This window comes from Puccinia triticina, chromosome 5A (genome assembly GCF_026914185.1).
Source record: "Puccinia triticina chromosome 5A, complete sequence".
In the NCBI taxonomy this organism is placed as follows: domain Eukaryota; kingdom Fungi; phylum Basidiomycota; class Pucciniomycetes; order Pucciniales; family Pucciniaceae; genus Puccinia; species Puccinia triticina.
The window spans coordinates 3,044,626-3,114,837 of record NC_070562.1 but is presented as its reverse complement, the minus strand read 5'-3'; the positions used below and the strand labels follow the sequence as shown (position 1 = coordinate 3,114,837).

The window sequence follows — 70,212 nt, the reverse complement described above, 5'->3', positions numbered from 1 at the left end:
TTCAGCCTGCTGTAATACCAATTATAATGGCACATTATCAATCCTTCAGTACAGATGGACTGAACATCCCGTTGCTTCAACCGTATTACCTCACCAGGCATTTCACCAACTTCATCAGGAAGGACTATAAAATTGTTTTGCAAGCCGCACCGTTTGTCTTATTTGAATACATGGACGAGTCCAATTGCATGATATGGACCTCGCTCTGTCAGCTGGTGCCTTTAGTATTTCAGACACACATAGAAGACATGGACACGTACCAACATATCCTGAAGTTGCACATTGGAGAATTTCTATACCATCTGATGATGTTGACAGCGCAATGGATGAATAAGCCAAAGTTCCATATGTTACTACACCTTCCTGACGCTATCCTTTGCTTTGGACCGCCCCCTCTTTATGCGACTGAAAAGTTTGAGAGCTATAACGGCATATTTAGGAATGCATCTATCCATTCCAACCAAAACAGTCCGGGCAAGGACATTGGTCATGCTTTTGGGGATTTCCAAAACCTACGACATCTATACTTCGGCGGGTATTTTTTAGATCCCAAAAAAGAAAAATATGTCACGGCCGGCTCGGCGGTCATTAAGATGTTTTCAGATAACTCTTCCGTCCAAAAATGAATGGGATACAATGCGCTCCTGATGGACAGAGTGGCTGGAGAGCAGCATAAAGTAAGGATACAATCAATCCCCGCGGCTGGACCCCGGGAACTGTATCAGCAACTACCCGACTTCCATCTTGTACAACTGGCTGGATACAGTCTGAATCCAAAGGATGTTATACGGGATGGCTCCTTTGTCCTGGTCAGCGCGCATGTTTGATTGATTTTTGTATTTCTTCATGGAGCAATTAGACTGATTAGCTTTATTCTTCATCTCTAGTATAAATCAAACAATGATTCAGATGAAACCGAGTTGGGCCGCGTTGAACACGTGTGGGAGGCACGAAAGCCAGGCAGGGTTTTACACTACATATGCCTCACCCGGTTCAAGCTATCCGGTGTTGATTCCTTCTACAACATGCGAGAGGTATGCAACTCTGGCCAGGGGAAATTTATCAACGCTAGAGTGAGTGATTGGGTACATAGTACATTCACTTTTAGAGGCTTGGGCATTGATTTTTTGTGTTTTAGAATCTCCGTGCACTTGTGAATGTGCAACACAATTGCCACAAGGCAAACTATGTAATCACTTTCACAAAGGCAAAGCGTGTCGAGCGACAAGAAACAAGCAAGCGAACTGGTGAGGTCATACATGCTGATAAAACAAACTATGTTATAAATCTGGCTTCGTTATTGTCACCCCTGGTGCACCGGAAGCTCTCAAGTGTAGATTTGCAACCAGTTTCAAACAAAACTTGTCTTGAGGGGCTGCACCAGGGCCTTGCCGAGTGGCAGGGGTACTTGGGCGCACCGCCGGGGGAGCCGGGCTGCCGGTTGAATGCGACTCACACCAGGGCACCATCGCGGGGGGAATGGGAATGGGTGAGGGGTCTGGCTCAGATTGATTGCCGTGTTTTTCATTTCCATCTTCGGATGAAAGTGTACATTTTTGTGCTTTTTTTGGTTATGTGTAGATTAGAGGAACTTAGTGAAGAGGCACCGGGTTTCTGGGGCAGTTGCTGAGGCTGTGGGCTTGGGGGCTGGCCCTCGGATGCATGTTGGCCATCTGAGTACCAGGTGGACGGCAGCGGAGTGTACCTAAGAGGTTACAATGCCGGGGGGGTGTCCCGGTGAGGGAGGGGCGTTGTGGGGCTATCGGAAGTGCTGCTTTGGGGTTTAGGGCAGCAGCCCGGTGCTCGTCCGGTGGCAGCTGTGGGACGTGGTGCCGAGGTGACGTCGGAGGCTTCTCCAGGACGGCGGAGGGGCGGTGGCATCCAAACGACGTTCGGTTTGTTGCCAAGTGCCCCGCCTGTGTAGTACATCACGAAACGGAGCAAGAGATGATCTGTACTTCGCAGTGTATCAATTCTCGGGGAGGGAAGATTGCAGCTGGGCCAGGAAGAGTTGGACGGAGATAATCAAAGCGATGAGTTCATCATTACGGACATGAGGGTCGACAATCGAGCTGATATCCTGAGAAGATTGGTCGAGCTAGCCAGACCACAAGAAATAATGGGATGGTCAGCTTGGAATGCAGGAGAAAGATAAGGATGGTGCGCGGTCAATCACATAGGCAGATGAGATGGTCAGGGTCCCAAGCGCAGGAGACCCAGCGAATTCAATCACAAGCGTCCCGGTTAGCGGATGGCGAAGACCAAACTTGATGTGTAACTTGCTGGGAAATAGTGGATTTGGGCCTGAAATGTCAATCGATAGTATCCCTATCGCGGCCCTGTAAGTCTGAGTGGTACTGGTTAACCTGGGAGTTTAAGCCACACAATCATACAGTGAGCGAGGTTTTTTTACAAAAAAAAAAAACAGATAAAAACATAAAAGATAGTAACAACAGGGATTGAAACAAACCATGTTCGAGCGGATTCCAGTTTAGCAATCGAACTTCTCTTGGTCTTTCCACCCAGAGTTCTTCTACGGTCACCTTCCGCCTTATCAAGCGCGTTCCGTTCGACTCTGAGCTGGTCGACGAGCTTAAATTCTTTAGGATACTGGGCCTTCAACTTGGGGATCTGCTGGTGATTTTCCGAGAGCTTGGAGGCCAATTCCATCAGCTGACGTTCCAAATCTCCGGCGGCCTCAGTCGCCTCACTGATCGTCATCAGCTCCATGTCGTCCTCCTTCTGGTTCATCTTGAGCTCGTTCAGCTCGAGCTCCAAGTCCGCTATATCGTTCGTCAATGCCCGGTTCAGCTTGTACGTCGCCTGTGCATCCGTGTATCGGTCTTGGAGCTCCTGCGCCATCTCTAAGATCTTGCTTTCATCCTCATCAATTGCCGCTTGTAAAGCCTTGAGCATGGTCTCATACTCCGAGTTGGTCTCATCTACAAAAGATCAAAGTTCAATTGGCTTTTTGCTAAGGGGCACGACTTCAGTTTTAAATTGATGATGCTGGAAGCTCAACTCACTCAGCCGTTGGATCTCGTCGTATGAACAATTTAATCCCTTTTCCTCAAATATCGTGCTCGCGATAAACTTTTCTTTTGCAGCGGCCTCAACCCAGTTGAATTTGACTGCCGAGAGGTAAGACTAGGTAAAAGTGTTTGGGAATGAGAACGACATGTTAACACGTCACAGAACGCGGTTGAGAGAGGTAGTTATAACGGTACCTCGTAACTAATCAGATCATAATCCAAAGTAGTGAGCAGTTTCTCGTCGACTTCCATCTGTTTCACGTTTTCAGGAAGGTCCTCATTGGTGTCGATTTCTTGCGAGTTATCGAACGACGCTTCTTGGCCAATTAAGTCGCGCCTTACATCAAGCGAAAATAGTTTCGTCGATTGGTATTCGTCCAGCGCGTTCGTAATCGCTTCGAGCTCATTCATTCTGTCGATCTCGGCCATCAAATCTTGTTTCCGACAGCCCTCGGCAGGGGCGGAGGCTCGCTTCGCAAGTTCAGCCTACCCCCCGGGGGCCCGAAGTCTCGAGGGACTTGCTTAAGTTCGGGGACTTGCGTGCTACCGATTGCCCCTTTTTGGCATGCCAAGAATCTGAGTTTGGCTGGGAGGAATATTCAAACCTCTGTAATTCTTTGCCACAACAACATTTTTTGGAATAAAATTGCTGAGGTCAAAGGCTAGCATATGCCTGTCCAAACTACATAATTTGAGTCATTTCACAAAACTCCTTCCACTCCAGAAAAAATCCTTAATCACACTGAAACATTAAATTTTGCACTGAATGGGTCTGTGCTCACCAAGTCTGTTTTCATAGTTCTTTCTATACTTAGGCCCTGTTTGGACACTCCAATTTGGGACAAGGCCCCCCCTCCCCTCCATTCAAGAGGCTTGGTTGGGCTAGGATTTGAACAAAAGCGCGGCATCTGTAGTAAAGAGGCGGCTTTGCTTGCCGCTCTTGTCTCAGTCTCTCACTGCAGAGTCAGATGTTTGGCACAATCCTATTACAAGTTGTGCTTTGGCACACTCTGTAATAGGGTGAGGTGAGTCCTTACTTTGCTTCTGTTGAAACCAAAAAGTGATGTCTCAATGTATCCACATTCCTCCAGACATTGTTTAATCACTAGAAACGGGCATTTTCTTTAAGCTATGCAGTATAATTTGTTGAGGCTTCCCTGGTAGTGCAGTTTTTGTGTTTCTGACAGTTATTATAAACTTCTATTTGATTGCTGTCTTTATTACAGGCTGATATTCCTGGGGCTCTCAGGCCTTTTGCAGGTAAGCCTCTCTGTGAGACAGATATCCTGCAGGGTTGCCCCTTTGCGGCTCTCACAGGGAAGCTTTGTTAAGCTTTTGGTTAAGTGTTTCTTGTCACCTGCCCTTGCCATTGACATCAGGCTTCAGCCAGGTAATTGAGATTTCACAAGATTCAAGAATTTTCCTTGATCTACCGGATACATACACATTTATGTAGTAAAAGGGGCATGTAAACCTTGAAAATTTGGGGTCACCAAAGTTTGGACAAAACCCAATAGGGCATGCACAAAAATCATCCAAGATTTTTATGGATGGGATTTAAAAATGGAAGAATTTTGTCAAAATTCTGACAGTGTTACAAAGCCGGAGTTTGCCTCTATCTACAACAGTTGTGCTTTTCAGACCTTTTTTTTTCTTGCAAAAAGTTTTTTTGCCCCCAATCACAATCTCAATAACCCCCCTGCGCACAAACACATTCATCTTTGGCCCTGACACATCACATCTTCATCTGTGCCCATCACTACAAACATTAGGGGGATTCAAATTTGGCCAGGTGCAACTTGCATTCACTTTTGCAAGTTGGTGTTCAAGTTCATTCTTGAACACTGAGTTGCAAAAATGCATGTCAGCCACACATTAATTCACCCCCCAAGCTTGCTTGAATGCTTTTTTTTGGATGTTGGTGTCCAAGAAAAGCCTTGAACACCAACCTGAGTACATTCAAGCTGTGAAGTTGTGCATTTCCAAGTCTGAATCCCCCTATTATTTACTTTGCATAAATGTGCAGCAGCTCAACAACATGGTATAGTGGTTCCTCATATAGCTGTTGCTGTCTGTTTCAAATTTTATCCAGATGAAATTATTGTAATTAAGAAGCATTTTGTACAGTTGGAAAGTCAAGCAACTTCCATCAGTTGACATGCAAGAACTCTGAGGCAGCTAATGGTCTTACTTTGAACTTTTTCTAAGGTTACCTCAAGCAAGCTTCAATGCTCAGTCACTGTGCCAATAAAAACTGTCATGTAATTGGCTGGAGCTATAATGGTGTGAAACTACTGAACAAACAGACAAGAGCTTGGAGGGGAAATGGTAGAGAATAATGGTTTGGACCCGTTACTAAGTCCCCGGCACCTACCGCGCACCTGCCGGGCGGTGCCGGGTGCCTGTTTTTCCATGAAAAGTGGGGGGGGGGGTACCCGGGGACCGCTTGAGGTACCTGCTCAAGTGCCTCCCAATGCAGCAGGGGCTGGAGCCCGTGCCTAATACATTGCACCCGGCGAGCCGGACTTTGTCCATCTTGCCTAGAGAAATCCACACCTCTCGGCGAGATGGATTTGTACCAGCTCGCCAAGAGGAATGCATCCCTCCCGGCAAGCTGGACTTTGACCAGCTCGCCAAGAGGAATACACACCTCCTGGCGAGATGAATTTTTACACCAGCTCACCAAGGGTTTCTTCCCGGTGAGCTGGTCAAAGCCCATTACGCCGATCTAGGAGAGCTGGACTTTGACCAGCTGGCCAAGAGACATACCTCTTGGCAAGCTGGACTTTGGGGGATTGGTGTCCCCAGTCCCGTACGCCAAGTACGTGAGAAAAAGGCACAAATTACCGCCGGTACCCCCCCCCCCCCCAAGTACCGCTGGTACCTGCCAGGCGGTGCCGGGTGCGGTACTTGGTCCCTGGTTTGGGAAAAAAACGTACCCGGTACCCGGGTCCAAATTGTTATTCTCTAGGAAATGGTAACTACACTAGTAATAATGTATGTTGAGGCTAAGGGTGCTGCTGAGGCTTCCCTCCTGGCTAATGCTGGAGTTGGAAAAGAGTTAAATTAAGAAAAAATAAGAAAAAGGGGTGTGGCTTGGGTTCTATTGATCCTTAGTGATTTCTAGAACAGGGGGTTTATCAAATTTCTAGCTGGAATACCACAAGATGGGGGAATGAGGTGTGGCAGGAGGTTGATGAGCAGAATATGCAAATGGTGATATGTTGAGTGCCAAATATTCAAGGTTTTTGATCTATATGAGAAAATTATGTAAGCATGAGTTTAAGATAGCATGTGTAACAACTCTTGAGTCAAGGTGGGCCAAGCAAGAGAGGGGGGATAGATGCTTAAGCTGAGTAAATGAGCTGTGCTTTTTGAGAGTTATAAGAGCAAAATATGCAAAGGTTTAATAGAATAGAGGAGGGTAGTGGCCAAATAGGCTGATGATGAGGGGAGATAAGGCAAAAGATGCAAGTTATGAGAGCTGTAACCTGGAAGTTCATAAGGGGAAATACAAATGGGAGAAACAGAGGGCATTATATATCATGATGAGCACAATCAAAGATTATTCTGGCCATGGGAAGATGAAAGTACCAAATTGGGAGGTGTGAACACAGTGAAAGGTTATAAAGACAAAAACTACCAAAAAGGGGGGATGTAATAATCCAAAAGAGTATGTATGATGAATGTATGATGTAACTACTGAAAGAAGAAATTTTATTTATTATGTGCTATTTACACCAGGAAAAAAAAGTAGTCACTTGATGGCAAGTGAAATGACACAGCTTTGTTTTCAGTTCCAACACTGCTCCAATGCTGCTCCTCTCCACCAGCACATCTAGGGCTCACATTACAGGTGTCAGGATCAAAGCACTCCATGTGACAAAACCAGATGATGCTCGGCTTTGTCCCTGGCCCAGCTGATGTTCAGCTTTTACCCTGGCTCAGCTGATGCTCAGTTTTTTACCTGGCCCAGCTGATGCTCAGCTTTAGCACCTGCCACCTGATGATCTTCTTTGGCCCTGGCACAGCTGATGCTCAGCCTTGGCCGTGGCTCAGCTGATGCTCAGCTTTGGCCCTAGCCTATCTGATTTTCAGCTCTGGTCCTGTCCAAGCTGATTCTCATCTTTTTATCTGGCCTGGCTCAGCTGATACTCAGCAAGCTGAGCATCAGCTGGCCAGCTGGCCCAGTACCGGGTCAAAGCTGAGCATCAGCTGGGACAGGACTAGGAAAAGGCTAAGCAAGGACTGCTACAAAGCTGAGCATCAGCTGTTCCAGGACTGTTACAAAGCTGAGCATCAACTGGGCAAGGACTAGTCAAAAGGCTTTATTCCAATTCTGAGAATGAGCTGCGTGAAAAAAGCTGAGTATGAGCTGGGCAAAAAAGCTGAGCATGAGCTGGGTACCAAAGGACAGAACTGAGGATCAGTTGGGCTCATCAAAAACTGAACAGGACCTCCTTGGTAAATTTTTGAAGTTGAGAAGATGGTTGGGAGATTGGGGTAGATAGTGGATAGACATTGGATAGATGGTGGGTAGCTGGCTGGAGCTGGTGTGATGTCACTTGTCATCAACTGACTATTTTATTTTCCCGGTGTTATTATGTAGTATGTGTAGGGATTTTACTATGTTTAATTGTTAAGCCTATCTGAACTATGAAACCATTGAGAATTTGAGGGTAGTGTATGAGGGTGAATGTAGGTAAAATGAGGTAAGGCTGGCACCCAAAAAGTAACACCCAGATGTGGGTGGTTGGGATGAGACCAACACCCTGCCCAAACCCCCGGGTGGTTTGGCAGTACATTATGGGCAGGCTTTCAAGGTCATTTGAACAGGCTTGAGCCTTGGGAAGGTCCAATGAACGGGCCTTGAAGGCAAATTGGATGGGCTTGGGAGGCTGCTTGACGGGCTTGGGAGGTTAATTAAGTTTTTTTTGACCTCATTCCACTGATGGGGCAAGCACATTCCAGCTATGGGTCATTTCACTGCCAGCATAATTGGCTGGGTTGAAGCTATCCCGGTTTAACTGGGATGCACCCAACCAATATAAAATGGGTTGATCTCAACCAATGAAATATATATTAACCCAAGGGGGGTACCTTGGATTTATATTTCATCAGTTGAGATCAACCAAGTTTAAATTGGTTGGATGCATCCAAGTTTAACTGGGATAAACTCCAGCCTACCCAATTATTCTGGCAGTGTTTGGATGGTGTCAGGGACAGATAAATTGAATATTTCAGCCCAGTGCCACAGTAAAATAAATAATTGTGACCACCTGGGTGGACCCTGTTCCACCCAGGTGGTTTTGGATCTGGGGGTTGGGCCAAGGCTGACCCCCGCCCAAACAAACAGGTACTAGAATTAAAATGTGGTTTAACAATTGGATTATGAAATGACAATGTGAGATTTGTAAAGGGTTGATAGAATCTGTAGATATCTATTATCAGCCCCTCCAAAGGTCTGAACCACAGCTTTCTGGAACTTTATCATCTTTTCTACTCAGAATTTATCCATCACCATCCATTTAAGCGTTTTTGGTAGTTTTTCCAAAAAAAAAATGAAGAATGTTGAAGTGCAACAAATGCGATGCACCAGTTGGTGGCTCCAGGAATCACTTTTCAGGCTACCAGACGGATAAGTGACTCATATACTCCACAGGGACAGAAAATTATGTTGAGTCAGTTTTTGTAAATGATCTTTGCCTTGTTGTGTAGCAGATCGAGGCGGGACTGTGAACGCTACGTAGACGTCCCTGGTCGGTCTTCAAGTCGGCGTGGCGGGTGGCGGCCGTTCTGCTGGTTGATTATGTAAGTATACATAGACCGGTTGACGTGGAGCCCGGCCCGGTGAGGCTGAACTGAAGCGGGGCTCTTCAGGCGACAGAGGCTCAGCGGGAGGGGCGCGCGCACAGACGAGGAAAACTAGCTAAGTCTAGGATTCCGACTAAAAAAAGGAACTGGGGGAAAAACCCCTACAACTGAAGAAAGGCCACTTTATATAGTGGCCTCGAGAATGAAACAACAACACGTGACTACCCTGAGTACAGGGGTACAAACAAGAGTCTACAGCCGTACAGGACAAACCCCTGCGGCTGTAGCAAGAAGAAAGAAAGGAGGCGCTTTAGCCTAACTCCGGCACTAGTCCGAACTAGGCGAGGGAGGCGAGTGCCTCCTGTATCTCGCCTCCAGAACGGGGGATACCCGTCTGGTATCTGTAGCCCGGCTACATGATGACATAATCACAAGGGAAACTGTTGCTGTGTAATTTCTCCACATTCCTTTCTCCTCCTGTTGACCATCAGGAGCCAGCACTGGCTTTTATTCAGACAGAAAAACATCAAGCTCAGTATCTCGAACATGCAGGATATCGCCAAGCAGAGTACCAACAACAGCCCTACAAGCTCAACTAACGATCCACCAAAAACTGACTCGCCAGTCATTGAAATCAACCATGGCGAACAACTTTCACCATCCAACTCGCTCCAAGTATTCCTCATCAAACCCTCGACGATGGAATCGAGCGTCGGACCATCCGATTCTCAACAGTCCGATCAACTCATTCGGGTCCACTCCAGCAAGACTAAAGTTCAAGATATCAAGACTCATATCTCTTCAACTTGGAGAGGCAAACCAAAGACCGATGGGATCAGACTGATTGCTCGTGGCAGGATCTTGAACGACACAGAATCGGTCGGTGGGGCACTGGTCAAACCGGTACGATTCCAAGACTTTTCTTCTACGCATCCATATCAAACCATCATCAAATATTTAGCTGACAGCTCTCTTCGCTTTTCTCCAGCCTGAGGATCCATTGGTCACTCATCCAGTCCATGTCGTCATACGCCCCAATGCCTGGACCGAGAAGCTAGCCCCCATCTTACCCGTTTCGGCCCCTCCGGCTGCTACTACCCATCTCCCAGTCCCAACGACTCCACTAGCATCCAACCTCAGATCCGCCTCCCCGTCCTTTGCCAATCTTTCGACCCTCGCCAACGCTCAGAAAGAGAATGAGCCTCCCAATTTCATATCCTCTCGCTCAAGCTTGTCATCAGTCCCCAACGGATTCGGACCGGCCCTCAACTCACCCGGGGTGTTATTCAACACTTACTTCTCCGGTCTGACTGCCTACGGTCGATATAACTTTATCCAGAACATCCTGCAGGCCCAATTCAAGATTATCGAACGCCTGGAATTTCTTCGTCGTCAACTGCATAGTCAACATCTTCAACTACTTGGAATTAATCATCCATTCGAAAATTCAAATGTTATCTTCGATCCCAATCATTCGAATGGAAATGAAAACGAGTGGAAAACGATCGAAGGGAAACTGATCAACCTCTTGAGCGAATTAAAGTTCCCTCCCCCTTATTCAGCCTATGCTGATTCGGCCAATTCTGAACAAATGCCGGCAGAATTCGATGCAGTAGTACCCGATGAGTGTAGCGAGTTCAAGCAAGTTGAGATAGCGTGAGCTCCACTTTCTCTGATCAATCACATTGCGTATTCACCAAACTGATGAGCTATCTGACGGTATTCACCTGTGCAACAGGGGCCTACCTTATCTACTCTACATCCCAGAAGGTTTGGGCCAGCAATCCACACAGGAGGGACCACCCGAGACAAACTCGCCTCTGAAGGAGTACAAATTGCTCCAGAGAGACCTTAACCGCACCTTGCGTCTAGATGCCCAGGTCCAGTTCTTGATCTTACAAGCCCAGAAGACTGAAGCCACCTTGAACCAAATGGACGACATCATCACTGCCGGTTTTCGACCTCACGACACTCTAGGTAATGACCGTGAAGCCCAGCAAGCGCAACGGATCTTCGACGGCCTCTTCCCGCCCTATCCATTCCCCCGTCCTCCGCTCGCCAATGGTGGCGGGCCTGCACTGGGTCTCGGCCTCGGATTGGGGCCTGCTGCTGACGGACTACATCCGCCAAACAACTTTATGCACCCCAATGGGCCCTTGTGGCCACACCCGATGGCCCGAGTCCGCCGATACGAATTTACGATCAACCTAGATAGTATTCGACGCTACATGGCACCGCTCCTCTGGCTCTCCTTGAAACTCTCCGTGCTTCTCTACATCTTTGGACGTCATGCTAGTTACGGCAAGCTTGTCAGTCTGATTATGATGTCACTAGGCTGGGTCATCTGGGAAGCCTACACTATCCACCAGAGGCACGACGCACAAGCCAGACGACAAAACCGCTTACAAAGAGGTCAGCAGGCCCCTGGCGGACTGGCGGGTGCAGCTGCCCCAGCCGCCGACCCAGTTCAAGCGGTCTTGGACCGAGGCAGACGCCGTGCGCAACGTGACCGACTCCAGCAGCGCCTAAGAGAACAACGTCAACGAGTCGACGGTATTCTGGGCATCGAAAACCAAGAGGAAGCAGCCGTGGCGCCGAACAACCCCCAGCCTGCCCCTGTAGCTGTGCCCGCCCAACCAGCCCAACCCGCTGGCCCTCCTGCAGCGGCGCAAGCCCCTGTCGCCAACCCTCCACCTGTTCCTACTCCTGCCCCTCGTAGAAATGCCGGACGTGGCGGATTACGAGCTGCGGCTGCTGATATCCGGGCCCGAGGGGGTGCGTTCCCTCCTGGCACAGAAGTTCGACCGTTCCGAAGCACGTCTGCATTCTCGCCGAAGTATTGGTTGAACTCAATTGCAGTCGTTGGGTTAGCTTCAGAATACCGGGAATTGGGCCTTCATTCGATCGGTGAGCGAGCGATGGGTGCTTCGAATCTGGAGTACCCTCGATGGTACCGATACCTGCGTAACTTGAAGACCGGTCTGGTCCTCTTCGTTGGCACCCTCTCGCCGGAGATTGAGAAGAAGAGACGGAAGGCGCTCGAGAAGCGGGCTAGGATATTGAATTTGGTCATCGCTGATGCAGCCCGAGACACTGACAACCAGAACCAAAATCCGCAACAAGCACAACAGCCAAGGGTTGCGCCGCCGGCAGCGGAAACCAACAATGGCAACGCTGCCATCCCTCCCGCAATGCAGGCGACGAGTGTCGCTCAGACTACGGCCCTCGAGACCCCGAATAGCCGGCCGGTGACGGGTGGAGAAGGGGAAGATCAACAGACTCCCCGGGCGCTTGCGGTCACGGCCCTCGAACGGGTGGGCTCGGAGAGCTCCAATCAGACCTTATCTCAGCGCCGGCCACACTTGAATGTCTCCCAGTCCAGTGGGCCCTGTGTTCAATTACAAGGGGGAGCATCTACCGCCGCAGTTGACCGGCCTTCCAGCTCACACAGCCTCCCCAAGACGTCCCTCGACGAGTCTGGCTCTGGGGCTGAGCCTACCTCTCTTGACGCTCCTGCACCCTCCTCCTCCTCTGCTGCTCCTGTGCCTGGTCCATCCGCTTCGAACACTCAGCAACAAGCTCAGGATGACAACCCTGTTGATAATGGTACCATCCCCTCCCCTATCACTCCCTTGGACGGCCGTCAGGTCGTCGGGGGACTGGACGATACTGATGACGAGGAAATCATCGGCGCTGAAAACGACGAGGCTGGAATGCTTCTCTTCTGATCCTCTTTCATCATACCAACTCAATCAAAACCTTTTGTATATCTTTTCCCTTTTTATCCCCTTGAACAATCTTCTCTCTCTTGTTTGTTTCAATTATGCGTCGGTGTGTGATAATCATAAATCAAAAAGGCTTGTAGAATTCGGATCTCGCCGGCCTCACCAATGTTTTCTGCTATCTTTCCACTCCAATGTGTGATTTCCAAAAAAAAAAAAAGGATGTAACAAATTTGTGCACCAGGAGTATGAAAACACGAACAAAATGATACCCCCTTGTCTCCTTTGAAAGCTATCAAAGCATGACCATTCACTTGGCAAGAGGCGGCTTCGCCGCCAGCCACAGCGAGCCTCCCACCAGGGATTTGGGGTAAGTTAGGACAGTGCAAGGAGTGGATAGCCGTGCTGGCTGTCATCTTATTACTGGTCCAATGGCCATCGACAGAGTATATCTGAGCTGGACCTCGCAGCTGTTGACCATCCACCCTATGCCATGTTTCCAGATGTTTCCCCTGCCAGCGCCGCAAATTCTCGATTCGTCCCGCTGTTGGCTCATTCACGGCTTCCCCGGAGGTGTACACCCCACTGCTGCCCTCAGACATGTCTAGTGCACCCACAGTTTCCGGAAGCTGATCTCAGACTCTTTCCGTAACACCCCTGACCTAAGCTGCACAACGGTTTCATCTCCAAGGGTTTGGCTTGTGAGCAAATGATAAGTAGTTGCTTTTGTCACCCGCGAATTCTTGCGGTCGAGCGTTTGTTGCCTAACAATGTGGTTCCTCTACGGAAAGATCTCTCTGATATCGCTTGCTTTTTACCTCACTTTATGCGCACGAACTTCGATTTCGACCCAAGACTGGACCTATCTTCATGACTTCGAAGACAATCGGTGGCAGCGAACCCCTTGCGCTGAACCGGACGGTCCAAGCACCGAGCTTCTCGGCTTGCATCACTCTCCCCTTGTACCACACCCCAGAGGATCAAGCATGGCATCGGAGATTCTGAACTACCCCGGGCATTCTATGTTGCAGCCAACGCTAACCGGCCAGGATATTCACGACTCATCACAAGCGTCTTGCTCTGTTGACGAACAATTCTGTCCTGATTTGCAAGTTGACACCCGGAGGATCGATGGCGAGCTAGGCCCAAGAAAACGCATTAAGCATAGTCACAGACATTCGTCTTGGACCCAAGAAACGACATCTGATTCAGCGTTGAAGCCAGGCTCGTCGCATGATCATACAACGTGAAGTCAGGCAAGAGACCGATCCTCTACAAGCAAGGTCACCCCCCTCAAACTTCCCAAACTATTGGAGACCCACCCACTAGGTCTCCGTATTGAAAGCTCAGCCTGTTTTCATCAAGTTAAGCAGAGGTGGTGCAACTCTTCTATGTCAGATCGTCGGATTATATTATACTCATCAGATGACCCCGATAAGAAGGCAAGCACCGCTCGACTCATGGCACTATATTGCGTGAGTCCTCTGCCCCATCAAGTGATGCATATTCCATACTCATCCCTCGGTCTACTTTGGTGGCTCGAATTAGATGATTGTGCTTAGATGGAGCGTGGCCGATGCCTTACATCCAATCTCTCATTTAGAAGTCGTAAGTCTTGTTGGAGCATTTGTACATTCTTCAACTTTTCCACGCGGTTTCATCTTTTTCCGCTTGGAGTTCTTTCACAAAAATAAAGCAACCCAGAATCATACACTTCTCTCATCCCCTTCCCCACCCTCCAGCGATTCAATATTGCCCCGTCATTGCACCACCTCTGCTCAACCTGGCGAAAACAGGCTGAGCTTTCAAAACAAAACCATCTGTCACCACCCTATCTGCCATGTTTTTTTCCCTCCGCAACTTCAGTGGCATCCGACTACAAAATGCAGAATAATTAGCAATCGTATTTTGTGGTGTATCAATATTATCAAGAAGAGTCTTACTTTTCGTTTCTTTTTCTTCTTCTTTTCTGTCCCTTCAGCCGGTTCTTCAGTCTCATCGTCGGCTGATTTCTTCTTCTTCTTCTTCTTCTTATCTTTCCCTTCAGCCGGCTCTTCAGTCTCATTGAGAGCTGTGCTTTTCCTCTTCTTAGGTTTGGCAGACTCGGTGGTCGAGTTCTTGAGCTCCGCCTCGGCCGCCTTCATCTTTTCCAAAACGGCTTCCATGGCCACCTTATTCTTAGTAGGATTAGCGCCAGTTTCATAAAACGCTAGTCGTTCCTCCACTTGCCCGCGCAATGCCATCCCGAACGCGGTACTGGGTGAATCGGTGAAACAGTCAATTCGCGAAGCGATCGAACATTTGTTCGCCAAGAAACGTGAAATCCGACCCTTGTTCTTCGTTCCAGCTCGGCCGATGAATGTACTCTAATGAAAAGGGTGAGGTAAGTAAGAATTAAGGTTTTACTGGGGATATTTGAAAGAAAATTGCGATCGACATCGACTACTGACATGGTAGATTAGCCCGTATTTGGGCGTGTTGCCCTTCGTCTTGAGCGCTCGAAACAGTGCCTTTTCGGCGCCGAGAATCTGAACTGTAGAGGCTGGGTATTTACTCAAATTGGTCAAGCTTCCGGCATGACTAATCAAGCGAGCGGCGACGGTATCGCCAATCAATGCACCCAGGTTAGGTGCGACGAGGTCCATTTTCTCTCGGAGATAGGCCTGGAGAGATTTTCGGTAGTCATAGAGTTGTATTACTCGGTCGGCGAAGTTAAGGATATTGATGAGGTCGATGGGCGAGATGTCGGTACCCATGCTAGACCGGGCAGCGTCGAGGATGTTTTTGGCAAGGATCTCATTGCCCTCGACCAATTGAGTGATGCCTTCGAGACTCTCGTCGGTGAGCTTGCTCTTGTCACCGATAAACTTGACCAGGCTCGCATATTGATGGCAGTCAGGCAGAATTTTGATCAGCTCGGGGAAGTGCCATCCGTACCACTCTCGCACACGCATGGCGAAAGTGTTAACATCCTTGTCGAGCTGGTCGAGTAAGGCGATGGCTTGGATGATCATGTTGTCACTTCGATTGACGTTGAATTTAACCTTTGCTCGTGAGTAGGCATGGCCTAGTCCGAGTTGCGACTTGTCCATGTCCCCCTTCTCCAAGCCAGTCAATAGCTTTTCGGCGTGTAACCGAATACCTCTGATGAGCTCTAGGGATCGATCCGACGTATCGCACTCGATCCCTAAACTTGACTTGATGGAACCCGCCAAACCCCTCTCGGAGACTCCAAGGACTATCGAGGACTTTTTGGCTGGGATGTGGAGTTCGAGCAGTGACTGCAAATGTTCCGACATCAAACCTGTTTCGAGTCACCAAAATCTCCCAATCAGTTTTTAATACTTCATCAATTACGACCGAAATGGGAGGAATTCGGGTAACCTTCTGAAATATCGTTAGCATTCTCCAAGGCATGAGCAGCGTCGCGGAAGGGCAAGAAACTCTTCAATTCGAGCATTTTTCCGAATTTACTCAGGTTAGGGATGGCTTCCTGGAAAAATACAAACAGGTACAATAAGTACGAAGGTCTATTAGATGATGAAAAAAAACATCTGACTTACTTGCACGGCCTTTGTGCGACCGGCGATCTCTTCGGTGAACTTGACCGCAAAGAGAGCATATCCAGCAGAGCTTTCGAAGAGGACATGAGTGGCCATCGTGTCGCCTGTGTTGACGTGGTTGGTTGGTGGTGATGTGAGGTCGGGGTCTGCCAGGGAGGCCGGGAAGATGGGCGGGGTGTCAGGCGGATGGAATGAAAAAATCAAAATGCATATTCATTTTGACTCGGTCAGCATTCCGTCGCCGCACGGCGGAATGTATGTATGTACCGAACCCGAACTAAAGATTTGGGCCCCGGGGGGTGACTCGCGAAGAGAGCCTGCATCAGACCTATCGCCCCGAACTAGCACAGCAAGAATCTAACTTGGGTTCTTTTTTCACTGGTCTATTTTCACAGCTGGTGAGAAATCATCATGGTCCTGTAGGGCGTATAATCCTTTGAGAGGAGCTTCACAAAAAATCAACCACAAATAGCACACACGAGCTACCAACTGCAGCTGTTAAATAAGGACAGCTGTCAATCACCATGATCCTTGGCTGGATGGGTCAGGATAATAATATGGACTCATTTTTTGCTGAATTAAAATCCCAGACCATCAAAACCAATACACCCAAATTTATCTTCTTGATTTTAAGAGGAAAGACATGCCAGTAATACTGAAGCAGAGAAAATGATAAAAAAAAGCTGATTGAAAATCCATCAGGATAGTAAGAGGATAAAGATGTGATCCTTTTTGATTATCTTGAAAGATGATGGAGAGGATAAATATCTGTCTTATCCTTTCCTGCTAAATCTCACAGATCAGATTTACAGACAGTGGTCAAAAAGTTGCATTTGAAAAACATCAAGGGTGTTCAAAGTTGAAATCATATTTTTTTCAAATCATAAAATCATAAAATCATAACACTTTTGAGTGATCATTTTTTATGTACCATTTTAGAATTGTTGCTCTTTTTTGAGTGATTGGGTGTTACACATTTTTTTCAGATTAAAATTTTATGAATTTATGGTGTTATAATTTTATGCAGTCAACTTTGAACACCCCTATCATAAAATGAGATTCAGATTTGAAAATTTGGATCAGTACTTCAGCTTGATTGTAATCTGAATTTTCCGCCCTAGGTTGAGACATTCTATTTATCATCAAGGTGAATGATGAATTATGACAAAAATCTAGGATGAGAGCATTAAGGTCTCAGATGTCCACCTGGAACAAAGTTTGGATTGAAAATCTAAACCCTACCAGGGTTCTCTACATGAGATACTTTTTGATAGTTTTTAGATCTGATGGATGAGATGAATGGTCAGTGCATGAAATTGGATGGGATAAAAATCATTCATAAAATACAAACATTTTTGAAGTCCAACATGTTTCTCCCTGCCAGGATTTGAGTTATATCTGGGGGGTGTCCTGCTTGAGAATTTATATCTTTGATAAGAACTATCAATTTACATTATAATTAGAAAATAGAGATCTATATTAAACTTGGGTTTCAGCAAATTTGTTCCAGAATACCATAAATCCTAACCTTATATACATTGGGACAATGATGAAACTTCATTGTTCAATGCTTTCTTTTTCTCTTGGCACAGATGCAATTTTTCCTTAATTTCTAGAGCATGGATTGAATGGATGAGATGGAGAGTAAGTAGTCATGAAATGAGGTTTAACCAAGATAACCCATCAAGATTCAAATCACATACCTTCTTTCTCTTTGATGCTTGTATTTGCCATGCTTTTGTATAATTTTTCTCTTTGTTGGGATAATTGTGAAAGTTGATCTAAAAAATGAATTATAATTGTTTAGAAAAATTCAAATGATCTCATTTACAAGTGGGTAATGAATTTGAGACAAGATGACTCCTAACCATATGCATCTACTCTGAGCTGAGAAACTATTTCCAAATAATTCATGCGGGTTTGGTGCAAATTGTCAATGGATTTTTGATCTAATGGATTTTATGGCTTAGATGAAGATTCAGTTGCCATGGATTGTAATGTAAAAAATTAGTTGCCAAGATATAAAGCACAAAACACCTTTTGCTTTAAGCAATGCATCATTTACTATATCTGTGTACGTAAGCCCCCCTTCTTGACCTATAAAAATGAATGAAGGATGTTTTTTTATCTTAAATTGAGCAATAAAATGGAGAAAATAACTGATAAAATATTCTACTAACCTTCACCAAACCCTTATTTGGTTTTGGTGGCTGCTCCAGCTTGCTTTCCACGTTCAATGTATTCCATTCTTTTTACAAGATGGTTTGAATCACTGACTGGAAGAGCCAAAGCGTTGAATGTATTTAAGAGCTGAACAGACACCAGTATCTTGATTAAGAGCATGGCTAGGAACAGCTATGAATGATGTGGATTGATATTTTATATCTATGGGTTTTAAACTCTGAGCCAAAGAATGAATGGCTGATGTGGAGAATGTGAAGATGAGGACAGTAAGAGAAGGGGCTTATTTATGATTTTGATATATCTGGACTCTGCTGTTTGTTGGTAAAAATGGGAAGGTATTCAAAAACAGCTCCTGAGGATTTTATGCTCTTGTGTACTTTTTTGGAAACAATGTTGTTTACCACGTGTGTGCACAAAGGATTTAATTTTATGAGATATTTATGTAAAAGTCTTAACAAGATATGAAAATGAAACCCATCTGTATTTATATGGTCAAACAAGATCAACCTTAGTATCTCTTGGCTCTTACATTTTTTTAAATCTGGGCACAAGAAATTATTTCTGTGATTATTTTAACAAGTTAATCTCATGGATAGTCAAATCTTGGCTGCCAAAGGAATTAAGGCAACTGGTTAAATATTATTTCTGGTCAAATCCCTGGTTGGTTCTGTTCAATGCTAATCTATGCCCCAAAAATTTATGCCAAGTTTCTCTTTCTGGAAGAATTTGGCTCTATCAGCACTGAAACTGATACAATGAAATACCACTCATTGCATTATTGTTGCATTGTTTTGCCCTTACAAGTCAGAAAGCAGGAGTAGTTTTTTTTTTCTTTCTTCTGTTTCATGAGCAATATTTAAAATACATAAGTTTGGATCATGTTGCCCTGTCTGGTATGTACACAAAAATTTGAGATCTTGTATTCTATCAGACCACCAAGCCAAGCAATAAAAGCAGCAAAATACATCTTTCTACTTTATCATCCATCCCATTGCAGAGACCTTGAAAACTGTGTATGAGGACCCAGCTACGTACTAACATCAAACACATACAGACTGCCAAGTGCAAATACACATAATACTGCCCTGCCACATCAAGGCAGGCAGTAAATTGGAGTGAAATCACCTTGGGTGGGATATTGGAGTAGTTTTACCAAGCTGTCACCCATATGTGAAGTGATGTCAAGCAAAGTTGCAAGAGCTGGTGGATACAGTTAGACCACAAGGGGCTGTAGAGATTTGGCTGACAGATTCAGGAACTGCAATGGGGTCCCCAAATCATGGAATTTAGGACCTGCTGTGGAGTTGCTCTTAGTCTGACCCATTTCACAAGGTGTCCACAGGCTACATACTACTGGAGTGAATGATCTGGGCACTCCAGAAATGCTTGAAATGCAGGTTTTAAACCCTTTAAACTGAACTAGGCGTCACATTGGGGCATTTTAAGTCCCCAAATAAAATCACACTTGCTGGTTGATAAAATGGGGATAGGTTTTGAGGGTTTGGAGTAAGTTCCAGTTTGCAAAAATCAGTGTCCATCATGGTGCAGATGCTTGAGCAGGATCAGGCAGGAAGCACAAATCCAGTTTTAATTGTGCGGTGCTGGTCGTTTTGAAGACAGGTCAGCAGCTAACTTAGCTAATTCCCTCCTCGGGGGAGCGAAGCAAACTTAACTAAGTCCCTCCCGAGGGAGGCCTTCGGCCTCCCTCTGGGAGGGACTTATGCCTTATTGGTGAAATTTGCCTGAGAGAAATGACAATAATCCTTACCTTTTTATGCTAAGGCCCCTGCACAGTGCTGCCTTGGTGTAATCACCCTCTACATTTACACTTAGACTCTTGAGATGCCTGGCTATCTCCTGCCACCTTTTTGTACATTTTTCTTCTTCCCAAACCCAAGATACAAGGCATGTAGTAAAAAAACTTCATGCTGGCAAAAACAGTCAAGGTATAATTGTTTTTCAAATGAGCTCCCTCGGAATCTTGAGTGAACAGGCCCAAATGCATTTTCTCGCGCAGTTGGTTGGCAAGGCTGGACATCAGTCCTGGATACCTGTCATTTTTTTCCCCGAGGAAAGCGTATGGATTTACACTAAAATGATGTTTTACGGACCTCAGGCTTGGCTTTTGCAACCCACCAACTTCAATGTGTTATTATGAGCAAGGAATGATGAAATTTGATGATCTTAGAGCATCAAAAATTAGCCAAGATGCAAGGCTTTCTTAATATCCAAAAATATTGGTGAAATCTTCGGAGGTAAGGGAGCTATTGCAACATTTGTTGAAAATGGCGTTTTTGGCCATTCCTCTCAGGCCTAAATCACCAATACCGCATAAGTCCCTCCGGTGGAGGCGCTTCGCGCCTCCACCCTCGGACTTAGCTAAGTTTGGGAGCGAAGCGACCTCCAAAGGAGGGACTTAGGCGCTATGTGGACCCCGCGGCCTGAGAGAATTATAACTTTTGGTGGGGACTTTTTTAGAATCACTCTCCCTCATGAGCCTCTGCACCATTTTTGAAATTGTTTACATTTCTGGGATGGCCCAAGCTGTCCTTATCTTTCTGCTATTTTTTCCCATCCTCAACACATCTTGTTGAGCTGTAATCAGAGTTGTAACATCATGGATTCCAGATTCTGTACAGTGCAACATGTGTGATATAGCCAACTAGATGAAGTTGCAAAAAAAGACATTTGAATGTCATTACATATCCCTAAAAATAGGACAATAGGTGGAAAGATTCTCCTTGATGTTCTGCATCTTTTGTTCCCCTACAACTCAATCATATAATGTGATGTGATGAAGCTACACATGATTGAAAAAGGCCCAAGTTCCTGATTCTCTCAGGCCGCGGTGTATCAGTCCCTCCTTCGGAGGGTCCCTGCGGGACGTCGTCCCCCCTCCACAAAGTGAGGGACTTAGTTAAGTTAGGGTCAGCAGTGATGTAAAAACATAAAATTGTCCGCAAAGTCGAGTGGGTTTGGACCCGCTTGCTTGCTGCGTCAGGGATACTGGGTACAGCGCAAGAAAAAAAAAATGCGAAACGAGAATAATGTTACGAGGAAAGATTGCAGCGGTGCGAAATATAACGAGCATCATTATAAACGGGGGCAGTGGGTCTCGTATATGTAAATATGTACACTGAAGCCACGGGTTCTCTAAGTCGGTATAACAAAAGCATGCAAAAACGTCAAACTGCGATAAACAAATAGTAAACGAGCAAAAAAACGAAATCGAAAAAAGGGGGGATGGTTTAATACAACAATTCTTGGTGATGCGATGCGGGTGATAAATAGTAGTGAATAATGTCATGACGATAAATTTATTTCTGTCAAAGAAAAGCCTGTGAAGCTTAGAAGAGAGTCCGTATATCCTTTCAAAAGTTTTCTTTACCTATGGTAGAGCGTGATGGAGCCAAGATATGTTAGTGGAGTGGCTGTGAGGGAGAAGGAATGGAGGACATACCCCAAAAGAATCGAGTGTCGTTGTCGGTCCCGCCGGTCCATTTGTTGCATTGCAGATGTAAAGCATGTCCTAATGGACCAGGGCCACAGAAGAAGACGCCGACATCGGTAGCCGTGTGTTTCTCTCTGACAGAGTTGAAGATACCTGAGGATAGACAGGAACGAATCAGCCGGGGATGCGGGCAGGAGAGGTAAGAATCCAACACTCACGGTCCCAATTCGGTCTGCCGTAATGAGTGGGCGAGCGGAGCTGAGTGATCGCGTCCCTCTGTCCGCCGACATCGGAGACGATGATGTTGTTGATGTCGTCGTCTTTGAGTTTCTGGGTGATGTAGGTATGGAGCTCGACGCGCCCGTCGACGTCCTGTTCCTCGATAGCCGAGAGGAGGGACTTGAACCATTCGAAGGAGTCGAAGTCGCGGCAGACCCAGAAGAAGTACACCTTCTGGAGCCGGATCGGCGAGCCGGATTTCGAGGCCGAGGGGAAGTTCAGCTTGTACCAGATCGACTTGAGCACCGACGCAAACGGCGTCACCCCGATCCCCCCTCCCACTAGCATCACCACCTCGAACTTGAACACGTCCTCCGACGCCGAGCCAAACGGCCCATCTACCATCACTCGGGGAAGGACTCGGTTGGTCGCAGGGGGCAGGACTGTCGGCCCCGCCCCGTTCGCCTTCTTCTCCTTGTTACGCGAGAAGTCACAGCCCAGAGCTTCCGCAAACTCGGTCGTAAAGTCGCCCACACAACGGATGTGCACAGAGATGTAATCCTCCTCTGGTGCCGATGTGAGCGTGAACGGATGCCATTGCCAGTACGAGACTTCGGGACAATTGAGGAAGATATACTGGCCTGCTCGGGTCGTCGTTTTCTCCTTCTTGATTTGCACCTCGCAGACGTTCGAAGGATGTTGGATTACCTTGGAGATGTATGTCTTGTGGCGCGACCGCACTTCTCGCAGGACTCGCTCCCAGATAAAAATCGTACCACCGACCAGCCAATATCTATCAAAAGTACCACAGAAGCAGACAGCAAAAACGTAAGTCACACAGTTGTTATTATCGTCGAGTATAAAAGTTGCAAGTACGAACTTCCAGAAGACACCAATCTGGTTGAACGAGCAATAAGGAGGCCGGTCTGGCTGGATCATGCAGAACATTCTGGTATTTGCAGCCCATCTATCAGTTTTTTTTTTTTTGTTCTCGCTAGGGGAAGAAAGGATGAAAGAGGAACAAACCCGTGCAGTTGCCAGGCGGAAAAGAAGACGATGAAGAGGTGATGGGAGTACCAGAAGCGTTCGAACTTCGCCCGTCTGGGCTTCTCACGGGCGTACCAGACGATGATGCCAAGGCTGAGGGTCATGATCCATCCGGTGGCGCCGGGGCCGGTGAGGAAGTTAGCGCCGATGAAGCCGACGATGCCCGTCTGGGTCTTGATAGCCAGCTGGGCGAAGTTGACGAGATGGGCGACGATGTGGATGGCGCTGAAGAAGGCGAGCGCAAAGCCGGTGAACTTGTGGAAGGTGATGTTTTTCTCGAAGGGGATGACTTGGTTGAGCGCCGAGCGCCGGAGGAGGGTGATGAAGTTTCGGCAGATGGGCAGGAGGATGAAGGCGACGTCGACGTGGAGGACGAGTGCGGAGGCTCGGGCGAGAGGGTAGGTGATGTTGAAGGTTGCTCTGGCTTGGGTGAGGTTGTCTTTGAGCAGGAAGTTGAGGAAGGCGAAGACGAAGGTGATGATGTGGATGAAAATCCAGGTCCAGGTGAAGAACTTCCTCGAGCCCTCGTTGACCATCCAGGACTTGAATCGTGTGGTGGGCGAGTCGAGGATGATGCCGCGCTCGAGATGGAATTTGGTGGCCATGCGGGGCAGGCCGGCCTGGGGCTCGGTGGAGTTGAAGCTGAGCCGGTCTTCGTGGGCCAGGGGGTCGTCGCCCTTGCGCGAGGAGAGGTCTGAGCCGCCCATGAGTCCTTGGAGTCGGCCTCGCTCGGTGAGGTTGCGATGATAGCGAGGGGCAGTGAAGTTGGCGACGATTGGAGAGCGCCTGTCGAGAGGGGTGAGGGGCACTTGAGACTCCTCGAATTCCGGATTGTAGAAGTCTTGTTCGTATTGCCACCGTTCATTCCCGACTCCGAGCCTGCTCGAGCTTGCGGAGCCCTTTCGAGCCATCCTGACAACCGCAGGAAAAGAGTTGGTATGGGGGGTGAGGGGCGTGGGAGAAGCTGTCGAGCCAATGTTCTCTGTGAGGCGAAGTATGCAGGATGAGCGGGGGCAGAGCTGAGGGATTAGGCGGATAGCGATGGTTAATGAAGGCGGGCAAGGGGATTGTAGATGTTTGCCATGGCGATGTTCTCTTCTTCTCAGCGCCTGATATGATATGATAGTCTGAGGGTGTGTCTGTCCGGCTAGTGCGCACTGATGTGTGTGCAGGCTTAATGAGCTGGAACAGCTCGAGCTGAGCAACTCTGTGCCCGTTCGGCCCTGGCGCAGAGTTACCAGCCAATAAGGCAAATTTCTCAACCGGCCGTGGCCATTCACTGGCGCGTAACCAGCCGATCGACGCAAGCTGCCTGGCTCGGAAGATGGCGACGGAGCTTTGATTCTGCTGCTGCCCTGGGGATGCATGCACTTCGCACTTTTCGTCGGCGCGGTGGGGCCGAAGCAATTATTTGTTGATTCATGACCAGCTGGGCTCTGAATTTCGGAGCCTCAAGAGTGTGACTTGAGATGCGATGCACCAACCTCGTTCACATTTAGCTTTAGTGATTTCGAGCACCCGCATGTCTGTATGGCTAGGCAGGGCAGAGGAAACTTCCACCAGCCCGGCCTGGGACGAGCTTCTTCCGCAACCGTGCTCAGCTGGACTCGGAGCCAGCTGCTGATGTTGTCCGGTAATTATTTAAGTACCATCCTGAACTCACTCCTCACATCCTACACCACGGACGCAAAAGATCGAAAGCCTTCCGAAGTTCAATCGAAAGATGTTCGAACTCCCCGCCAGCAAGAGGGGACGTCACTTCGTCAAACTAGTTGACCAAGTGAGTTTCGAAGTCCTTTCGAAGGCCCTTCGGATATATGACATCGAATATTGTTTGGGTGGAGACTTCGAATCTCTTCGAATACAACACAAAGTTTCTTCAAATAATAATGGAATAACCTTCGAATATAATTTGAACTCCGTCGAGTTCGAATTACAATCGAAGGTTGACTTCGGGATACCATGGGATTTTAATCGAAGCAAACTCGATTGAAATTCGAACGTACCTTGGAGAGTACTCAATGTTTGATATGAAATCGATATGCCTGGGATGCAGACCCGGCAGACCCGGGGAATTGATCCCTTGTACCCGCCCCACACCCCCCTAGCAATTTCCTCGTTCTGCTCGCCAGGGTTCAAATGGCTCAGAGCAACGCTGAAACAAATACAGTACATGTATTTGTATATCACCCCAGTCGATACTCAACAGACTATAGTATAGTCCCTGTACATGCTGCGCCTAGACTATTCTACAGTACGTTCTGTGATCTCGGTTTCACTCGGCCCCGAGCAGATCCACTCGCCTGTTCCCACATGCTTTTTTTTCAATTTCAACTCGGATCCCGCATCAACATGCGTTACGCAGCCGCAGCAACCCAGTTTTTACTCCTCAGTGCTCACTCACCCGATCCCGCACATGCATTTTTTTATTTCTATCCGGATCTGGCAAGATCCCGCATCAAGATTGGTACGTTCGCAGTTGCAGCAACCCGGTTTTTACTTCTCACTGATCATCGGATCCCGCACATGCCCCCGCCCCTTGTTTCCCTCATCCGGTGCACCTAACCACACCTCAGAAACACCGACCACCACTGTCCTCCAATCGTGCTACAACCCATCTGACTCCTCAAGCCAATGGGAAAAAATCCGTAATGTATCGATTTCCCATCAATCATCATCGCTCAATCATTCTGACTTGTTTCTTTCTTATTTTGTTTTGCTTTCTTTGTTACGCAATGTTGTGAAGTGTATGGGATCTTGATGAGATTATTGATTTGGGGACCTTGAGTGGAACACATTGGCAAAAAAAAATGTATGCAGGCACAGCTGACAGTCGGTCGTGGATGGCATTCAAACTTGTGGAATCATCACAGAACCAGGCCCTGATAGCAGACAAGGATGAACCCAAGCATTGGAACGGGCAAGCAAAAACGCACCTGTATTGGAATCAGACCCCAATGCTGGAGCAGATCCTGGACTCTACGGTACGTTCTTGTTGCAAATGTCCCACAAGCTGTGTTACGCAGTTGCAGCAACCCCAAAGCAGCCTAGTGTGACACAAGCTGCGTCACGCAGCTGTAGCAACCACAACTCAGCCTACCTGCTGCTTTTCGTTCTCACTCACTTGATCCTGCACATCATACCATCCCTTCTTTCCCTCATCCGCTACACCTACCACACCTTAACAACACCGACCACCTCAATCCTGAGGACCATCCCCAATCATGTTCCACAACTTGTCGTCCAACCCAGCAAACAATGATCCTTGTTTTACTCCCAATTCTACTCATGATCAGCCTCATAATGGGCAGATTGCCCCCTCCCAAACTGGTGTTGCGAGCGATCTCACTTATCATCATCCTGCACATGTTAACCCTCACTTTTATGTTGATCGTAATACTCATACCACCCATTATCAGAATCCAAATATTTATCTGACTCAAAACCAAATCCCCAGTACTTTACACCATTCTGCTAAATCTCACGTTGCCTCTAATCAGCCCGAATTTCAAAATTCCATACATTATCATCCAACTCAGTCCCATTTTGGTTCTGCTCAATCCCAATCGCATCTTTCCACTTATCACTCTCCTAACCGTCCCATCCATCCCCTTCCTTCTCTGTGAATCTTGCAAACCAACAACACTTTAACTAGCTCTCCAGTCCACTTGCACCGACCTATCCCGGCCAATCCAAATGTTGTCAGTCAGTTGGAGGATAGAGCTAATCAGGATCGGAATTCAAGTGATTACCAACCCAGTTTATCACAATGCCCATCAACCTATTCTCCATCGCTGCCTCCCCCTCTGCCTTCTCCTCACCCTAAATCCCATGCTCCTCCTTTAACTGGAATAACAGATTGTACCAACAGCAAGAAGCGCAAAAAGACTGAACCTGCCAATTGTCCTCGCCCTGCGCCCAGGTCGTATGAGGAGATGATGAGGATGTCCGAAGCTGAACTTGTCATTGAAGCTAAGAAGTGGTCAAAAAAGGCCATGTCCAATTCCGATCAAACATTTTTTGCCAACTATGCCTCCCAACAGCGTAAGATGATGTCCATTAAGGCCATAGAGCGTGGTGTTTCCATGCCAATGGTCCATGGTTTCTTGTCAGTGTATTTTCTCATTTGATTGCTCAAGTGCTTTGAACTTACGCCGAGAATTTCACCTCCCTCCCATGCTCTGAAGAGGCCGGCGAATGGCCGTGCGCAACCCCAACAGCTTCAACTATTTTATGAAAACAAAGAATGCGAGAGCTGTATTTTGTGGTCGTAAGTAATATCCATTTTGAAATAGAGTTTGATTTGGCTGTAAACGCTCACATTCTACTAAATAGCTCGCAAGGGAGTTAAATGGTCGCCGGGAATGGGGGGGGGTTCTGGTCTCTGGAAAAAACTTTCCTCGGAAGAACAGGCAAAGTACCGGCACCCCGCCTCAACTACAACTCGCCCAGACGGACCTTCTCATCCACAAAATGAAGATGGCAGCCATGAGGCAGACAAGCCTTCCGATGATGATGAACCAATTGTGGCAGCTAACCAGGTCGGAATGCGCAAGAGTATTTCGCTTCTCAGCTCATCCAAGGAAGTTGAGAACTTTCTTGACAAATGGGATGCCGAAGTAAGCTAATTGGCAACGTTTTCTCATTTGAATCTTGCTGACCAATTTTGATCTTGCAGGCAGTAAATGTTGCCGAGACATTTGGGTGTGAGCTGGTGATCTTTGCAGTATCTCGTCATCTTGGGCGACACTCTTTCCAGTACACTCGATACACACCTGGGGCCTCATCCTTTGTCAAAAAGGCCGAACAGGTGGATGGAACCAAATGTTATCCTGCGCGCATGCAATCCTTTATTACCGGTTACACAGTCTCCGATCTTGCAGCTTCCATTGCCATGGTAAATGAGCAGGCTGATAAAGCTGCTAAAGCAGGTTCACATGCACCCGGAGCAAAAGGGGGGAAGGATGGTGAGCCTCAAAAAACAATCACATTTTTCATGGTACTGACATACCTCCTACGCACTCCTTAGCATCTTTTCCTCTCTGTCTGGTTTCAGCAGTTAAAAGAATGTCCAAGTTGATTGGTTAGTCAATTTTTTGATCATCCTGCTGAGCCTTGTACGCTTTTTCAAACGATTATCACTAACACCATGCGTGACCTTGTACCAGCTGAGAAAACGGGGGGTGCTATCACTCAGTGGCCCTGGTCAAAGACCGATTATCGTCTTGCTGAAGTCAAGTACCGATTAGAGTTGCTACCAGGTGCAAAGGTAGCAGCCTCATGGCTTAAACGACCAAGTCGCGGACTCACTCCCAATCGCCAAGCTATTCTCCATTTAGACCTTGACCAAAATCTCATTGACGTCGTTTATGATCCTTCAATCCCCGATGATGTCTCGCCCAAGGACTTCAAGAGCCCCCCCCAATCACCAACACCTAGTAGGAGTAGTCAGTCACCTAATTATCCAGCGTAACATATTGCTTCACACATCTGTTTCTGTTGTTGTTGCCTTGGATTTCTTGTTGCTAGTATCTTGCCACAAATACAAATATATCTATGTGTTACTTGAATTGTGTTTACCCTTGATGCCCTGAATACAACTCTCCTTGTAGTCACACTTTTTTCCTCTTGTTTCCTCTTCGTCACACTTTTTCCCTCTTGTTTCCGCTTTGTCACACTTGTCTCCCTCCTCTTGTTTGACGTATCTTCTAAAATGCTTGCAAATAATTCAACATAAGATTAGCTCAATTTCTGACAATACCCACAAGATCCAACCCTACAGTCTAACTATCCAAAAATGAGCTTGAAATCTCTTGTGTGCTGAAAGTCATACAGTGCTAAAGATAATACATTATACATAGCGGACCAAGCAGCAGCTCACAAATGTTCCCAGCTTTATTCTTTCCAGGCAAAGAAGTTCCCTGGATTGGGTTGAGCTCCAGTATCTCCAAAAATTCATAGATTTTTGTTTAAACCTGTGCTCAGCTTGGCGCATTTAGTAGACATACACAAAAAGGAGGTAAAGATTGGCACTTTGCCTCAGCTTGTTTCAGCACATGTAGTACATAGCCACACATGAAAGCAAGGTACAGAATGTTAATTTGATAATTGCTACCATGGGAATCTATGTTGATCCTGGAAATGTTGATCCTGGAACATCACACCACTGATGCATACAAGCCATGCTCATGGTCAGGCTCCCAAGGTTCCACTTCTATAGTGTTGTTGTTGTTTATGGTACCTGATATTCTAGTGGAAGTATTGATTTCTTCTGGAAGTGGTTACACATATTTGGTGTTACACACATAGCCAAAATATTACTCTGAAGGCACTTTTTTAAGTTTTTACTATTTTGAATTTCAGTCAATAATCATTGGTTTACTTTTGGTTTCTTCAAACACACTCTATGCTGCTGACTTTTGTTAATTCAATGCTACTGATTTTGTTCAACTCTATGTACTTAAGGTTTCCATGTGACTGACATTTTTTATGTGATGTTAAGGTTATGGTTAATCATTTGAGATTTTCTGAGGTTCAGAATCTGTAGTTCAATGGGATTTACATCCTGTATTGTATCATGCTATCCATGAATAATCAAGGAGAAGTATCATGCTATCCATGAAGAATCATTTACCACACTTGTTCTATTTCTTGTATATTTATCAACTTAATTATTTCCATTTTTATTGCTAAGATTTTGTTTGGAAAATTTATTTTGGTATTTTATCAATGGTGTCCTGCTCTTCTAGTTTTTTTCTCCTTGATTATTCATGGATAGCATGATACAATACAGGATGTAAATCCCATTGAACTACAGATTCTGAACCTCAGAAAATCTCAAATGATTAACCATAACCTTAACATCACATAAAAAATTTCAGTCACATAGAAACCTCAACATAGAGTTGACAAAATTCAGTAGCATTGAATTAACAAAATTCAGTACCATAGAGTGTGTTTGAATAAACCAAAAGTAAATCAATGATTTTTGACTGAAATGCAAAATAGTAAAAACTTAAAAAAGTGCCTTCAGATTAATATTGTGGCTATGTGTGCAACACCAAATATGTGTAACCACTTCCATAATAAATCAACACTTCCACTAGAATATCAGGTACCATAAACAACAACACTATAGAAGTGGAACCGTGGGAGCCTGAGCATGAGCATGGCTTGTTGTGGTAAAACACGATTGATGTTTTATGAACAATAGATGAACAAATTGTAAATCATCAGTAACATTTATAAAATAAAATGTCAATATAATGCCAAAAAGGCTGATCTGAACAATGTCTTTCATTATCATTCAGACTAGACTGGGAACAAGTTGACTAATAAATAAGCATCAAATTAATGATAAACACATGCTAGCTTATTCATGATGTGGAATTGGCTGCTTGGTTATCAGGCAACTACTCAGCATATGACTAATGATAATTCATGATGGTAACAGGTTAGTTTTTCAATAAAATAAGGTGATCTCACTCTGTTGGACAACCTTTTCTCACGTAAAATAAAGGAAATATGCAATACTCAATCCAAGTACTTTCATTTCAAACAAAATATATTTCAATGTTTTGCCAGGAAAAATCAACAAACACATGAAAACAAACCAGAGCAGATTAGAATCTAGGAGAATAAATCAAAGAAGATTTTACACATCAGCTTGGTATTCAAAATTGGCTTCGTTAAGAATATTGGACTGATTAACGGCAGTGGCTTCCTGCTCAAGATCTGCAAGCATGGTTTTGGCAAGGATGTTTTCAATATCTTCAAGGTATTGTTGCTCGGATTCGTCTTCTTCATCTGCATCTTCATTGTGGGGTAATTGTCCTTCTGTGATAACTTGCTGTCCATTCATCATCATCACTAGCACCTCGTGCAAGTCACCTGGGATCTCTGTGAGGAAACCACAATCAATTGCGTATCTGATTCGGCTCAGCTGTTGATTCCATAAGGCAAGAAGATTGCTGTCATTGAACTGGGCCGTGGTCTTTTGGAATGCCTCCAGAAGCTGATCGTTCCATTCAACTTGTAAAGTACACGTCTCGGAGTATGCCATGTGGAGAATAGTGGCAACGGAACTGATCTTGTATCGTGCAGACTGTCCCTCCAGAGTTGGATGGTGCATAAAATGGTCTAACTCGGCAGGAATGACTGCCTCATCAGGATCACTCCCAAGATCCTCCCGGCTCCGAACATCCTCCATGTAATCCTTCAAGCAGGTGAGAAGCAAGAGGAGCTGGCAGTGATGCCGTGTGGCCCACCTCATTGCACGTCGAACCTCCCAACTTAGTCGGCGCTTCTCCTCAAGTGCACGATTGAAGCGTGCAAAGGCTCGTATACCTTGCTGCGTGAGTCGGTCCACCGCCCAAGGTTCATTAGCATTTGTGAAAATTCCATCGTTCCAGAAAATGTCATCTGATTGGAGGGAAAGAAGTGCAGTGTATTCAATTATCGGAGGGGCTGGTTGATTTGGGGTGATTTGGATGAAAGCACGGGCTAATCGATTGTAATTATTGAGTTTAGTTCGGAGCTTGGATGCTCGCTTGCGGAGAGCTTCAGTCAGCCTCTGCTGGCCACGGGTACCTGGCTCAGATGAAGTTCATTAGAAAATATTTTGGCTGATGTGGGAACTGCAATTGATAGACATACCAAGGGTAGTACTTTCACCTGCACGACATACTCGAAGCAATGGTTGTTTCTCTTCAACAAGGGCAAGGAATGATCGTCGCAATTCAGTCTTGGCATACCAGACCTTTGTAAGGTTCTCATTTTGAATTCCTAGCTTAAATTTGTCAGCATGGTCCGGTTGGTACACAATTGTATCATCCATGTCCATGACTTACGGCTGAGATCACTATTCTCCTCTGTTTGACGGGCAGTTCTCCTTTGCGCTTCAAGTTGTCTGGCTACTGTTGCACAAGTGCGCGCCCGTGTCAGTGCTTGCTCCGGTGTGATGGCTACAGCAGACCTAGTTGGAGAATCAGCAAAACAAGGTACATTATCAAAAACAGTTTTTGGATTGATTAAGAAGGAAAGATTTAAATAGTTTTTGGACCAATAAATAAGGAAAGATTGAAATACCAAGCCTCATTCAATTCCTCTTCCAAACACAACAGACGTCCAAGTTCAACCTGTTCCCTATCCGCTGTCCGGTTAGTGTTGACATGGTAAGCTTGCTCATCGTTCCATTGTTGTTCGAAAAACTGATTGGTATAGTTGGAACCAGGAGTGTGAGGGTTGGCAACACGATGGAGTTCAGCCAAAGCTAGAGCTGATTCTTCGTGTATTTGATTTGCAGATTCAAGCTTGTGAAGAAGCCAGTAAGCTGAAATGTTTATAAATATTCAGTGTTAATGAAACGGGTGTGAATGATTGTTTAGGCAGCTTACCAGCCATTTCATTCAACTGTGTTGTATAGTACTCCAAGCAAGAATCGAGAGCTGTGAGTCGGTGTAAGCGGGTCGAAACACAAAGACTGGAGATTAACAGTGACTGGAAGGCCCAGAGTCTCTCTAGCCCCTCCCCATCAGAAAGTCCCCACCATTGGTTCAGCCGAGGGTTGTACTTGACCTGACAGGCCCATTCATGCACGTAAGAATGGAAGACTGATGTTCCAAACTTCAGATCTTGTTGTTGTTCTGGTAGAATGTTGCGCTACAAGCGAACAAAGTTCAACTTATCAGAAATAGATTGATGATGAGGAAATGTAAATATCTAGTAACCTTGGTGATATGTGCTTCCAGGTGGCAACCAAGGTCGTATAGAACTCCAATCTTGTGTTGAGGAAAGTCCTCCAAGATGTTGCGAATGATTGATACCGGATAAACAATACACAGTTGATGAGTAAATGTAGCAGGAGTAGGACTGAACCACAGTGGAAAAACAATTGTGATGTACTTACTTTTCACCGGTCTTGTAGATATTAATGTATTTCAGGGGCACGTCATGGCGGCACGCACTTGCAAACAAGCCATTGTCGTCACACTTCTCCCAGGTGGTCTCGCTACGGGTATCGTTTGCTGATTTATGTGTGTCGGCACACGGTGGCTGCAACATGACAACAAGGGGTGGTGAATGCAAGGCCTGGATCACAAAAAGATCAATATCTCACTCACATCAATCCCCACTGCAGCACCCTTGGTTGCGGAAAATTGGGTAGCATCAAGAGCAATGCCGGATGGTGGGATAAAGCTACTGGGATACTTTGACTCTGGCGGGTTGTCCTTGCTTGCGTAGGCGTAGTGACGCTGCTGAAAATTGCCGTCCATGGCAATGATTACATCGGGTTTGTCTGGATGGCCTTTGATTTCACATTCTTGAGGTCCAAAGCAACAGGGGCACTTGATGGCCCACTTTTCACGCTGTGTTAGTTGCATGCCATCGGATAAAATTTTCTTTTGATTTATTTGTATACGCAAATAGAGATCGACACTGCAGGTGAAAGGAACTCGGAGGTTTCGTTTTCGGTACTTCTTACCCCGAGCGTAACATTTGTCTGCATTGCGATTATCAAGGAACAAAGAGAGGGCCTTCACAAATGAAGTGGTGGACAAGGCTGATGATTGCCAGAGCTTATGATGGAATTGGAGCAGTCGAATTGAGAAGGCGGTGCGAGGCTGCTCAGGTGAACTGGCTATATATCCATAATGGATGAGTCGTACAATGTCGGGTATGCACTTGCAGAAAGGGACTTCGTCGGCTGAGTGTTGAACTAGACATAGATATTATATTGTGGGATTTCAGAAAATGTATGGAACCAATTCATGGGGAAGTGATGGCTTACAGAGTAAGTCAACTACATCAACCTTCCGTGTACGGATGTCATCGGGATTACATGTACAAGTGTTTGGAGGCAGCTCGTAGTTTGACGCCTGGGATGTCCAGTTGCTTGTGATTGTCTGACACAAGGTAAAGGTTGCGGTGAGGCTGATTTCCAGTTGGCTCCATCTTTGACTAATTCTCTCTCGGGTTTCAGCGTAACGGCGGACTCGATGGTATGCAGCATGGGCTGCAGTCGGGAGTTCTTCTTCTATGGAAGGGTCTAGTTGTTCATCAAGATAGCTGCCAATCAGTGGCTCGTGTGCTGGGTAGGCTTGATCTGGGTCAGGGAGATGCTGTAACGGTTCGGTCCGATGACGACGACGAAGGGGGGGGATATGGCCAAGTCGTTCAGCAATGTTGAGACTTTCATTACGATCTGCTTGTTCTTCCCGTTCCCGTGAGACATCTCTGAGCTGTCCTTGGGCGGTTCGACGACGGCGAGAGGTACCAGTGTTGATAGTGTTGACACTGCCGTGGGGTCTGTTGCGTCGCGCCATGTGCCTGCGTATATATTTTTGCCAATGTGTTCCACTCAAGGTCCCCAAATCAATAATCTCATCGAGATCCCATACACTTCACAACATTGCGTAACAAAGAAAGCAAAACAAAATAAGAAAGAAACAAGTCAGAATGATTGAGCAATAATGATTGATGGGAAATCGATACATTACGGATTTTTTCCCACTGGCTTGAGGAGTCAGATCGGTCGTAGCACGATTGGAGGACGGTGGTGGTTGGTGTTGCTGAGGTGTGGTTAGGTGCAGCGGATGAGGCAAACAAGGGGCGGGGGCATGTGCGGGATCCGATGATCAGTGAGAAGTAAAAACCGGGTTGCTGCAACTGCCAACGTACCAATCTTGATGCGGGATCTTGCCAGATCCGGATAGAAATAAAAAAAACGCATGTGCGGGATCGGGTGAGTGAAGAGTAAAAACCGGGTTGCTGCGGCTGCGTAACGCATGTTGATGCGGGATCCGAGTTGAAATTGAAAAAAAAGCATGTGGGAACAGGCGAGTGGATCTGCTCGGGGCCGAGTGAAACCAAGATCACAGAACGTACTGTAGAATAGTCTAGGCGCAGCATGTACAGGGACTATACTATAGTCTGTTGAGTATTGACTGGGGTGTTGTATATGCCATGTATTGCATTGATTTGTATTGCAAATACAGTGTATTGTATTGTATTCTTCATCCAATGCAATACACCATATTTTCTGGAATGAGTATTTCCCTGACAATGCAATACATGGATTCTGAGGAAATGTATTGGGAGGCCCAATACAATACAGCAAATCTGAATGCAATTATGGTGTTCAAAATTGCATATGACACGGTTTACATAAAATCATAAAGCCAATTTTGGCTGGGAGATGTCAGCGTGCATAAAACTTAAAGTGACATCTCCCAGCCAAAATTGCAGTTTATGATTTTATGTAAAAAAATCTTATGCAATTTTGAACACCATAAATCTCTCCAATACATTAAAATGTATTGGGAAATCTTCCTGGTTATAGCTTCCCCCTACATATAAGCATAACTACATTAGCATATCTCAGGGGTTGACTGTTGCCCTGGCGGAAATCATCGCTCCCCCGTGGGGGCAATAGGCCCCGGGAACATACAGACAATCAAAAACTCCATTGATCTTTCTCTCTATGTGTCAGTTCCCTTCGAAGTGCACAACAATCACCGACCTCCGCTACCGTTCAATCCGCCGTGCGCCCTAAAACTCTCGGAACCATCGAATTTCTGCTTCTCTCAGTCTGATCGGTAAAGCTTTGACGAGCTTTGCAATCAAGCTCTATTCTAACCAGCTCCTTCAATCATGTTAAGCTACATTTTCTCTTTGATTTGATTTTTTTCAGATCCATATGACTAACTAATCAATACGTCTCTTTGTTTTTATTGTGCAGTCCAGCTTTGTCAACATTGTAGCCTCTCGCCGTTGGTACCCCTCCGCTACCGTTTAATCCGCTGTACACCTTAAAAATCTTGAAACCATCTCTCGACTCTAACGAGCTTCCCAATCAATCTATAACGAGCTTCGCGATTGATCTCTACCGAGCTTCGCGATCGAGCAAGCTTCGCGATCAATCTCTAACAGTAACAAGCTTTGCGATTGCGCTCCAACGAGCTTCACGATTGAGCTCCATCAAGCTCCAAAGAGCTTTGCGATCGAGCTCTAACGACATTCCAAGTACCATCATCACAGCTCTAAAATCTTGCCCTTGGTAATATCCAATCCCCAATGGCACGTTCGACTATTCCTGAAACAGCCTCTTCACCTGCACCATCTCAGGCCACTCGGCCTCCATCCCGACAATCTACTCGCATTATAACTCCTGTCAAGACTCATGGGAAATATATCCCAAGTCAAAACACTCGCCGATCTCATCCAAAAGATAAGCAACAAGACTCTGAATCCGACGCAAGTTTAACCCAGGCAACTCCCCGCCGAAAGAATCGCAAGCGAGTCTCCTCATCATCCACCCATAATCTTCCACGTGGATCATCAGCCGCCTCCAAGTCCAAACACAAGAAACACAAGACAACCAAAAACTCAAATTTGGACCCCGACACTTCGTCCGAACCAGACAAGGACATAGATGGTATGGATCTCGCGCAGGACTCAGGAAAGGAGAACGAAAAGGCCAAGAAGACCCGAGGGGCTAGGATCACTGAATTTGACGACATTGACCTATATTTTGGTCCTCCACAATACGGACCAGGTCAAGTAAGTAATTTTTTAAAATGTGATTTTCCGTGCCATTGTCAATTTCGCACCTTTTGAATTTAATTTCTATGTACATGTAACTGATGGTTTTTTAATCTCCAAAGACCGAAGGAGTCAAGCTCCACTATCCGTGCAAATGGTGCCATGTCGTGTACAAAAAGGCCAAACATACTCGGTCTAATCTAATCAAGCATCGTGATGGAGACTCCGGACGATCACCTTGCCCCGCACAAGAGGAAGCCAGCAAAAATGGTGCTCGGCTACCAGTAACCGTGAAGGAACAAGAGGCCAATATCAAGAAGAAGCAGACCGGTGTATTGACAAAATATGTGCAAGGGGTCTCCTTCAAAAACCGGGCGCTCAACCAGATCCTTGTCTTGTGGCTCATGCAATCAGCACTTCCCTGGAATCGAATCGAGGATACCTTGCTCGCCATTGCTTTTGACTACGTTCAACAAGGAGTCAAGCTTTATTCTTGCATTTGGGCGGCGGCAGAAGCTCATAGACTGTATGTTGGCTTGCAGGAGACGGTTATTGAAAACCTAAATGTATGGTCTTAATCCTGCTCAACCCCCGCATCTGCCGCACAGTCTTTCTTGCTAAGAATTTTGTCTTTCCTTTCGCAGTCGCTTAGATCTAAAATAACCCTCATCCACGATGTCTGGACAACAAAAGGGAACCATCACGCTTTTCTGGGGATTGCCGCCGCTTACATCTCAGAAGACTGGGTCTTCCATATTTGCCACCTGGGATTGAAGTACATTGCGTGGACTCACAAAGGTACTTATCTTGCAGTTCCTTGCGCAAATATCATCACAAAGTTTTCTCTTCACAAAAAGATAAGTTTTAACTTTAAACTCATCCAAATTTCATCTCTCTCATACTTTTATCTAACATTTCTTCCTCATTTCATTACATCCTAGCTCAGACAACCGATTCCGGTTCAAACAATCGCACAATGACTACGGAGGTTGATCGCTTAATCCAACAAAAAACCAACACCGAAATCAACCTCAGCTCCAATCACATACGATGTATGTGCCACAAAATTGCCTTGATTTTGTTGGCAGGACTTAAGGCACTCGGAACCAATGTGGTGGGCTTGACAAAATCAAAACGCCGCACACTTGGCTTTGTTCCAAGTTTAGACTCGGTCACTGAAGAATGCGACAATACAATTGTTCCCAACGAGATACAAGCTTTTGTATCAGATGACAAGGACAATGAAGTTCAATCCAGCAACAAAGATCCAAGTGAGGACGAGATTTCCGTTGTGCCGTTGTCTACCAGTGATTTGCTCAATTCCAGACTTGAAAAGGTTGATTTCGTCATCCAACGCATTACATCTTCATCCTCCAAACGATCCGAGTTTGCTGTATGGGCTCAGAAGCTTGACTACAACGGACCAACTCTGATTGCCGGATACGGTATTCGCTGGAATATCAAGTGGCAAAGCCGGGACCGTGCGTACCAGGCTCGTAGCGTTATCAACAAACTCTTTGAAAATGAGAAAGAACGACAAGATAGAAACGGCGGAAAGAATTTTTTTCAAGATAAAGTGATCACTCACAATGACTGGAAACTTGTTAAGCGGTTGAATGACATCCTTAGTGTGAGTGTCATCAAGAAAACCCATTGGTGCTGTTCCATAGTCTAAAGTTGCTGACTTCTGAAATCAAATTCCGCAATACAGGAATTCTACTTTATCACTAAGAGAATGGAGGGGGATCATTTTTTGGCAGGCCTCATGCTATTGGAGTATCGTTCTATGCACGATTTCCTCAAGAAACGACTTAACTTGTCAAGCGACTACGAGTTCAAATCCATGTTGGCGAAGATGATCGAAAAGACCAACACCTACCTAGACGAGGCCTTGTCATGTGACGCTGTACTTATGGCCACAATGTTGAACCCTTCTTTTCGACTTTCAATTTTTCAGCACTGGTTTCCTTCTTGCCATGAAGATGCCAAGTCCTTGCTTCAACAGCAATACAGCATGCGGAAGGGCCAACTGGCCAACAATGGAGATTCTCGAGCGTCTTCTTTGCCAGTTGAAAGCAGTCAACAACCATCCAAGCATCATTGTCTCCTAGACGATTTTGACCTTTTCCCTGAAGCAGTTCAATCTCCTATTGTGGACGAGTTATCTATTTACCTCGAGGGTAAGTATAAACTAGCTACATCCCACGGAGACCAATGCCTCAATTGGTGGAGAGTAAGCAGTTTATCACTTGAACCAAGTTGCGTGTATCGTCATTTTGCTTATTATTTCATCTTTCTGTTGGTACTCAGGACCACCAAAGCAAGTTCCCAATATTGGCTTCGTTGGCCAAGGATTATTTGGCTTGCTCAGCCACCTCCGCTAGCGTTGAAAGGTGCTTCTCTGCCGCAGCAGATGTATGCGGAAATGACCGAGGAAGTCTGGCCCCCAGGACTATCAAGCAATCAGTCAGCTGTCATCAGTGGTTACGCCAAGGATTCAACGCCGGTGCAAGCTTTGAATCAGCTCAAGGTATTGTTGCTCAGAAACTGTCTGACTTGGAAGAGGAGAAGACAAAATTGGCTACTTGCGCTTCCGGTGATTACAGTGATTAAAAAATCTTCAAACAAATCAAGATTGTATTGTATGTCAATTATTTTTCCTTGTTTATGAGTATGTTGTTATATCACTTCTCTTTCCCTTCTGCGCATACTGCCTTGGCTCCATGCATGTATGGTACAACACAAGAATCTACCTTATATGTTGTTAGACCTATTTTTAAAAAAATACAACTGATACTGTATTGGTATTGCATTGGGATTCCAATGCAATACAAAATACACATCTCTTTTGTATTGGCAATACCAATACATTTAATTTGTATTGCATTGGAAGGCCAATGCAATACATGTATTCACAGAAGTATGTATTTATTCAAAAATACAATACACTGTATATGCATATGCAATACACGTACTGTATTTGTTTCACCGTTGCTCAGAGCCCCACAAGGGGCACTCATTTTGTGTAAATAGTATTGTAATATCATTGCTTATCATGTACACCACGGCTGCAAAAAAAGTATCTTGCTACCGTTCCCAAACGTTTCAGGTTTTGAAACGGTCCCTGGGAACGTTTCCGGTTGTAAAGTGGTTCTTGGAAACGTTTCCAGTTGAAACATGGTCACTCATAACGTTTCTGGTTGCCCAAGGGTTCCCAGAAACGTTTGAGTTTTTGAAACGGTTCGACAAAACGTTTCAGGCGTTTTCAACCACTCTGCAACGTTTCACACAACCAAACTGGTTGACATGAACGTTTGTGCATGCCTACTGATCACAAACGTTTGAAAATGGTTTGCCAGACCAATTCCGTTCGAGAAAACGTTTGCATGGCCCTCAGTTGGTTGGCGAAAACGTTTACCGCGCATACAACGTTTAATGTAACGTTTTTGAGCAATGTAAATGTTTACGGTCAAATTTAAAGTTTCTTGAAACAATTTTGAGCTATGTAAACGTTTAGGACCGGTTTTGACAAAACAATAAGTTAATAAAACGTTTGCACAACCAAGTGCAAAGGTTTTTTCGGATATCAAGCTCTCAAGTCTCCTCCAACCATCACATCCCCTTGTTCCCCATTCCGCCCATTGCAATGTCCTCCCCCGCCCCATCCCCTTCAGACTACGGAGTTTCCCAGGAACCGCGACAAGGCCCGATGCACCGCGACGATGAGGCGCCGTTTGGCGTGGCCACTGCTTGCAACCTCCGCGAACTTCATTACGTGGCTCCAACCACCACCTCCGGCATCACGTTATTCATCAACTACAAGCTCTTCGCCAAGGTCCGATATGATGATGAGGATCATCACTCCTACAGAAGCATCGAGACGGAGCGCCATCTCACCCCCGTCCACATAAGCGGCCAGGACATGCAGGCCATGGAATTCCCGGAGTTCAAGGCGCGCGTCATGAAAGCCATTCGCTGCCAGGCCACCAACAGATACTTGCTCGACATACTGGCGGTTTACGCCGATTTCAGGGGACTCCTCACTTGGAACTACGGGTTTACGCAAGGTCCGGTCCCTCAGCCTGTCAATATCGCGATGCAACCAATCTCGTGCTTTTCCGTCTTCAAGTACAAGTCCATGGACATTTACGCAGGGCGTAGGACATACCTTTTGCTAGAGATGGACCCAGCGTCGATTACTCTCCAACCCAATGCAGTAATGTCCTTACTAGTAAGTCCCTCTCCTGCTGCCTCCCTTCATCCCTGCTGACAATATCCGCTATTCTTAGTGTCGCCACAGAATGGCCGGATTTATCTTAGAGGAGATCCCAGATGACAACCGACAACAGCTGTAGCGATTGCGCGGCGGCACCAAACAGGCCAAAGCTCCAAGTCCTCGCCTTGCGGGTCCAGTCCTCCTCCCCGATGCTATGCCAATTGACTCCCGATCTTGTGATATGTCTTGTCTTCAGTCTACTGTAATTTGATCAGTCTATTCCTATTTCTTGCTTGAATGCTGCTCTCTCTATCTCTCTCAAGTGAATGTGCTACCCTTGTCTATCAGTCTATCAGTCTATCTGTCTCAATTCCTGCCATGCAAATACATGATACATATAACCAAAACTTCTCACAATGGGTCTGTTTTATAAGCTATAAGAAGCAATTTCACCCACAATTGGTCTGATTATAACTCTCCCAAAATATTTTCATCAGACAATATCAAACAAGTTTCTACTCAGATTTCTGTTAAACACCTATACTATCTAAATGATTTGATGAATGAAAAAATGATTTGATGAATGAAAACTGATTGCATAGAATGCACAACAAGACACAGAATGCACAACAAGACACAAGTAAACAAACACCAATTAATAATATTGATAATCTGACTGGCATATAATGCTCATCAACTTATCACATAAGAGCCCAAATAGTAATGGTGGTTATGAATCTTCACTACACAATGAATGAAACATGTTATATGGGGAGGAAATACTTTCAGTTGCCCTCCCTTTGCCACATATGCAACCCTTTCTCCAGAGCTAATGTCATCACATCTTCAGGTATGGGACGAACAAACAGGTTTGAATGCAGACGGTGTAAATATGGTGCATGATGTGACACTGCATTGAGCAGGTAGCTGTTCATGGGATTGTGCTCTATATAGTTCACGTGGGTTCCTCCTTCTTGGCGTCCAGTTAGAGGCATGAATTTGGTCCTGACTGGGCAATCCGCTGCAAAGCAGTTATGCTGAACATTGATGGTGCATATGATGCGCTAGATTAAATAACATGGATTGAATCAGTCAATGAATAATATAATCAGAGTTCATGATTAATATGATTAGCATTTTCCAAGTCTTAATTTCCATTGATGGCTCACCTGTGCAGGCTCATAATAAAAACTTAACTCCTTGACCAGAATTTCCATCTGATTCTCTGGCTGAGTACCTGATTTGGTGCATCTCTGTATTTTTGCATAGAACTGATTATTTCCCACTTCCCATATGGAATCCACACATCCAATCATACCATTGGGAAACATACGGTCTTGGGTCTGTTATCTCCATCCACGAAATGTTTGGTTAGCACAAAAACTTGCAGAATTGAGACAAATGGGATTCACCAAGACAAAAGTACCATCGCGGATGACTTCCTTATCATCCAATTTGACAGCTTGAACCTTTGTGATGAGAAGTGTGGGGAAATTCCTCAACAGAGGCACTGGGACAAGTTCCCCTGCTTTGCGTGCCCCCCTGTGACCATGAATGGTTGGTTTGAGTTGGCCAGATCCAAACCAATTTGAATTGTATCCCATGGCTTTTTGGATAAACACATTATTATCAAAAAGTGCTTGTACTTCCATGGATGCTTGAAAATATCTAAGGTGTTCATGATCATATAGTATGGCTCCTGATAACAACAACCTTATGATGTTGAAGTTGTTGAAGTAGGTGGCTATATCCCTGCTTGGGCTTTGGCGGTTGGAATGAATGGAGGCATTCCTTATCACCCCATTGAAACTCTCAAATTTTTCAGTAGCAAACAAGCTTGCTGGGCCATATCTGCGTATTGATTCGGGAAGATGCAAGATATGATGAAATTTTGGTTTGTTTGCCCACCTGCCATTCATGATACACACGTGATATAAGAATAGATGTATTCAATTTTCCATTTCCCAAATGAATTCGTCCATATTGTTTATGTGAGTCTGAAATGCCATACTTGCAATTTGGCACAGTGAAGTCCAGATTTCCTGCTGTTGCTCATTCATCATGGGGAATAACACAAATGGGGTGGCCTGAAGGATCAGTCTGAATTCTTTCCCTATGAGGCTTTTGTAATGCTGAATCATATATTGCGGCTGTATTGGAGGACCATTCATTCCTTCTGTATTGAATGCGCGCCAGCGTGCTTCCAGTTCTGGGTGATCAGATTCTTTCAGTTGACCCATGAAATCTTTCCAAAGGTATTTGACAACCCCAAGAAGTATAACATGTAGTATTTCTATTGGAGTATCCTTGCAACCATCAAATGCTATCAAATGAGCAAAGGGGTTAATCATCCTTTTGGGGGTATCTGCCTGCATTTTGACTATTCTCAACCTTTCTTCATAATCAGAGCGTTTCAGGTCAATTAATGCAAAATTGATGCGGTCCCTGATTCCATATGCTTGATGCTTTCTTTCAAATTCCTTTTGGGTGCCTGATTGGGAGGTTTCCCATAAGTCATATGTATTTTCTATTGTTTCTTGCCATGTGCGTGGGGGTGGCATATGAGGGTGGCCAAAAAATTTTCTGAGGTATTCCATTGTGCATCTTTCCTCCCCTTGAGGGCATTGCAGTCCGCACATGCGACAGGGGTTGTTGGAGGTTCCTGGGTTTGGTGTATTGGTAACTTCAGCAGCCATGGGTGAATCTCCAACAAATGCAAGCATAACAGTCATGAACATGACTTCTTTCTTAACACTTGAATCATAAGCAATACTACCTGCTGTGGCCAATTCACTGCAATTTCATCTGGTCAATCATTACAGAATTTTGTCATAAAGGTGATAGGTTAACTTACTTCAACTCTTGAACTATGGGTTCAGCAAGCTCCAGAGGGCCTGCCCGATTAGATGTGCATATAAAATGGCAATTGTACTCCATGTTTGAGAGGCTTGGGGGCAGGCCACTGAGGGTAAAGCAAAATGAGTTGTGCTTATTCCATTGCTTGGACTTGTTACCTGACGTGTCATCTGCATACAAGGTGATAGGTACATGACGTATTATCTTCCCATTTGCTTCTTCCCGCCAAGGATTTGGAACTGGAATCTTCCTTGTGCCACCACCAGGAATACATTCTGAATGAATAGGTAGGAAAGTCAGTTTGAAATCACCATTATTTAGTGAGTGTGAATGAAAACTCCTTGCCATATATGCAGTGATTGCATTTTGCTATCAACAGTCCGCCTACAGATGTGAATATTTGATCATATTTCAGGCGGAAGTGTGATACTGGGATTTCGTCAAGAAGGTGGTGGGTATACGGCAGGTGCCCTGGAACCAACATCTGTGTGACATTGATCCTTACATTGTTGTGGATTTCCACAACATTGCAATATTTAGGCCTGATGCATTTGGAGTATAGTATATCCTTGTATTTGTAAAAATATACTGGAATCATTATTATATCAGGTCCAAGTGATTGGGACACTGTGACTGGCTCATATATATAATAATGCTTGTCATGAACTTCAACCATTTGCACTCGGCACTCCCGGGGAAGCTCCTCTCTCCATTTGATACTTTGACACAGTGCGTAGATGTTTTTACCCTTTGGGTAATGGGGGTAAAACTCCATGTGTTTGGAAACAAGAGGATTGGCCAGTTCCTGGTGGATTAAACATATGGAATTAATCAGCTTCCTCATTAACATGTTACACCCCAAGTGAAATATCTGTATTACCCCTGCTGTGAGATCTTTCAAGCTGATCATGTAAGTCTTGTTTTGGAATACAGAGATGTTTTGCTTGATTTCATATTTCAAGATGTTGTCACTTATGCGGGTCCGGGCCCTTCTGATGGTGTCCCAGTGGGGAAGGTCCATGTTGCACAATAATAATATGGACCGGATCTTATCATAGATCTGGCCGGACATTATTGTGTGCAAGTGTCCAAGCATCAGGGTTCCAACCAGGTACTGTGGTGAATTGTGATAAAATAAATTGTTGATCAGCAGATGAAGGCATCTTCAGCATGGAAAAGATAGAACATACCTCCTTGTTGGGGAATGGGTACCAGGGACAATTAATATCCACCTTGTAAGTATTGGGAGCAGAATATGTTGTTGGGGTCAGCCCCAAATTTTGTAAGTGGGATTGAATGATATCTTCCTGATCTTGAAAGAAATCATGAAGGTCCAGACTGTGTTCAGAGTCATCATTGGATGAAGAATCATCAGAGTTGTGACCAAATTCGTCAGGTCGCATATCATCAATGTATATTGGGAGTGGCCTGGGTTCCTCCAAAGGTAATGGGCCAACATAGGTGCCATCTTCCATGTCAACATCATCTCGTCCTTGAGGTTGAGGACCAGGCGCAGGTGGTGGCTGATATAGTAGTGCTTGCATTTGTGCCAATTTGTTCACATGGGTCCTAGATTTTACGTGGGCAGCAATACTTTTGGGAAGACAAGGCCTAACCCCACATACAAGACACCTATATCTCACTTTTCCATTCCTTGGAGCCAGTTTTTCAAACCCTAAATGGCAGCATCCAAATCAGCATCAGCCAAATCCAAAGAGCAGAGCACAGATCCTTACCAGGTATTTCTGCAGACATGGCCCCTAAAATTAACCCGGTTGAGGAAGAAAAAAAATTTTATGTGTTGTGTTGTGAGGGATGGTAATTTTTAGATGTGATTTTTTATAAGTATCCCTCTGGTTATTTCAAGATAATAAAGTGTAAGGATGATAAAAGAAAGAATAACAAAGTGGTGGGATATGTGTCTATTGGCACTCAAACACAGTCCTTAAATAAAGGGGGGAAAACTGCCCACACCGGAGTGGAGGGGAGCCTTAGCGCTGCGCATACCGCAGTATCCGAGTTCCCCCGACCGCATCGGAGATGTATCCCTCGCTCCTGATCCACCAAGTCCCCTCAACTCCCCCAGACACTCCCCTCCGTCGTGATCCATCCCCAGACCCCAGCCGATACCTGCACCTCCACCGCCGATACAAACTGGCTCGACCCCGCTAGAACCTCCTGCCACGTTGACCGTCCTGGTTGATAACGGTGTCTCCGAGTAAGTCCCCCAAGTTTCCTTCCCCCGACCGCATTGGAGATGTATACCTCGCCCCTGATCCTCAACTCCCCCAGACACTCCCCTCCATCGTGATTCATCCCCAGACCCCAGCCGAGACCTATGTATCACCCGCAAGTAGACAATCCTCGGCCCGACGCTGCCGGTAACTATCCTCGCCCCAACGCTAATGCCGCCGGTAACTATCCTCGCCCCGACGCTAATGCCGCCGGTAACTATCCTCGCCCTGACGCTAATGCTCCCGGTAACTATCCTCGCCCCAACGCTAGCGGTAACTGGCCAATGCCAGGTGGAGATGGGTGGGACTTGTTACATGATGAACACCAACCGGCTCTCGCCGCTTGTGCACCGCTTCAGTCTAGCACACACCACGGGGCCCCAGGTGGATTGCCATTGCCTATGATGGCAAGCCAAGGGGGATTCCAAGGCCACCCAGCTAACGATCACACTACTGGTCAGACCGCAGGCCCCAGGGCGGCCTCAGGCGCATCATACCAACACTCCTTGGCGGCCGGGCCCCCAATGAATCCCACCAGTAAGCTACAGCTACATTTTCCTCTTTGCTCGGGGTATAACACTGAATGGTACTCCCCCAGCGCCCACCCACTCATACCACGGCCGGCAAGGCGCGAGCGACCCCGGTGGACCTGGACCGATCCGGCATACCCCAACTAACCCAAGCCCAAGCCCGTACCGCTATAGCCGCCATGAGCCTCTGGCCCGACATGAGCGGCCCTCGGCGTCACCTGAACAAAGCCGCAGACCGACCCAGATGGCTTCCGGGCCCCTTCCACCGACTGGCGGTGCAGGCATGAGCAGCCCACCTGCATCGGAGCGGCCCCTTTCCGCCGCGACGAGCTGGAACTCAAGCCGCTCAGAAAACTCGTTGGCTTTGGTACGTCCCGATACTCTCACATTCATCAGAGACAACATCGGCACGCTTCGTGCCAACATTGCCAACACTGAGGAGTTTATCAGGGTTGCCGCGCCAGTATTTAACGTAAGTCAATAGACAGTCCACCCCCCCCTTACCATAATTCCTCCCCAGGTGACTGACCTGTCTCTCACCGCGGGACATTATGCCCCCCCCCCGATCACAAACTAAATAGATACCCAAGCACGAGAGATGGCCAGCAGCCATGGTCATGATTCTTGCGGGGCTTGAGGACATCCAATCCGGTATGGTCACGAAGCTGGTGAGCGAGTTGAAATCCTGCACCGAGGAAGCGAGTCGACCGGCAACCACAACCCTACTGGCTCCCAAATCAGAAGTGGTGGGCACCCTCAAGAACTTTGTGCACACCAATCTTTGTATTGTGTTACTTGATGGCTCTCTCGACGCTTATGGCCGCCTCCGTGGACAACGTATCAACGGAGCTGTCACACCTTTCACGGCCGTGAAGGTGGGTCAATTGAATTTCTGCCCTTGTAAGCCTGGACCCGCAGCTGATCAAAAGTGTTTGCTTGCTTGCGATCAAGCAGGTCCTCATTGGCGAGCAGGACTCGGCATTCCTCTCCCAATTTCCCGCCAATTGGCAAGACAATGACGTGTGGAACTCGCAATTCGACACCCTTATCACCAATGACCTGAAGGCCGAGAAGCACAAACTGGTTGGTCTCATTTCATCCAACCTCCCAACCACGGGCAAACCACCACCTCCGGTCCCCGACCTATTTGACCTCGTCGAGAGTGTGTTCTCGGGAATGCTGCCGCGCTACAAGGATGCCTGCCCCAAGAAGATCAATGCGGAGGTGAAGGCGCCGGCCAAGGCTCGACTGGCCCACATGCGAATGGTTTTCAACCTCAACCGTATCGCACGTGACGAAGGCAGCAAGGTGACCTTCTGGCATCAACTGGACAACAACCTCTACACGCGGATTGGTAAGCCGCGCCTGTACCACTTTGCATTTGCTTGGCTGATCCTGAAGAAGGATCGAGCCCTGTGGAACAAAACCAGAACGGTTAACGATGTCGACCCCGCTGACTTTGCGTTGCCAACCAAGGAAGAAATCAAGGCTGAATGTGAGAATCAACGGGCTCGGCGCCAAGGTCAAGATCCAGCATTGCCTCCCCCTGAAGATACATTGGACCTTGAGGACATGTAGCCCGGCCCGGATTCCTCATACTTGCTCTCTCTTCTCTCTATCTTGTCGTCTATCCTATCCGTCGTCTATCCTATCTACAACTTTGATTGCCTGTCACGTCATCTATCTATCTTGTTGTCTATGCTATCTATCTCTTTGATCACCGTTTTAGGTCTGTCTATGTTGTTGTGTATATTGGCAATGGTTCTAGCTCCATCTCACATCTTGTCTATCTCAGTTTCTTATCGTTATATTACTACGACGGCGCAATACAACATATGATGAATGTCTATTCTACTCTACAACTGGTTGATCGGAGTAATACGGAATTGGCGGCCGGGAACGTCCGGCAAAACGTTTTGCAGGGTGAAGCCAAACAGTTTTGAGAGCACCCGGCAATTACAATAACGTTTTCCGTAACGTTCTCAGAAACTGCAACGGTTTTCCATAACGTTCGCCGTTTCCAAAAACGTTGTCAATTGAGTTGCGTGGTTATCCAAACGTTTCCCTCAACCTTCCTTGTTGGTGGAAACATTGGAGGTGTTCACATAAACGTTTGAGCTAACTCATCAAGTTGGGGGAACCACATCCCAACTTTATTAGTTTCAATTCCGTTTGGGTGACGGTTCCTCAACTTTTGTTCAAATATCTCCCCAATCTTCTCAAAGTGGTTTCCGTGGGGGCTTCGCCCCGACGTATCGTACCAATTGTATTGCGAACGTTTTGGAAACCATACCACAACCACGTCAAAACGTTCGCTTGCAGCCGTGGTGTATAATCTTGTGTATCTGAGAGGTAGGTGTAGCAAACTAACAAGTTAATAAACAGTGGGGAGGAGACTCGTGTATCTGGGAGGTAGATGTAGCAAACTAACTAGATAATAAACTGGGGGGAGGAGGCATATAGATTGGAGGAGAGAGAGGGAGCAAGAGGGAGGGGAGTAAGGAGCGGATACTAGTTTGGTGGTCCAAGTTCAATCTCGACCTCAGGCGCATTTCGGGCTTGGAGAATAGATTGCGCACGCGCCTCAGCCTCTTCTTCAGATGGAGGTTGTTGATATGCTGGTTCATGACTCCGGATGGTTTTCACATCATCCCAGAGTTGCTTGTCAATGTTGAAAATTAGCTTAGCATAAGCGGTACCATACCCTGGGGACTTCCTCCTTAATGAGGCAAGGTCCTTGTCAATGTCATCCCAGAATGACACTTGCTTTGACTCGTTCTTGTTGCACAGGTTGAATCGATTGAGGTTGACCATGAAGCGGATGTAGCACAACCTTACCTTGGCCCCCAAGGTAATTTGCTTGTCCGAGTGAATCTGCTTTGCACTGTGTTTTTTGAACGTCGGATGGAACACGGAGTAGATGTTGGCGATGAGAGTCCAAAGGGATGGTACCTTGTCCGATCCTTTTCCGGTCATGCTGGCCTTGAGCAAAGTGGCAAGGATTGATTTCTGCTCTTTGATACAGTCAGAGACCAGGCCCTTGAAGTAAGACTTGTTTCCGCCTTTGTTGTAGTTTGCCGGTAGGTGCGTGGCACGGAACTCTTGGGGTTCCTGGGCAATGGCAGCCTGGCAACCCGCATGTCAGTGATTTGAGTGATTGTCAGGCAGTTTCATCATTGGTCTGAGTCACAGGATGGGTACTCATGGTGACGCGATTGAACAGTGTGTCCAACACCTTCAAGCGACGGGATGCCCAGCTGCCATAGGACTGAAGGTCCACTCGGAGCAGGACTTTGTGTACGGTGTTTTGGAGGTGGGCCTTGAAATCCGTACTATAGCCCTGCGAGGGGTCCGGCGTTGAGTGGGCCGCAGTTGGCTCCGCAACGGGGATTGCAGATGGCTGCTGAGGGGGGGGGGGGGGCACGGTGGAGGGCCAATAGCAAGATCGCAAGGGTGCATTCTTCTGAGGTCATCTACAAACAAGATGGGTTAGTGGATGTGACCCCCATGGGATTTCACAACACTAACCTGTATTAGTGGCTGTGCCCGTTGAATAAGTTCACTGCTGAGGGTGAAGGAGCTCTCGACCAGTTGCAGGGCATTCCCAATCAATTCAAGGTTGTCTGGGCGGACTCCGACGAAGCCCATAAAACTCAAATGGGAGGATTGGCTTGGGGCAGTACTGGCGCTAGGGGGGCTGTAAGGCATACCTGGACTGCCCTGCGGCGGATATGGCGAGGGAGGTGGACCCATTTGGGTAAAAGTCGGCAATTGCTGGGGCCCAGCTTGGCTCTGGCGATTTGAAACGCCTAAGGAGTGCGGGGATGGAATGTGATTAGGTAGATGGCCATCATGTCATTCTCCAGCGCGCAAGGGACTCACCGGGAGGGTTTGGGCCTTGCGCAAAGCCCGGGCCTCCATGGCCCTGATCCACCACGTCCATCAGTCAAAGATCAACATGTTGGTCTTGCGCCATGCGAGTGTGGCTGTGGTTGAATCTGAGTGGGTCCATGCAATGCAGGGCCATGTTAGAGTAGTTGTATTGGCCGTGATCAACACGGCCATTGCTTGGGAGGAGGGGATTTGACAGTGGCCCGCAGTTTGAGTTTGGGTCGGACAACGGATTTGGGTTGCTGTCAAGCTGGTCCCATGAGGGGCTGCAACATGTTTGCGTTTTCAATGACCTGTGTCCTACAGCGGTCTCATATGGGTAAGATAAGCGTTGGGGTCAGTTGGATCTCATGATAAAGGGGTATACTTGCGGGTTTTAGTTTGATATGTTACAGGCGTTCAGGAGCGTTTGCGGTTTCACAACAGACTTAAGGGAAGGGTGGTGGCTCATAGAACACTCACCCATGACCGCAGGAATGAAACCGTGAGAACCGATTGAGATTGGCCTTTCCAATGGAGCCGGACTTCTGACGGGGTCGGAGAAAACCTCAACCGTTGCTGCGGACCAGACTTGACTGTGGGGCCAAGCTGCGTGCATGCCGCGCAAAATCCTGACTTCCTTGCCTCTTGCCACAAACCACCCACAGTTGGGTTCAACAAGCCAAAACACAACATTTCAGAATTAAACCCACCATATTCCACCCCATCTCTTATTTTGCACACAATCAAATGTGGCAATAATTTCACAATCCAACTGGTCATCCTGAGGGGCCAAATTCATTTTTGTTAACTCAACCCCCTGGGGATTTGCCCTTTGATCTCACAATTCTCAAGGAATTCAGGTTCATCAAATAATTTGGAAATCAGATATCTATCATTCCTATTGAGCCCCAAGAATCAGTCCCTACTGTTTTAAATAAAACAATAATTTTCAAGCCAATCATTCAAGTTCCTCCAGAATTTCCAAGGATATACATATTATCCCTCAGTCTCCCACCCTACTTGGTGGCTATGGCACCAAACAATCATCCTGGTGAGTGCATTCATTGACACAATGGTATATGATTGTGTCCATCTGGTTATGATTCTTATATGTTTTTTTTTTTTTTGGTATGGTGTTTTTTGGGTTGTGTTATTCTATTCTGATGGGAAATATATTCCCCTCAGGCTTTGAGGCTAATTTGGATCAAGATGGTAGATACCGTTACAGATGTGTGATTTTCAAATCCAAATGGGCCAAGGAGAGCAACATACCATTACATCTTCAAACCAGAACTCATATGAACAAGTGGACAGAACTCCAGAGTTTCCAAAATGCAATGGCTCAATCAAATTCTCAAACACATGGTTCTAGCTCGTCACTCCCTCACATTTGGAATTAGGTGCCTGCAGATCCCCAGGTGGAATTTCCTCATCAAAATCTTGGATCCCCGCAGATGGGTGCAGAAGAGCCTCAAACAGTGGATGTTGATATGAATGACAGTGCGGCCTTTGGTTTTGGTTCTGAGGATCAAGAGGAAGTCATGGGTTGGGATCAAGGCATGCTTCAGTGGGTTCATGATGCACTTATGGCTGGATTGATGGAAGATGAAGTGTTAACCCCTGTTCAAGAGGATGATGATGATGATGAACAATCAGAGGCAAAAATGGAAAATTCCAATTGGTTTCCCTTTAGGTCCAAGGGGGTGAGTGGCAAATTTACCCTTGAGAATGTATGTATGAATCTGGGCTGATCAGACCACCCCACGCTTACCATACATACAAACTCCCAGCATCTGGTCTCAGCACTCATGCTAGGCCATCTGCACAATCGCTTATCACGCACCATGTATCACCAGTTGTGGGTCATCCTACTTGTGTGTGGCATGAAGCTGCCCCATTGGGACAGCATCAAACAAAACCGGGATTTGATCCGGAAGACTTTAGATGTGAAAATCAACAAGCATGTCTCCATATTTAATAATACATGTTATTATCTGAGTCTGCATGACTTGATTGGACATGTGGGTCAACTTGTTACCTTCTGCTTGATTTTGCAATTGACTGACACATTATCTCCCCTGACATTTTATTTCCCAGGAATTGGCAAATCCCATTGTTCACCCACATATGCAATTCTACTCACATGAAACCAAAGGGAAGAACATCAGGGCTCTGTACCAAAGTGAAAAGTGGTGTGAAAGTCTTAACCAAGAACACCGCGTCCAAATGGCACCTTACAATGGCAAACACTACTATATATTTGAGCCCATAAATTTGATGGATCACCCAGATAGTCACATTGTGGTGCCAATATTTATCTACCAGTATCAAGATGAAATATGGGGCAAGTGTTTTTGTGCCAAATTTTCCAGACCAAATCAGGCTGGTAACATGATATTCTACGTACGGGCAAATATTGGATATAACGACCAAGATTTGCTTGATATTTCTGTCAGGAAGTTCAACAATTTCTACTCAGAAATCCGCCATCAAGATGGATCATTTCTTATGTCAAAGTGTGATAATTTGCTATATGGTAAGCAGTTAATGAAACTCTTCACATGATAGTATCACCCCAACTTTTTGTGTTGTTTTGAAAGAACATGGCGCACCAATTGGGGCCAACCCTATTTGCATCCCCAATCCCTGGAGAGAGAGGGCAGGTAAAAAGATCATTTGACATGTCCCCATTACCCTCTACTCTGATGACACTTCAGGTAACCAGTATAAGAGATGGAACAAACATATTTCTTACTATTTCACATTGGGAGGACTGCCGCCTGAAATGAAAAACATGGAATACAATTGTCATTTTATTGCAACCTCCAATGTTGCTTCAGCTTTGGAGATTGGTGAGCCCATTGTTGCAGAGATCAAGTGAGTGAACAACACATAATGGATAGTTCCTTTCATTGTATCTGAAATTGTATAATATCCACACTCATTTGGCAACTCCTTAAGGTAGCATAGCATTTGATGCAGGTCTGAAACACAAAGTATTGTATATGGTGGTCCCACTTGCTTTCCTTGCGGACTCACCTATGTCTGCAGAAATTACAAGCACATTCAACCCAGGTCAAGCCAATAACCCTTGCAGGATGTATCATCTCAGTACTGAATCAAAAGAACACCGGTGCAGTTTAGAATTCCTCCGTGCCCTTTTTGGCCTACCAGCTTAACCCGTTGCTAGAAAGTGGCATGAAACCAAGAGTCGATCTCATGAACTTTGGGAGCTATACTATACAAAATCCAAGAATCAATTCAAGTTGAAAACTGCAGAGTATGGATTGAAGGACCAAATAACACAAAGGTTGATGGAATTGCATACTCAGAAGGTCCATGAACGGGTCAGAATTGCCCAACTTGCAGAACACTCCCATCCAAGAATATTCAACTCTTATTTGGAACTAGCATCATTTCATGGATGTAATGACACCCCAGTGGAGATACTACACGTAGTCCTCCTAGGTTGTGTCAAATATCTTATGGCTGACCTTATGACAAATAGGATACCCAAGAGCAAATTGAAAGAAGTGGAGGCCCGCTTGCAATCATTCAACACCAATGCCCTCAACTTTCCACAACTTCAGGCAACTTACATGATGGCCCACCATCAATCCTTCATTGGTAAAGATTTCCGAATCATCTTGCAGGTTGCAGCATTTGTGTTGTTTCCTTACATGACCAAAGACATGAAGAATGTTTGGTACTCAATGTGCTTTATGTCAAGTATGGTTTTTCAGACAGTCATTCCTGACATGGAAACCTATATCCAACAACTGGAAGGGGTTATACGGGAGTTCATGTGTCACATATCAAAAATGTCTGGCAGGTGGTCAAATAAACCCAAGATCCACATGCTGTTACACCTACCTCAATCAATTAGACAATTTGGGCCACCAATCCTATTTGCCACTGAGAAATTTGAAATTTATAACAGAATAGTCCGCACTGCATCAATCCATTCCAACAGACAAGCACCAAGTCACGATTTAGCCCTGACTTTCAGCAACTATCACATTGAGAGGCTATTATACTCTGGCACCTACCTTCATGATTCCAAGACAGGGGAATACTTTCAAGCCAAACCTAATGTTACCAACATATTTAAATCAAATATCCTGATCCAAAAATTATTTGGGTACAACTCCACCTTAGTCAACCCCATGAAATCATACCCCTGCTTACACTCAAACAAACCAAATATCCCAGAGGCAGAACTTGAACCAATTCCTGAGGCGCTTACTGCAAGACTCAACCCAAACAGCAGTTTTAGACAAGTATCTGCTATCCATCTGAATGCCAAGGAAACAATTCACAAGGGGATGTTTTATTTGGTACGCTAACCACAGGAAAATTTTAATGATGCTATCATACAAAAATGCACTGACAACCTAATTTTGTGTGAATAGGAGCAAGGGGGTCCAAATCAAGATGAAGTTATTGCATGTGTCCAATTGTTGTGGGAGGTCACCCCAGGAAATCACTATTATGTGAGACGTGTGGAATGTCAGAGAGGACACATCAATCGTCATACCCAAATGCCTACACTGCAGAAGAGGTCCAGCTATGCTATTGTACCTGTCCCAGTAAGTAAATTCACCCAAATATACATAAACCTCAAAAATTATGTCACCAGGAAAATTGACAGCAAAATCATTTGATCAGTGGATTAAGTGTTGCCTCAACGTACAGCATAATTGCATTGAAGGAGGGTGTGCCGCAGTGGAGGCAGCTGTGCCAGTGAACAAGCAACAAGAGGGCACATCTGTCTGTTATCACATCCAACACACTAATCACAATAGTTATCTGTTGAATGCATTTGCAGATCACGGGGCTCAATGCCACCGCCAGCTATCAGGATTGCGGCACATGGTTGTTACTGGATCACAGATGATGCAAGCATTGACCGAGGGACTTCAGAAGTGGCAAGGAGAAAATGATGGTGATGACGTCAGTGATTAGATGTGAATCCAAGCAATTAGATGTGAATCCAAGCTGGTAGTTATTGTTATTGTGTGTGAAATCAGCGAATTTTTTAAAAAAATCTTTGGGACTTGTGTAAATGTTTTCCTGTTTTTATTTCTCTTACCCTACCCCTGTGGAGGCTGTTTGGCCTTATATTTTACCTTACACCTGTGTATATTTTAATGCATGTTCAACTTAGCACCAGACTATACTGCATGATGGTGTTGAATTGACTCAGAGTTACTCTTCAGACTTAAGTTGGCAGAGATATGATAAGCAGAAAATTTATCACATCTATTTTTAAAGAAGCACCCAAGATATCATATAAAATTTTCTGGAGTCTAATAAGATAAAGAATGCATTAGCATACAACAGAAAGGTTTCTGACTAGTAGCAGAAAATAAAATTCAGGACAAGCCTGGAAAAGATAGGTGGAAGTGTAAGATAAGCAAGAAAAAAAACATCGCCAATGGAGGATGAACAGGGGAGGGGGGGGGGAGCAAGGCATGTGGAGAACAAGGGATTTCCAGGAGAGGATTGGGATTGTTAATCCTGGTGCAGTCTCTTCATGGCTTTGTGGACCCCGCCCTTAAGCAAGACTGCCGGGCCATAGCGGATCCCCAGTTTGCAGAGCCTTTGGATCGAGGTGGTCTTGAAGATCAACCAGTGGTAGACAGAGTGCCTCTCAATCGCCGCGTGAGTCTGGGTGTCGCCGGGCTGGATGTGGCAGAGGGCAAGATAGGTGTCCATTGTGAGGTCGCCATCAGAGGGTGGGAACTGGAGCTCAACTTCGTGCGCTTCGGGTTTGGCGGAGGTGAAGAGCCCAATGACTCAAGTTGGTCGACAAGTAATGACGGCAATGGCTTGCAATCTTTGGCCTCGGCACGTGACGGGTCAAACATGTCCGGGCAGAGTGCCTGAAGCCTCTTGATGGTAGACTTGCGCTTCCGAGGTAGCAGGCGCCGCGGGGGAGGGGGTCCATCATTGTCGTCTGAGAGAGGGGCCAGAGCCTCATTGCTGCGAGGCTGCGATTGGGCCTGAGCCGGGTGGTGCAAGCCATCAGTGCATGGCCCAAATGGATATTGATATCAGGGCAAAGATGGGAGGGACTTACGTTTTTGGAGTTACCACTCTGGTCTTCTCCTTCTCCGTTGTTGTGGTGTGAGCTAGGTTCCCGGTTTTCCATAATGTGCAAGGTGGGTTGGAGGCAAGCTGGGAGGGCGAGTTTATGATGCGGAGACAAATCACAATGGGGGAGATATCCATGTTGGATGCTTGACTTGTGTTCAAATACTGCTGGCAATGATTGATTTTTGATCAAATATTGCTGGTGATGTTTGAATTCTGTTTGATTGTTGGTGGCTGAGGATGATAGTTGAAGTGAAATCAAAATGACCTCAAAAGCGGTTCGGAGGGCAATCAAATGAGATTTGAATGGCAGTTGAATAAGGTTTTCACCGGAGTTTCTCCGGCAACTCCGGCGGATATTTGCCGGATTGAGTTTCCACTTGATTATTCCTCAAATTATTTCCCAAATATTGGGAAAAAAATTGAGGAGTATTCAAAATCCCAACAAGTGGGGCCACTTTGAATTTTTTTTGATAATTTTCCGTCACTTCAAACGGCGTTTGGAAAAGACGCAAGGAAGTGCGTCCGTGGTGTACCCAGAAGCACTCCCCCTACTCCCCCACATCACCAAAAGAAAAACCCATACCTCTCTTCAAGCTTCTCCCACCAAGCAAGCCAGCCAGTGTCTCTGAGTTACATCCAAGCATGTTTCTAATTGTCTTTCCCCTTGTGGCTAAAGATATTGCCATGTTCACTCTGCTGCTTACCCCCCTTTATCTTGTGTCAATCGCTAATTCAGCCATCTTGATTTTCTTGGGTGAGTTTTCCTCTCCATCACATCCGTACACATGTCAAAAACTGATTATTTGCAACTTTGAAAGCTTACAAGGTGCTCCAACATGAAGCACGCACCCAGCAGCAGCAAAGAGCCAGGCACCTTGCTCGACGAGGCAGACAAATTGAACTGGCATCCCATTAGCTCCCTTTTTCTTCTTCTTCTTTTCCAGTTGTCTGCTACGCCTGTTTGTGCTACAACTGGTGTACAAATTCCCACATGTTTCTCGTTTGGCTTTGCGTTCTTCTTTTTCATCACTCTGTTTGCCTTGATCTTTTTTATGTTGTTTATCGGGAGTGCAACGGGAGGTAGGCGGAGTCCATGGGACCGTCCAAAGCCTGAGCCCTGTAGAGCGTCAGATCCGGGCGCATCCCCATGCGGCCGGGCTGGCCTGTACTTCATACTAGGACAGCCCAACGAGATACAGGGCAGGAGGGGCCGATGAGGCGAGGGAACCATCCCTGGGGGACTCGCTCATAGTCCAGAGACCTATCCAGTCTCCCCCCCCAGAGTTCCCTCCATTATCCTCTTCGCTCTCCCCACCAAATCTCCTACCCCTACCGAAACTCTGAGTTGCGGAAACCGCAAAAAGTCAATTTCTTTCACCTCCCACCCGCCCTACTAAGTTAAAGACATGCACACCCAGGCGTGGGGTCTAGCGCCTGGCCCTCACACCCCTGGGTGTGTGCCTGCTCCCGGAAGGCCCGCTCCGCGATCCTCCCTCCCTCACGTGCACAGCCCGGCCTGGGAATCCCCTCCCGGGATCCATGGCCGAGGCACGGCACGGAGGAGAGGCTGGAAAAGTGGATCGGGGATCACCCCCTTCCCCCGACCCACACGTGGGAGCCTTGGGAAGCCGGTACTCGGCTTCCGGGGCTCTCTAGGCACCTAAAAGGTGCTGAACACGTGAGCAGTGTCCAGTAGGACGACAGTAAAGGCTCGCGCCTCCCGCGCGGGAGAAAGCGCAAACCGCGCCGCAGTCGTGAGACGAGGCCGGAGCCGCTCCAGAGGGTCCTCCCTAGGCACCTAGGTAGAATGGATGTACACAATTTGTCCTGCAAATCACACTCCTTCAAACCAACCTTGAGTTTGAAACGCAGCTGCCCCACTCTTACCCATTTCTGAAATGATCGCCCATGATACCAGCGATGGATCCCAGCAATCTTTCGGCCGGAGCAGACGTGGTCATGAGCTCCGAGCAAGCAACAAGAAGCGACGAACAACTTGAATTGAATAAAGCAATCCAAGGTATATACATACAGCAGGGCGAGGAGCCAAGGCAACAGAGCCAAGGCAACAGAGCCAATCACGCACCACACACAAGCTTGGCGAACAAGCGCGCACAAATTATGAGTGAACAGGTGGGCAGAGTCTTAATTATTACGAAACAAGTGGTAGTTAAGCAATTCAGGAGCATCAAGTTGTGGTGGCCGGGGAGGGAAAAGAGATCGCTGCACAGCGCTGCACTTGGCGATCATCTCGACATACACACGCACACACGACGACGACGACGTAAAAAAAGCACAACGATGATGATGGATTCACGCAAGTATGGGTGGATGAGATGGGGTGTGGGAAATATGCAAACAGCCAATCAATCAAACAATCAAAAACACAAACAACAGCAAAGCAAGATGGTAGAGGAAATTCTCGAGCACAGTATTTACAATTCTTCGACAGTTGACTTTTTTTTTTGATCGGGGTTTATAAGTTTTACGGATTTTTTTTCGGTGGCTTTGGGGGTGACTGGGAGGAGTAGGAAAGGAAGAGGGGAGAAGTATCTTTGGAAATTATAATGTAAAGGATGATATATATATATATATCAAAATCTACATATCGCTATTTATATCTTCAACGTACTAATAATATATATACGTATAGTTGTATATATTGTGTATATGATGTCAGCGGGTTCACTACATACAAACACCAGGCTCTATGTCATGGAGAAAGAGGAGGGAAAAAACGAAGAAACGGAACGAAAAAGAAAAGATGAAGATAAACGAAGACGGGGCCAGTGTATTTACTTTCGAGTCGATGTCAATGGCCAAACGATTAAGTACGCGATCTGATATATTGTCCTCCCTCGGTTCAGTATGCAAAAATGATGAGCTGGGATCGAACTGATCCAAGACAAAGGCTACCAACGTCGGTCAGAACACAGCTGCTGGGGCTGGTTTATACATCTCGAGTTAGGAAAAGTCGGGATTTGCTAGGTCTGTGCGGCAGGGAAGTGCGAAGACAAAAAAAAGTCAATTGATTTGCGATACGAGGAAGAGCAAAGGGAAAAATCAAGCCTACCTGAGTTGCTCTGATCCATATTGACTGTGAGAGTAGAGAAAATGATTGTGCAGATTGATATCAGTATCAATCTCGCGTCTGAGGAGCTTAACAGACATGATCACGTACTGAAGGCATCAAAAAAACTCGAGTCAATGTCGAAATTGAGCGGGTCTGAACTACTAAACAGCTGCTCCATGGCCTGAGAGAGTAGATAGACAGGTCATTAGCGCTCAACTTCTTTCAATTGTTAGATCGAGAACTTACGTTGCTATTATTAACCGCATTCATCTCGTCTGAAGTCAAGTTTTGGCCGGTGTTAGCCGAGGATGAAATGTTTGATTGCACGTTCCCATTGTTGTTCAGATTTTGATGCTGCTGGCCGTTAACATTGGAATCTAAGGACCATAAACCGCCTGATTTTTCGTGGGACTGAGGAGCAAATAAACAGCGTCAGTCGAGTTGGGAAACATCAAACAAGAAAGCAATCAAACGTACCTTGGAAGCATCTTCTGATGAGAACATCGACTTGTCTGAGAACATCGACTTGTCTGAGAACATCGACTTGTCGTTACCATGCTCAATACCACCCGAGGCTTCCATGGATTCATTCACACGATGGACATCGCCCGGTGTGGCATTCGACTTGGATTCATTGTCGTTATTCGACATGACTCTTCCAGTCAGTGATTGACTGGGAGGCAAGGTAGCGGTTGCCTGGTCATTGCCTGAGCACATGCCCCCAGCAGCCCCACCCGATAGTTGGTTATGGTCGTTTCGAGAAGCAGGGCGTAAAGGCTGGTTCAGGTTAGGTGAAGGGGCAACTATCGTTGGCAAAGGTGTGGATTCGGTCGTCTTGTTCGCACTAGCAGAGGACTGTGGCGTTGAAGGTTGGGTTGCTACGTTGCGACTGGAGGGTGGTGGCATCGAGTTCTCCTCGGATTTGTTGCCTGCGTCTTTATTAGGACTGGTCGAATTGATGCCCTTGTGGCCATTGGTCGTTCCAGCGGTGCTTATGGCTTGATTGTGCTTAGCCTGAATCGACTGCTTATAGGCTTCAACGCTCATCATCGATGAACTTTCAGGTGGACTACCAGCGAACTCGGAATGGTGGGCTCCAGTGCGACGAGCAGCCTGCATCTGTGCCATTTGCTGCTGCTGTTGAAGAGCGGACAGTTGATGGGACTGGTTCGGCGGTTGTTGCTGATGCATCTGGTGCTGTTGATTCAACTGTTGCTGCTGGCTCATCTGGTGCTGTTGATTCGACTGGTGCTGCTGTTGTTGCTGGTTCAGGTGTTGTTGTTGTTGCATACTCAGCTGTTGCTGGTTAAAATGTTGCTGCTGACTCAGTTGTTGCTGACTCAGTTGTTGCTGCTGATTGAGCTGGTGCTGGTGTTGCTGTTCCAGGCGTTGTTGTTGAAGAGCCATCTGTTGGGGAGTCAGCTGTTGCTGAGCCATGTGCTGCTGATTCATCTGTTGCTGATGCTGAGCTAATAGATGTTGTTGATGGTGCAATTGCTGGGCTGTGGGTGGGAGGTTAGTTGGCTCGGGTGGGACAGCTTCATTGGCGTTGTACATCGGGTCGTTCAAACGCCTCTTCTTACGCTCCTGGTCACCGTTGCTCACGGCAGGACTAGCACGATTGTGAGAAGAGCCAGCGGACGCCTGTGGGGTGGATGCGTGCGAGGCGCTGGGCGTGCGTGGATGAGCTTGCATCGCAGGGCTGTTCGCATGGTTTGATGTTCGACTGGGTTGACGTTGAGGTTGTACCTGATTGGGCACGAAGGGAATGGAGGCATGAGCGGCTCCAGATCGACTGGGAGGTCGGGATGGGCGATACGCTTGTTGATGGGGATTTAAGGGTGAGCCTTGCTGGATAGGTGGCGGTGGCATCATGACGTGCGCTTGTTCGGAGCTCATATTGGCAAGCATACCAGGACTACAGAGCAGGTGATGAAAGCACGATAAGAATTAACGATCAAAGCAAGTTGTCATAAGAAATCTCGGAATCTCTTACCGTCTGGCGTTCATAGCTAGTTGTCGTTGTTGGATGAATTGATCATGATGGGCGGGATGCATTTGATGCATGTGTTGGGGCTGGCGAAGTTGAGCTTCACGCATTGCAAGCTCTTGCTGCTGCTGCACCTGCTGTTGAATATTGACTTGTCGTTGGCGAGCGATAGTGGCTTCAAGCCTAGACAAGTGCTGCTGTGACTGCAGACGACTCAACTGTTGCTGTCGAGCTTGCTCTGCTAGATGGGCCTGCTTAGCTTGCAACTGATGGGGACTAACACGTGCATTCGGGGCGTTACCTGGCTCTTGGTGAGGGGAGTTGTACGGGTTGGTGGGGTTAACGAGGTTGTACTGCTGCGGCATCCGTTCATTGAGCTGCGCCTTCTGAGCGTCAAGGGGGTTTTGAACGGCCAGAATACCCAAAGCTTCCCGCCGGGCTTTCGTCAATCCACCCGGGTCGGTAGGCATACCAAGCGAAGCGGCGACCACGGTCTGAACATAAACTTGGGCTGTTTTGGATTGCGCCGGAGCTCGACCGGTCTTAGCACGGAATACGTCCCAGAAGATCGACCACCACTCAAACAGAAACCCCTGGTCGGTGTCCATGGCGAGCTTTGGCTTGGGCAAGTTCTCGCGCAAGGTGTGGTAGTCAAGCGGTGAGGATCGAGGCGAAGCAGACGTGTTGGGAGACGTGCTGGTACCGTTGGGGGCATTTGGGCCGGATGAATTGGTGAGCGGATCACTACTAGGCCCCTGACTGCCAGGAGTTTCATTGGAGGAACGATTGCTATCTGCATGATTGAAGCCGTAGTGCGAAGTATTCGAAACACTTGAGCCAGATGCAGACATAGAGCGTTCAGATGGCAGGAGCTCACTTGCTGCGTTGCCACCTTTGGGGATGGCTGAATTGGCACCATCCTGGGTACTAAGCACGTTCGAGCCAGCCTGCGGTGAGGCATTGAAAGCATTGATTGAGCCTTCGGAGCGGCGTCTCTTGTGACTAGTGGCATTGTTACTGGACGGGGTGGGTTTCGAGCCGGGTTGACAAGCAGATAGACCCTCACGTCCATCGATAAGATCAAGATCTACACCACTGGCGACGAACGTTCGGGCAACCTCGAACAGTCCTTGCTTGAGTAAATAGTCGTATAGGTACGTGTTGAAGAACCGCAAGCTTTCGAGCGCTTCGGGACTTGATCCAGGGTTAGCTTGAGTGCCAACTTTGGCTTGCGGGGCTAAAGTGGGCTGGACAGCAAATCCGAGTCCTGGGAAGTTGTTCAGAGAGGCAGGCGGCACGGCCGAGTCGTCGCGGGATGCAGGCTTGCCATTCGGGATGGTTGGGCCAGATGGGACGGAGGATGTAGAGGGGCGGGCGGATTGGGGCAGATGGGTGGCAGCAGTGTCGGGCGCAGCATGAGTCTGGGATTCGTTAGCTCTGCCGTGTGGAGGCGCCGAGCCAGGCTGGGCGGGGGGCAGACGAGCCCGGGGATGATTTTGCGGCTGGAAGGGTTGATTGGGGCCGGGCATGGCTGACGCAGAGTGAGGTAAGGGGACGGTGGCAGAGGGTGGGGCAGAGGCTAGGGCCTGAGAGGGGTTGTGAGCTTGATAGTTGGTGGGGACTGATGTTGAGAAGGAGAAGGAGGCATTGCGGTGGAGCTGTGCGATAGGGGAGTGGCCAGGGGGGCCAGGAGGTAAAGGGGCGCTTGAGGAGGGCGCGGAGACGGGGTAGTGAGAAAAGTTATGGTTGTTCGGATTGGCGAGGGTGAGGCCGACGGGACGCTTGTGGTTTTGGGATCCAGGGGCGGGTGAGGGTACGTCGAAGGAGTGGGCGGAGGAAGTGCCCGGAAGGGCGGTGGCGGCGGCGGTCATCTGGAGAGTGTGGTTGGCGAAGGTTGAGGGGATGCTGGGACGGGGGGGCGGTTGCTGTGCTGCGGATAGGGATGACGACGGGTGCGGGTGCTGAGGTGCGAATCGATGGTGGGAAGGACTGGCGAGACGGTGGAGGTGAGTATGGACAGGGGAGATGGGCGGACCAGAGGGAGTGTTGCTGGCAAGCATGCACCTGAGGACCGAAGCCTCGAGTGGGCGGTACGGAAGACAGAAGAAAGTCTGGGCGGAGTCGCGAAACTGAGTTTGCGAGTGCCCAGCAGCGAGCGACGGGGTCTTGAGGGGGGAACGGGTCGAGGATCGCTGAGATAGGGGGATGGTGGTGGTGGTGGTGGTGGTGATAGGTACGGATGATAAAGATAAGCTGCGAAGGGCTGGAGTGGGTCAGGGTGGGAGAACGAGAGATACAAGCAGGGTAGATTGGAGGACTCAATTGCAAGCTGGGGGGAGGAAGAGGCTCCTGAGGAGGGGCGAGATATGCTAATAGTGGGATGACGCAATGTCCATATATAAGGGGAGGAAGCCTTTTCAAGTCGCTGGCCAGAGTCAGATCACCCGGCTGCTGTCGAAGAGAGCTGGGCGGGAGAGAGTCGGGTCGGGGCCCAGCTGGCAGCTGGTGGTCGGTCTAGCAAGAGAAGCGAGCAGGTTTCCTCGGCAAAGCACTCTGCAAGACTCGGGCGAGCGGCCGACTTGTATGTACTGGAAGAAGAGACGGTGTTGTCGGGCTCAGCATACATCCAACCACACACAAGTGTATTTATCCTGGCTTAACTAAGCCTCGCGATCGGGGGGGCGGGCACCCCGCAGCCCGAGCGCCTCCTCCGACGAGCGGCTGGCGGACGCTGGAGATCAACCCTTCAAGGACAGTGCCCGTTCTAGCATATGTATGTCCAACAATCTTCAATGGCCAAAATCAAAGCAGCTCATAGAAAGCAAGAAATGCTGCCCACTCACACACATGACCTTAACAACTAGCATTGAATGAATGCTCTGTAATCTAACCCACCACGGTTATGAGTAACAATAACTGTGATGGCCGGAAAAACGTTTATGGAACATTTATCCGTAACATACCCATTTCTGCAAACAGGGCCTCAACCTCAGTTCACTAATGCTGATGATAAAATGATCAAGATTCAGTTGTTTCTGGCTTTTCTGATCATACCACCTGGCACCAGTATCAGTAAGTAAAATGATGATAGAACTTTTTTTTTGAAATTTTATGTAAATTCATCAACTTAAAGTGGTTGGAAATCACTGAATCTTGACGTGGCAAAAAAATGTGATGAAAATTTATAGCAAGATAGTGGTTCTGAACAAGGTATCTGAATCCCCCCGGGGGCTTATTCCCCCTACAACCTGTAGACTAGGACATGGACATAAGTGCATGCCTTTTTTGTGTAACCCCTACCAATTTTTATATGTCAGTAAACAGGTGATGGATTTTCAAGAACTGCCCTGATGAACAGTGCTAACGTAAAAGAATTAAGTAGATACCAGGCACTAATCTAGTTCCAGAGAACAAAATTGTTTTGTGTTCCATTACCTGGTTCAATAGATTCACTCTTATCAAAAGATTGATGCTCATCCCCTTCAAATTGCAATGTTGGTATTGTCAGTATGCAGACAAAGATCAGTCAAATGACTAAAAATTCATGACTGGCCAAAAGATTACATGTGTTGCTGATAGGGTCTTCAGGGCTTAGCCCAGAAAGGCCGGGGGAGAGATATTCTGGCCACAGTGCGCAAACAGCAATATCAGGTGTTGCTGCATGCTTAGTTGCCTTTCAGCTTTGCTCTTGCAGGACCCAGTGGGCTGGATGATTAAGTCCAACCGTGCTGAGCCTAGAGATGAAACAACCGGTGAAACAGCAATTGATTATTCATTTCAGTGTGCACAACTGTGGACTTCTGGAGATGTATGTAGAGACTAGAGGACGTACATCTTGAGCAGATGGGACAGGTTATTGCTCTGGCCGGTGCCACCCCATCTTACTATGGCATCTATTGCGCGCAGTGTCCCTTCTTCTCCAGATGGAAAACCAGACTCATGTGAATAAGATACTTGTTGAGCGTCTTGGTTCATCAAGATCCCCAAATTGGTCTCAAATTGGCCGGCCTGCCCTTAGGAGTCAGGACCAGACAAGGGCAGTGTGGCCAGCGCTTGAGTCATACCACACAACAACCACATTTTTACGCATGTTTGAAAGTGGGCAGGGTCTCAGTCAGAACATGGACATGTGACACCCCCCCCCCCCACAAACACACACATTAGATCACATGCCTCAGTTTCTGTGAAATCACATAATTCAAAGTTAAAATCAGAGCTGCTGGGTACATACATAGCAATAATATTGACAACTGCCAGATGTCCTTGGCAACAAAATGAGTGAAGGACATCAATGCTGGAATGGATTCATCTTGTGATCAACAGAAAGCAAAAACATCAGATAAAAGAAATCAACAAAGATGTGTTGAAATTCTGCTTACTTGTGCCTTTGATCTTGTCATCTGAATATCATCACCTTGTTGTGTTTCATTTCATAAAGCATCATTAGTAACAGAATAGTACCATCTAACTCACGCCATGTAGTCAAAGAACCTTGAGTATTAGTGTTAGACAAGTCATTTCTCATTCATGTGTAGTCTTGAGAAATGTATCATATTCAATTTGATTCCTTATTCATTTTACATCAAAACCACATTTTGAACACTTGTAGCTAGTCTATAAATTGTAGCCTACATCAAGTGAATAAAAGAAATTGATTCTCCCCCTTCATTTTCCGCGCCCTGCTGAGCCGCTTCTGGTGAGAAACTCATCCTCACTGCCCTCAATTCTCTTGAGCCACTGAGCTCATCCTTTGCTTGCCTTTCCTTGTGTGCCACGGAGAAGTCACAATTTCAACAAGATGATTTAGCTGAGTATTGAATGGCTGTAGGTCAACAAAACATTGACAGACCTTCCCTTCCCCAGAACCTCCGGGCCCCGGGGTGTTTGGGTTTGATCTGCAGGTCAAACCAATCCACCCTCACCTCTAGTTTAGTTGAGGGAGAGGGGGATTTCTATCACTTCAAAAAAAAATGGGTCAAGTGGGATAGATATGGGAATTGGTGAAAGAATTGAAAGGAACTGGAAGCAGGCAATAGAGCCGCGGGAGTGACAAGATAGAAAGAATGGGGATGTGACTATATTTCTGAGCTATGAGGTGATGCACGTTGTAAGACTCAAAAGCAGTTGCGAAACCCTTTTGCTGAATGGTGATGGGTATGATGGAGGTGCAAAACTCTGCCCTTCTGCTATCAGATAACAAGTCCCACCAAGCTAAGCTTGGCAAGTTTTAATCAAGTGATATAGGTCTGGTCTGATTCCAGATGAAGTTGTTCAATGAAAGGTATGTGTGAGTTAAAAGTGAGTTCAGTGGTCATTTGCAAATATAAGGGTTGTAGTGATTTATGGTGGTGATGGTAAGTGTGTAAATAACTGGTGAGTACTGAGCTGGGGAGCTGACAACTGGGGAGGAGAGAGCTCCTTATATAGACAAATGTGAGGCATTTTAGCTACAAAGGGGCCCCTGGTTGAGGTATTTTAGCTGACCTGAACAGGTGTTTGAGGGATTTTAGCTAGTGGGAGTAGACACAAGTGATGTCATAATATGTCAAGGGTACATAAATGATGTCAGAGGGATGAAGTGGGGCCGCATGAAGTCTGTGTAAAGTGACAGGAGACTGCATAAGTTGACAGTTGGATGCAGGGGGTGCATAAATGAAGTCTGAGGCTGCAGAGTCAGTGTCTGATGATGTCATAATATGGAAATAGAAGAGTACTTGATAATATGTAATGACTGTAGTCTGATGGGGAGATGTATGTTTGTATCCTGTGATGTGTATAAGCATAATGCTGTGATCCTTGACTTGAGGCTTGTGACAGGTTGGTGACTGGATATGTTGAACGTGTGATGGGTGTCCAGTGTCCAAAGAAGTGCAGGTTCCAATCCAGAGGGTCTCCAGTGACACCTCCAGTGGTGACTAGGGGTAAGATTGGCGGTAGAATCCATTTCTGAGGTCCATTTGGTGGTATCTTGAGGCCTAGTATGAGTAAATCTGTAGCATAGGAAAAATTGTTTTATTTTTCCACTTTTCCCTCTACCACAACGTTGGTGATTTAGTCAGATTATTTCAGTTAGTAACTCCTGTGATTTTTTTGTCTGATTCTTGAGGAAGCCTTGATTAGTCAGAGGGGAAACATCTTTGGACCTTCATTTGCTCAGACATGATGGCAGTGCAGTTCTATTGGTGATCCCTGATAATACAGAGTCAACCATCATTTATCTGTCTGTGTTACTTTTGTCTAGCTAGGAACCTGGCTTCTTACCATTATCTGGACCTTTCAGGTTGGTAGTTGTAGCTGCTTGGGTCTTGTTCTTGAGACATTTGTCTACAAGAGCAGGGTCAAGCTTATCAGCTTTGAATTTTCAGTTAGCTGGCTAGAACTCAGTGACTGATTTCTGAGATTCTTTCCAATAACAACAATTGACAGGCTTTCACCACTGTTTCAATCTTTCTGCTTGCATTGGCTGGAACTGCATTCATCATTTGATGTGATCAGTTTTTCAAGCCAAACTGTGCAGCGGGTAATGTAGAAAAATGTTGCCTTGATTACCAGATTCTGCAGCTGAGTTGGTTTGTGACACTCTACTCACTTTGTGAGGCAGTGAAGCTCCCTGTTGTGAGAATAAAGGCTGTTTAGTAGGTAGAAATTACCACTATCCGCCTTCTTCAAGAATATAAGTGTCCAGGCTGATCAAGTGATTATTGGTGTCTTGGCTCCGCACTGCAACTTTTGGCTAGCCTTCAGCGCTCCTTGGTGAGCCTGATCTATAGCGTAATAATCCGCAAGTGATTGAAGCTCTGCACTCCACAAGCACAAATCCACAATAGTAATCCTGTAAGCAAATTGAAAAGATAAGGTCACGTAAAACTCTCCTAATACTCTAGTACGTCCGTAAGCTGTAAGTACAAAATTGTTGAAATCTGTGATCTCAGCCTTGGGATTTCTTTTTACGGCCTACGGTTTGCGCGGCGCGGCAGCCATTTCAACTGTGATGTCAGAAGATCAAGTGCCAATTCTTCAAATTGGAAGCAGTTGACCATTCCTTCCGATTCTCTGTTGACCACCACTCCTTTCCTTTTTCCTCATCTCGACCACCACTTCAATCAACAGATCAATCTCAAAGTCATCATCATTGTCTCCGTGGATCACTCGTTGAGGTCCTTAGCCTAGGCCGGCTATTCTTAGGTTCTTATTTCTTTCATTTCCATCTTGTTGACCATTGTACTTGTTCTGATCCTTTTCATCATCTTAGCTCAAAGTCCTAGTGTTTGTTGGGTCTGGTTTTCTCTATTGTTCTCATCCAACACTTAGTTCCTGTTTTATTTAGGTACTAGAGGCCAAGGCGGCTGCGCCGCTGCAGAGCTCAAAAAACTGGTTGTCTTGCTGCACTGATATCCAATTGGCAAAACCACTGGAAAATCAATAATACCTCTTGAATCAGCACAATTGATGAATTTTTTTTTTCCCATATCATTTGATTTTTTATGCAGACATTTATCCAGTTGGCAGTCATTTTCCCAATAAGCCCTCCGCCCGCCCCTTAAATTTCATTCTCTGTTGAAAAAACATCATTTCCAATAGTTTAACAGCTCAAATAATATGCAACATTGAAGCATTACTGAAAGTTTTGGACTGTTTGGGTGTGTAAAACATTGTTCATACATGTTAGTTGTCATTTTCCTTCTAATCCTGCAGCATATCACTTATAATTCATTTCTTCTCCTGTTATAAGATAAAAAAATCATCAATTCTACAGTACTTCACAATACCTTACAATGTGTTTCAGGCTGTGTTTGAAGAAACCAACCTGTAACTGCTTTTGTCAAGGGTATTCTTTTATCCCTCAAGTCTACCATTAGCTAACTATTTTATTTTATTATTTTATTTCACAATATGTTAAAGTCATGGGTAAATGTAACAGACCTGTGTTGTAGAGCACAATGAACTCCTGACAAGGGCTGTCATGGGCTTGCTTGGGAAGATCACATGCCCACTGCAGAGAGGGGCTTTGTTGAGTTCAAATCTGCTCATGATGATTCATTGGTTTGGCTCAGGAGTTAAACAGTACAGAAAAATTCAGGGAGAAAATTGACTAAAAATATTCAAACTTGGTTGGAAAAAGTGAATTTTTTGTAATTTGAAATGAGCAAAAGTCACATCCAAAAAGAGGAAAAATCAAAAATGGATCAAATGGCTAATTGATCAACACTACAAATCACAGAAAATCAATCAAACATTGACCAGACAAGTATATACCTGAAAGGAAACAATCAACATTTTGTTTGGAAAGATATCAAGGGTTTAGCTTTTCAAAATTGGTTGTTAAAAGTGTATACTGTTTGAGATTCATAAGATAATGTTTGAGATTTGTAATTATTTTCCAGTTATGATCATCTATAGTTCAAGAATGCATACAAGCCCACCGAGCAACAAGCCAATGGCAACAACCGTTTTGTGGTAGACTACTCAAGATGGGAGCACGTGCCTTGGGGCCGGAGACCTCTGCCAGTGAATCTGGTTTCAAGGCCTCTCTGGCACACATACATCTGACAATTTGATCCAATGTCAGTTCAAGATGGGTTTTTTCCTAATGAAGATGAGCATGCGTACCTGGAGAGGGGGCTCAGCCACCACCATCTAAAATTGGACAACATTTGCGCAAAGAAACAGTGCTCTCAGATCACTTGGCCCGGCCTTTCAATTCCAAGCTCTGGACTCACAAGTGTTGTGAGGGTTTTGAGTAAGCTATTGAAACGGTCACCGGTGT

General features: G+C 46.4%; 13 protein-coding genes across 13 annotated transcripts; 5 read left to right on the top strand and 8 right to left on the bottom strand.

Annotated features, from left to right (window-relative positions):
- Positions 1–1,969: 1,969 nt before the first annotated feature.
- On the bottom strand, positions 1,970–3,461 carry PtA15_5A385 (uncharacterized protein; the record flags this gene model as incomplete). Its single annotated transcript, XM_053169140.1, has 5 exons — positions 1,970–2,098; positions 2,177–2,366; positions 2,471–2,942; positions 3,027–3,147; positions 3,228–3,461. 5 exons carry the CDS (start codon positions 3,459–3,461, stop codon positions 1,970–1,972), a joined length of 1,146 nt encoding a protein of 381 aa, XP_053020367.1.
- Positions 3,462–9,392: 5,931 nt separating this feature from the next.
- PtA15_5A384 (uncharacterized protein) lies at positions 9,393–12,574 on the top strand (the record flags this gene model as incomplete). The annotated part of the gene is made up of 3 exons (XM_053169139.1): positions 9,393–9,749; positions 9,835–10,502; positions 10,585–12,574. 3 exons carry the CDS (start codon positions 9,393–9,395, stop codon positions 12,572–12,574), a joined length of 3,015 nt encoding a protein of 1,004 aa, XP_053020366.1.
- A 764-nt stretch (positions 12,575–13,338) lies between these two features.
- PtA15_5A383 (uncharacterized protein) lies at positions 13,339–13,818 on the top strand (the record flags this gene model as incomplete). Its single annotated transcript, XM_053169138.1, has 1 exon — positions 13,339–13,818. The coding sequence occupies one exon, from the start codon at positions 13,339–13,341 to the stop codon at positions 13,816–13,818; it is 480 nt and encodes a 159-aa protein (XP_053020365.1).
- A 496-nt stretch (positions 13,819–14,314) lies between these two features.
- On the bottom strand, positions 14,315–16,227 carry PtA15_5A382 (uncharacterized protein; the record flags this gene model as incomplete). Its single annotated transcript, XM_053169137.1, has 5 exons — positions 14,315–14,351; positions 14,672–14,934; positions 15,019–15,872; positions 15,953–16,061; positions 16,132–16,227. The coding sequence occupies 5 exons, from the start codon at positions 16,225–16,227 to the stop codon at positions 14,315–14,317; spliced, it is 1,359 nt and encodes a 452-aa protein (XP_053020364.1).
- Positions 16,228–21,686: 5,459 nt separating this feature from the next.
- On the bottom strand, positions 21,687–23,943 carry PtA15_5A381 (uncharacterized protein; the record flags this gene model as incomplete). The annotated part of the gene is made up of 5 exons (XM_053169136.1): positions 21,687–21,703; positions 21,776–21,919; positions 21,985–22,778; positions 22,866–22,934; positions 23,012–23,943. The coding sequence occupies 5 exons, from the start codon at positions 23,941–23,943 to the stop codon at positions 21,687–21,689; spliced, it is 1,956 nt and encodes a 651-aa protein (XP_053020363.1).
- Positions 23,944–27,229: 3,286 nt separating this feature from the next.
- Positions 27,230–28,505, top strand: PtA15_5A380 (uncharacterized protein; the record flags this gene model as incomplete). The annotated part of the gene is made up of 5 exons (XM_053169135.1): positions 27,230–27,302; positions 27,368–27,651; positions 27,711–27,999; positions 28,062–28,115; positions 28,201–28,505. 5 exons carry the CDS (start codon positions 27,230–27,232, stop codon positions 28,503–28,505), a joined length of 1,005 nt encoding a protein of 334 aa, XP_053020362.1.
- Positions 28,506–30,686: 2,181 nt separating this feature from the next.
- Positions 30,687–31,241, bottom strand: PtA15_5A379 (uncharacterized protein; the record flags this gene model as incomplete). The annotated part of the gene is made up of 1 exon (XM_053169133.1): positions 30,687–31,241. The coding sequence occupies one exon, from the start codon at positions 31,239–31,241 to the stop codon at positions 30,687–30,689; it is 555 nt and encodes a 184-aa protein (XP_053020361.1).
- Positions 31,242–32,076: 835 nt separating this feature from the next.
- On the bottom strand, positions 32,077–34,356 carry PtA15_5A378 (uncharacterized protein; the record flags this gene model as incomplete). The annotated part of the gene is made up of 3 exons (XM_053169132.1): positions 32,077–32,343; positions 33,154–33,399; positions 33,844–34,356. 3 exons carry the CDS (start codon positions 34,354–34,356, stop codon positions 32,077–32,079), a joined length of 1,026 nt encoding a protein of 341 aa, XP_053020360.1.
- Positions 34,357–36,106: 1,750 nt separating this feature from the next.
- Positions 36,107–36,531, top strand: PtA15_5A377 (uncharacterized protein; the record flags this gene model as incomplete). The annotated part of the gene is made up of 2 exons (XM_053169131.1): positions 36,107–36,384; positions 36,453–36,531. The coding sequence occupies 2 exons, from the start codon at positions 36,107–36,109 to the stop codon at positions 36,529–36,531; spliced, it is 357 nt and encodes a 118-aa protein (XP_053020359.1).
- A 9,155-nt stretch (positions 36,532–45,686) lies between these two features.
- Positions 45,687–46,894, top strand: PtA15_5A376 (uncharacterized protein; the record flags this gene model as incomplete). Its single annotated transcript, XM_053169130.1, has 4 exons — positions 45,687–45,713; positions 45,770–45,864; positions 45,969–46,417; positions 46,479–46,894. The coding sequence occupies 4 exons, from the start codon at positions 45,687–45,689 to the stop codon at positions 46,892–46,894; spliced, it is 987 nt and encodes a 328-aa protein (XP_053020358.1).
- Positions 46,895–49,570: 2,676 nt separating this feature from the next.
- PtA15_5A375 (uncharacterized protein) lies at positions 49,571–50,163 on the bottom strand (the record flags this gene model as incomplete). Its single annotated transcript, XM_053169129.1, has 2 exons — positions 49,571–49,873; positions 49,939–50,163. The coding sequence occupies 2 exons, from the start codon at positions 50,161–50,163 to the stop codon at positions 49,571–49,573; spliced, it is 528 nt and encodes a 175-aa protein (XP_053020357.1).
- A 9,183-nt stretch (positions 50,164–59,346) lies between these two features.
- PtA15_5A374 (uncharacterized protein) lies at positions 59,347–60,574 on the bottom strand (the record flags this gene model as incomplete). The annotated part of the gene is made up of 5 exons (XM_053169128.1): positions 59,347–59,372; positions 59,456–59,479; positions 59,564–59,636; positions 59,702–59,866; positions 59,933–60,574. The coding sequence occupies 5 exons, from the start codon at positions 60,572–60,574 to the stop codon at positions 59,347–59,349; spliced, it is 930 nt and encodes a 309-aa protein (XP_053020356.1).
- Positions 60,575–60,924: 350 nt separating this feature from the next.
- Positions 60,925–63,505, bottom strand: PtA15_5A373 (uncharacterized protein; the record flags this gene model as incomplete). The annotated part of the gene is made up of 4 exons (XM_053169127.1): positions 60,925–60,957; positions 60,992–61,373; positions 61,452–62,238; positions 62,323–63,505. The coding sequence occupies 4 exons, from the start codon at positions 63,503–63,505 to the stop codon at positions 60,925–60,927; spliced, it is 2,385 nt and encodes a 794-aa protein (XP_053020355.1).
- Positions 63,506–70,212: the final 6,707 nt, after the last annotated feature.